This window comes from Protopterus annectens, chromosome 16.part0 (assembly GCF_019279795.1).
Source record: "Protopterus annectens isolate FY-2018-M chromosome 16.part0, PAN1.0, whole genome shotgun sequence".
NCBI classification, from domain to species: domain Eukaryota; kingdom Metazoa; phylum Chordata; order Ceratodontiformes; family Protopteridae; genus Protopterus; species Protopterus annectens.
The window spans coordinates 833685410-833757498 of record NC_056750.1 but is presented as its reverse complement, the minus strand read 5'-3'; positions in this window follow the sequence as shown (position 1 = coordinate 833757498).

The following is a 72089-nucleotide window of genomic DNA, read 5'->3' as shown; positions in this document are numbered from 1 at the left end:
TTATTGGGGGAGGGGTAGGAGTTTGGTAATTGATGAATAGTTAAGTTGGACTTGTACAGTAAGGCAGTTCCACCCCCTTTACGAAGTGGTCTGTCTTGTGTAATGATATTGTAGCCGGTAGGGAGAACTTCTGAGTTAGCTTTGTTTTTATTTAGCCAGGTTTCTGTTAAAGCAACTATGTCTGGGGAGTAGTGTACTATTGTGGCCTGGAGTTCAGGTATTTTATTTTTGATACTTCTAATATTAATATTTTGCATTAAAAGATGGTTGGTTTTGCTGCTGTTGTTGATTTGCCCAGGGATGAAGAAAGTGGGAGTGTTATGTTCTGACATTTGTGTTGGAGCAGTTTGTGTTGGACAGGATGGATTTGGGCCTGGGTTGGGGTGGATATCCCCACTTATGGTGAGCCTGGTATTAAAATGGTGATACAGATGTTGGAGTTTGGTGAGGAGTGTGAGAACGTATTGTGTTTTTTTGGAATAGGAATGAGAGCATATGTGTTTAGTTCTGAATTGGTCCGTTATGTAGTTCTTGAACAATTGTGTGCAGATGTTATTATAATGTGTGGTGTCTGTATATGAGAGTGCATAATGTAGTGTTGTGCTACTAAGTTTAGGGATATTGCTAGAGTGATAACTTGTGGTGTTGTAAATAATTATGAGAAGACAGACTAGACTTAGTTATGTGATAGTCATGGTTATACATTTTAAGTTGGTTCTAGGTGGGGGGTCTGAATAGGAATTATAGGGTTGCACTATATGTGGATGGGTAAGTAGTGTGGGTGATGTAAAAAAATGCCTAGTGAGAATGACAGTGATTGAGAGTATTTTGTGTGCAGCAAGTTGGTGTGGTATAATGTGATATGACTTCAGGAGCTGTGATTGGTGGAGGTGATGTGAGGGTGAGCTATGGATATGGCCGTGATTACTATAAATGTAGCGGCAGTGGGGGTGGGAGGGAATAGAGGGCAGGGCAGGGGAGCGGAGAGAGCCTGAGCATTAGAGAGGGCGAATGGAGCAGGGCAGAGCCTACCAAGACAAGAGAAAAAAGTAAGTATTACTTTAAAAATCTGAACACTTTAAACAAATTCCTGAGGTCTGATGGCTTACCAGCAAGCAGAATGTAATTGCTGAAGAGCACTTGTGTCCTGGTGGAAGACTAGAAATTTAAAGATGGCTCCATACTCAGCAGGATTCTAATATAGACTTAGTATGGGGGGGGGAGATAGCACAAGGGGTGTAAACCAGGTGGAATGCAAAGAAACCAGAGAGGCAATCAGTGGAAATCAGTGAAGGCCTCAGAGGGGGTAAGTAATAATTCAAACTACCTGTAAAGTGAAGGAGAGAAGAGACAGCAAAGTTTATTAAGGGTGGGAGTGTGTCTTCACATTGACTTTCTGATTAGTAACCAGTTTGTGCACAGATTAGAGTAGGGAGATACATTAGCAATGAAGGGGAATGTATAGAGATGCAAATAAACAGGTGGGCCTCCAAGTGATACAAACTAAGACAGAAAGCACTGAGAGGGCTGTTTGATGGTTAATTTAGTCACAGGGATATGAATTAAATGCATGCTGTCTATCGGACAGTTAGGATTACTGCACTAGCTGGGAGGGAGGACACAAGGCTACAACAGTCAGTTTTATTAGCAAGCTGAGAACTACTACGAAATACTGCTAATGTAATAGCTTCACTCTCATAAATCATACAAGTAGAATGCTTGGGTGGACTGACCTTGCTCTTGAGGCTCAAAATGTATTTCCTTGTTTAGTTTGCAGTACTGATTCCTTCTTATACTGTATGGGTGGAGTGGTAGCTGCAGACTGCAGATTTGCTTGAGTGTGCTCCTGCGCTTGAGGCTTAAAATGTATATCCTTGTTTAGTTTTGCAGTACTGATTCCTTCTTATACTGTACGGGTGGAGTGGTAGTCGCAGACTGCAGATTTACTTGAGTGTGCTCCTGCTCTTGAGGCTCAAAATGTATATCCTTGTTTAGTTTGCAGTACTGATTCCTTCTTATACTGTATGGGTGGGGTGGGAGCCGTAGACTGCAGATTTGCTTGAGTGTGCTCCTGCTCTTGAGGCTCAAAATGTATATCCTTGTTTAGTTTTGCAGTACTGATTCCTTCTTATACTGTATGGGTGGAGTGGTAGCCGCAGACTGCAGATTTGCTTGAGTGTGCTCCTGCGCTTGAGGCTTAAAATGTATATCCTTGTTTAGTTTTGCAGTACTGATTCCTTCTTATACTGTACGGGTGGAGTGGTAGTCACAGACTGCAGATTTGCTTGAATGTGCTCCTGCTCTTGAGGCTCAAAATGTATATCCTTGTTTAGTTTGCAGTACTGATTCCTTCTTATACTGCATGGGAGGAGTGGTAGCCACAGACTGCAGATTTGCTTGAGTGTGCTCCTGCTCTTGAGGCTCAAAATGTATATCCTTGTTTAGTTTGCAGTACTGATTCCTTCTTATACTGTACGGGTGGAGTACAGGTACTTAGAGGCATAACTGAATGATCTTGATGGAAGACTGAAGGAAGAAGAAAGCCAGAAAGATTTTCTCATCAAACAAAACATTTGGCTTTTCAATAAAGTGGATGACCTGGAAAACAGGGAGAAAAGGTCAAATATAAGGATTTTTACCATCCCTGAGAGAGCTGAAGGAGAATATATTTCTTTCCTGAATACCTGGATTCCAGAGATTTTAGATTTAAAAGAGGGTCTGTCCTTTGGTATTGAAAGGGCTCATAGAGCATTAGAAAAGCCAGTGTCAGCATCCTCCTCTACTCCTCCCAGATCAATAGTTATAAAGTTTCTTATTTGGACAAAGAGCTGGACTTAAAATCTGCCCGAGGAAAAGTCCATTAAAATTTAATCAAAACCCAATTAGGTTTGATAATAACTATTCTACCAAGGTTTTGGAACAGAGGAAAAAAGCTTAGCCATTAAACTGTTAAAGCAGAATAACATCAAAACTCAGCTTGTCTTTCCTGCCCGAATCAAAATTATATATCAGAATGAAATGAGATCATTTAATGCCCTAGAGGAAGCCACTGCCTTTATTAAAAACAATAACATTATTTCCCTACCTGAAGATATGGAATGGGCATCTGCATCTCTGAAGAGAGTTACTGATAAATCTTCTTGGACTGATGTTAAAAAGAAAAAACAAAAACTGAGTCAAAGATTGCTGTTCCCACTAAATCTCTCAAAGCATCTACTGCAACTGGAAATGTGTTTTATACTTGCTAAATCTTCAAGTAAGGTACGTCATGACAATATTTTTATTATTGCTTTTCTTTCTCGTTTTGCTTTTTCATTTTTATACTTTTTTGTTCATATACAAATTAAATAACTGTTTATGCTTTTAGTATATTAGTACAATATTACTGGTTTATTGAGTGATATAACAGAACAGTAAGCTATCTTTGCTTTTATGACCTTAAGATGACATGCTTTATTTCAAATAATATATAGCCCTTCGACCTGCTAAATGTTCTTCTGAGTTATTACACAGGCATAGTCACTGCTTAGATTATTTATCAAAACTGTTTTGGATACATGGGATAACAGGGCATATCTATGACTTAGTATATATTAACTAGTTTCTTTAATATTTATAACTTCTGATTGCTTCATAATATGTATTGGTACCTGTGTGAACAAAAAGCTGTTTACTGGCTTTTGACATAAATTGGGTCTCTCACTGACAGTTATATGCTTGCATGTTTTATGGTACAAAGTTTTTAAATGGCTACAAGTTATGTTTCCTGTAGAGTTTAATGTTAAATTACTGTTTTCTCCCTCATTGGCATTGAATGTTATTTTACTGTTTGGAAGTATCTGACAGTTAAACTTTGCATTTGTTACTGTAAATAAGCAGACTTTGTGATACAGTTAAAGTGAGGTCAGGAAACTGTACTGTGTAGAGTGCTGGGCAGGAAAATGTCAGTTTGAAAGTTAAGAAGTGAATGACATCATGCATTCTATGCATGCTGATCAGATTACATTACATCTAAAGTGTATATGTAAGTCTAACTGTGACTGTCAAGACTCTGATTGGTTATTATACCATGACCCCCCCAAAACGTACACGCTGATTGGCCAGCATGCCCGTTGTAAATCGAGTTATACTAATGGAAAAAGGTCCGGTTGCCCGGACTTTTTTCCATTAGTATAACTCGTTTTTTTAAAACACTGTCTCGCTATGTTAAATGGGTTTAACATAGCGAGACAGCTTTAAAATATGCAACGGAGATCTCCGTTGCTTATTTTAAAGCTGTCTCGCTATGTTAAACCCATTTAACATAGCAATGTTAACGGAGAAAGCAAGATCTCCGTTGCTTTTTTTAGTGTTTCGCTATGTTAAATGAGTTTAACATAGCGAGACAGTAAAAAAAAAGCAACGGAGATCTTGCTTTCTCCGTTGCTTTTGTCCACAGCTCTGATGTACTGCGCAGGGGCGCAGTACATCAGAAGTGCGACGGATGCCAGACATCTGCGGAAGGGCAGTAAACAGGCACTATACTATGCCATTATTTAAGAAAAGTAATAGTTTCTTTTCTTAAATAATGTCATGGTATAATAGCAATAACCTACTTCTGGGTGTGGTAATGCTAAATTTACCCACGGTTGGCTTTGTTTGGTCCCTCGGGCTTCGCCCTCGGGACCAAACCACGCCAACCGTGGGTAAATTTAGCATTACCCACACCCAGGTGTGGGTTATTGCTATAATATAGCATAGTAGGCTTCTTTTATAAGAATTATGAGCTACACTGTCTGCAAACATATTCATGGTTCCCTTTTATAATAGTGACTATATTTTGTGATCAAATATATACAGAAATGTTATTTTTTCTTGTAAACAGTTAATTATAGCCACTATTTCTAGTGAATATACTGGAGTTTTTTATAAATAGATCTTTATAAATAACTTTCCTATGCAGTTAGACGTGTTTAGTATAGGCTTATACATTTACAGGAAATCCTTATGACTAATGGTAATAACTGTAAGTATACTCAAACACCATACTAAATCCTAGCAAATATATGAATAATAATTTTGATTGAACTATAATTACTTTGCATTTAATATGTTGATTTCCTTATTGTATCCTAGATATTTATATTTCAGATGTCATGTTTTCAGTTATTATAAAGTCATGTCTTTTAGTATATTAGCATTTTATGACAGGGAAAGAGCTCAGTAATATCTATGACTTGTGATAACACAACAAACAAATTATGAGTTTCAGTATTGCCCTATTACTATGGTAGATATTTACAGCTATCTCTATCTTAATTTTGTCTTTGAATCATTCACTTTTAAGACCTGTTTCATTACTAATTTTTGTAATTTTAACTGATGCCAGTTAATTATTATTGATTTTAGTCAGTTATTTAAACAGCTGTTATTCCAAAAGTTTAGGAATTAATTAGGGACAAATATATGGAATATTTCTAAAAATGTATATTAACATCTTTTGGGAATGATACACACTCACTATGTGCTAACACCCAATTCTCGTGAAATTTTTATTTAGTGGGAGTTTGTCATGATAAGATTTATTCAGAGGGCAAGTAAATACAAATGCTAAATGATTCTTTGATTTGTTCTGCCATTTTGAAGTTTTTATTAGAACTAATACAGATGACATGCTTAGGTATTTTGGATAATCATTTAGATTGTTAATAAAGCTAATGTTTCCTTAGTCTATTAAGCACTAAATTAAGATTATATGTATCCTAATATGTATCTTGCTTCCTTAGTGAATAATTACTGTATAAATGTTTAATGTTTCTAATAATAGTGTATGTAACTCATCTCTAAAACCTAACTGGAATCAATATCTGATTAGATGTTCATCACTACTATTTTTCTCTTAATTTATAATATATTCTCCATTTTTTACTTTGTTTCATGGGTTCGAACCAACAAAGGTTGATGGTTGGGATAGGTAGTCTAGCAGATTTAGTTTTATTTGCTAGACTAGGAATGTATCTCATTCCACATATAGGGTGTATTAAAGTTTATATCAGAGTGAAATATGCTCATTGTTTTGTTATTTAACTGTTTTTTCTAATTTTGAAATGCCTGACACAATTGTTTTACTTTTTTCTTTCATGGGGAAAGTTATTTGGATTAAGATAAATAGAAATATAACAACTGATATTGATATTCTCTTGTCTATTGTCTATTCGGGAAGAGTATTATGTATACAGGACTCTATTAATGCAAGCGCCTTTATTATTTGTTCGTAGGTTCATAGGTTGGTATTTGACTATTGGCCCTAGGGCCTATACAAGCCTAGCCAAAACAATTCCCTGGCTATTTCTTCCCACAGTATTTACTTCCCTGGACCCCTGTCTAGCAGGGCAACTGACGTGATCCCCAAGGTGAATTTCCTATCTCCCATCCAATCATCAAGGTTCCTTTTGAAGAGGGCCAAAGAGGCGCTCTGCTTGACATGTATGGGCAGTCTATTCCAGAGTCTGGGGAGTCTCTGGGTCAGGAACCTATCCCTCCACCATGTTTTGTTCATTGTGATGACAAGGTTTAGATCCCTGGACCGTGTGTCTCTCAGGGATTGGGATTTCTTTAAGTGTACCATGTCCAACAGATCTGAGTTTGACATGGTCTTGTATGTAGATGGTCAGCATAGGGCATCTCCTTTAGGCCTGTGATTCTTTTAGTGGCCTTTCCAGTTGTTGCAGATGTCTTGAGTGGTACATACCAAACAAGTGTTGTATTCTATAATGGGTCTATAATGGGTCTAATGAGGGATGAGTACAGTGGGACAAGTGTTATCTTTAAAGAATTCTAATAGGGATTTAACTTTGATATCCTTAAATACTAATGGCTTAAACAACCCATATAACAGAGCCAACCTACTAAGGTATCTTAAACTAAACAAGGCTCAAGTAGTTTTTCTCCAAGAGACACACTTTAAAATAAATAGCACATTTATGCGAGACCCAAAGGACTAAATAATACTTGCTCAATCTTCTTATAAAAATAAGACCAGAGGAGTAACAATTCTATGGAAAAAGACTTTCTTAAATCCCCAAATCATTTACAAACATGTAGATAAAGATGGACTTGTGGCCTTAGTTATACTTAAGTTTAATAATAGAATTTGGACCCTGGTTAATTTATACTGATTCCCGGGCATGGGGGTTAGACAAGCTAAGAAACACTTAGACTGTATTACAACTACTTCTAAAGGTAATATTATACTAGGAGGTGATTTCAATTGTATCACAGATATTACAGAAACTACCAATAGAAAATCTCCTAGACTATTGTACTCAGCCAAACAGTTAAAAAAAATGAACAGACATGTTTAAATTAAAATATATCTTTAATGCTTTGGGATCGAATTCTTTACTATTCTCACACTAGAACTATAGATATGATACCCAAACTAGAATAGATAAAATGTATATCTCACAAGATCTTTATTCTAAAATCTTGAATTTTTTCAATGCAACCTTGTCCCTTTTCAGATCATAATTACTTGTTATTAATAATACACTTGGAATTCAATCAATTAGTTATTACTTCAAGGATTCCTTCATATATCACAAAAAATATAGACTTTAAATCTTGGATAACTTCTGAACTTCAGCTTTTCTTAGAGATTAATTATACACCTGAAGCAAACACAATTATGGTTTGGGATTTTCTTAAGGCCTATCTATATGGTAAAACCATTAGCTGGTACAAAAATAAAATTAAAGAATGGGACTCAGAGTTACAGCAACTCCAAAATCAAATATTATCTCTTAAATCTAATAAAACTTAATTGCTACAGATAATAATAAGAAAATAGAAGAAGCAAATAAGAAATGTAATGAAATATTATCCCATAAAAATAATTTAGCTATGGAAAAACTGAAATTAAATTCTTATGCTACCTCCACTAAGCATCTTCATAATCTATCTAGGAAAGTTAAGATACAATCAACAATTAATGAAATTGATAGTATCTTTCATGAAGGGAAAAGGAAAAAAGTTTTAGACATAGGGGACATTCTGAAGGCTTTAAATTATCATTATGCAAAGCATCATAAAGAGGTGAAAAGTTAGAGAATATAGTTCCCAACAGGTCCCCTTCAGTTTGCCGACATTCCAGAATACCGACAACCATATGGCTGACACCATATGGTCGACATTCAGAATGCCAACAATACAGAACCGGCATCTCACTATAGTGTGGAATGGAAAGATTTCCATTCCTGCACTGTAGTGCAATCTTGGAGTTGATATATTAAAGTTAATGGGAGTGTGGGGGGCAGAGCCCCCCACAGGGGGTGCAAGGGGGCATAGCCCCCTGCTAACAGTTGAAAGGAAATTTTATTTTCCTTTTCTATGGACCTCTCACAATGTCGGCATTCTGAATGTCGATCATATGGTTTCGGCCATATGGTTGTCAGCATTCTGGAATGTTGGCGTTGTGTAGGGGATCCAGTTCACAACATAATAAGAATTCCTGAGGAACTTAAGTTAGATCTACAAAACACTATTTCTCAAAAGGAAATTATAGATGGGATTAAACAAAGCACCTGGAATAGATGGCTTAATTATCAAAATTTATAGATTGTTCCCTTCTTCTATAATCTCTCTCTCCTACATAAAATCTTTCTTGAAGTTCAAACATTAGCAAATATTCCTTCTTCTTGGAGATATTCTGTAATCTCCCCTATATTACAAGAGGATAAGGACCCCAATCATTGCAACTCATACAGACCAATTTCTTTATTGAATAATGATTAGAAACTATTTATGCCAATTATGGTCAATAGATTGAAAATACCCATATCTAAAATAATTAATGAAGACCAAACTGGTTTTATACATAACAGGCATACACAAGATAATATTAAAAGAGTATTAACTCTGATAGATTACCTCAATAGAGAAAACCATGAAGCATTGATAATAGGGCTAGATATTCAAAATGCCTTTGACTCCTTAAATTGGGGTTATTTATTTAAAGTCTCACACTTATTTGATCCCCCCCTTTTTTATAACAATGATAAATAAAATCTATGAAAACAAACTATCATATGTCAAATTAGGTCCCTTTACTTCCAAAGCAATCCAAATCACTAGAGGTACTAGACAAGGATGCCCCATGCCTCCTATCCTATTTGGTCTGGCCATAGAAATATTTTCCATTTTAATATGTAATAACCCAAAGATAAGATTTATAAATATATATGACCAATATATTTCTAAAATAATGATGTTTGCTGATGATGTCTTACTTACCTTACCCATCTCTAAGGAAGTATTAGATGAAGTGGATATAGTAACAACAAATTTCCAAAAAATCTCAGGACTCTCCTTCAAGAAATCTAAATCAAAATGTTTATTAATAAATAAAAAAAGAACATATAGGCTCCAGTTAATCATATTATTGGAAACCAAGTTTCAACTCTAGACTATTAAGGAATAGTCCTAGGCAAGAATATAGAGGAAACCTTACAGCTTAACTATGCTAAAGCCATAGACTTAATCAATACATTAATAAGCAAATTGAATAATTTGTTTATAACATTTGATGATAGGTTACAATTGATAAAAATGGTTTTGTTACCTAAAATATTATATATAGCACAAGCCCTTATACTTCTACCAGGAAAGAAAATCCTTAAAGAAATCACTTAGACTCTGATGAAATTCCTATGGTACCCCAAAAGAAATAGAGTGGCATATTCTCATCATATCAGAAAATGGGAACAAGGGGGGTTAAAATTCCCAGAGATTGAAACTTATATAATGGCATCTATAATTAAAATAGTGATGATTTGGATAAATCCTGGATACTCTTCAACTGGAAACAGTTACACTCCATTATACTAATGAATGAAAATTATTTATCAAAGAATGCTTTGGTAATTGGCAAAGATAACAAGATATGGCACTATTTAAGTTTAAATTTACAGTATAGTACAACAAAATTAACTAAACTAACACTAATAAACAATATTTTTGATGTGTTTAGAAAATTCATTAACACAAATTTAGATATAAAACTGCGGCATAGATTTTTAATACCATTTACTATTACAAGGGATTTCCCTGATAAAACAGATAGAGAGATTTTTGGTTTATGGGAAAATAACCTATTTTGTTGGTTGCAATGTATTGAAAACTAACAAGCTTTGAACACACAAAGTATATTGTCAACTGATGGCCTGTACCCTAAAGACTGGTTGGTTCTTCAGAGTGTCACAGCATACTCTAAGGATCTATGTAGAATAATACATAACTCATCCTTCAAAACCGTACCAAAAATTATAAACTGGATTTTTTGAATTCTATATAATAATATCAATGTTAAGAATGAACTATCATATCTATATAACACTTCAATTATCTATAAAACAGTTCCTAAAGATTCTTACTGGAAGTACCTAACTAAAGGGTTTCAAGAATCATTATCAATGGAAGATAGAACAAACATTTTATTTTCAGTTAAACTAACTTCTTACTCACAATTCTGGAGACATTTTCATTGGAAATTTCTACACAGATCCTTTTTGACACCTGAGAAACTCTCAAAAATGAACCTGTCAAACAGCAAGTTATGTTGGAGATGTCATCTGTCCACTAATGCCGACTGGTCTCATATTTTTATGACTGTACTAATATTAAACCATGTTGTAATGAGATCAACACATTTCTTCAAGCTATCTCTACTAATATATTTGTTTTGACAAAGTCTTTAATTTTATTGAATGTTAACAGTAAAAATATGAAGAAAGATGACCTGTATTTGTTGTGGACAATGTTAGCAATAGCAGATGGCTAGAAGATGGAACTCTAATGTAGCACCCACAATGGAGGAATTCCTATCATCACTGATGAAATGCACACTATTGGAGAAAAGAACTAAAGAGTTAAGAATGTTTCCGAAGCCATTGCTTAATAGTCCATGGAGGAAAGTTTTGAATTTGATTGATACCCTACAGATGTAACCAAACTCTTCCTAATTATCATAGTTTATATATAAACGTATTATCTAACTACAAATGATTTTATCTTAATCCTTTTTGTCAGGCTTAATGTAAATACTGTAAATAGTTATTGAATGTTATGAATGTATTAAATTATTCTGTTATTTCATCAAAATAAAAATCAGTAGAGTAAAAAAAAAGACACATTAGCTGAAATGAGGAAAGACCTCATTATGAGAAAGTCTGCAAGTGCGTGAATCACAATAAACTGCTGTGGACTGCAGTTAAATACTTCCTGCAGGAGTTAACAGCATTGGTGACTGTGACAGATCTGTACTTCCTGAAGGAGTTAACAGCATTGGTGACTGTGACAGATCAACACTTCCTACAGGAGTTAACTGCATTGGTGAATGCGACAGATCAGTACTTCCTCTAGGAGTTAACAGCATTGGTGACTACGACAGATCAGTACTGCCTGCAGGAGTTAACAACATTGGTGACTGTGACAGATCAGTACTTCCAGCAGGAGTTAACAGCATTGGTGACTGCGACAGATCGGTACTTCCTGTAGGAGTTAACAGCACTGGTGACTGCGACAGATCAGTACTTTGTGCAGGAGTTAACAGCATTGGTGACTGTGACAAATCTGTACTTCCTGAAGGAGTTAACAGCATTGGTGACTACGACAGATCAACACTTCCTGCAGGAGTTAAAAGAATTGGTAACTGCGACAGATCAGTATTTCCTGCAGGAGTTAACAGCATTGGTGACTGCAACAGATCATTCCTTCCTGCAAGAATTAATAGCATTGGTGACTGCGACAGATCAGCACTTCCTGCAGGAGTTACAGCATTGGTGACTGCAACAGATCAGTACTTCCTGCAGGAGTTAACAGCATTGGTGACTGCGACAGATCAGTTCTTCCTGCCAGAGTTAACATTGGTGACTGCGACAGGCCAGTACTCCCTGCAGGAGCTAACAGCATTGGTGACTGCGACAGATCAGTGCTGTATGCAGGAGCTAACAGCACTGGTGTCTGTGACAGGCCAGTACTTCCAGCAGGAGTTAACAGCACTGGTGACTGTGACAGATTAGTGCTTTCTGCAGGAGTTAACAGCATTTGTTACTGTGACAGATCATTACTCCTTGCAGACGTTAAGAGCATTGGTGACTGCGGCAGATCAATACTTCCTGCAGGAATTAATAGCATTGGTGACTTCAACAGATTAGCACTTTCTGCAGGAGTTAGCTGCATTGGTGACTGCAACAGATCTGTACTTTCTGCAGGAGTTAACAGCATTGATGACTGTGACAAATCAGTACTTCCTGCAGGAGTTAATAGCATGGGGTGACTGCAGCAGATCATTATTTCCTGCAGGAGTTAACAGCACTGGTGACTAAGACATATCAGTACTTCCTGCAGGAGTTAACAGCATTGGTGACTGCTACAGATCAGTACTTCCTGCAGGAGTTAACAGCATTGGTGACTGCAGCAGATCAGTACTTCCTGCAGGAGTTAACAGCACTTGTGACTGTGACAGATCAGTACTTCCTGCAGGAGTTAACAGCATTGATGACTGTGACAGATCAGTACTTCCTGCAGGGGTTAACAGCATTGGTGACTGCGACAGATCAGCACTTCATGTAGGAGTTAACAGCTTTGGTGAATGCGACAGATCAGTACTTCCTGCAGGAGTTAACAGCATTGGTGACTGTGACAGATAAGTACTTCCTGCAGGAGTTCAGCATGGTGACTGCAGCAGATCAGTACTTCCTGCAGGATTTAACAGTACTGGTCACTGCGACTGATCAGTACTTCCTGCAGGAGTTAACAGCATTGGTGACTGTGACAGATCAGTACTTCCTGCAGAGGTTAACACCATTGGTGACTGCGGCAGATCAGCACTTCCTGCAGGAGTTAACAGCATTGTTGACTGCGATAGATCAACACTTCCTGTAGGAGTTAACAGCTTTGGTGACTGCAACAGATCAGTACTTCCTGCAGGAATTAACAGTTTTGGTGACTGCGACATATCAGTACTTCCTCCTGGAGGTAGCAGCATTGGTGACTGCGATGGATCAGTACTTCCTGTAGGAGGTAACAACATTGGTGACTGCAACAGATCAGTACTTCGTGCAGGAGTTAACAGCATTGGTGACTGTGACAGATCTGTACTTCCTGAAGTAGTTAACAGCATCGGTGACTACGACAGATCAACACTTCCTGCAGGAGTTAACAGAATTGGTGACTGCAACAGATCAGTATTTCCTGCAGGAGATAACAGCATTGGTGACTGCAACAGATCATTCCTTCCTGCAAGAATTAATAGCATTGGTGACTGCGACAGATCAGCACTTCCTGCAGGAGTTACAGCATTGGTGACTGTGACAGATCAGTACTTCCTGCAGGAGTTAACAGCATTGGTGACTGTGACAGATCAGTACTTCCTGCCAGAGTTAACATTGGTGACTGCGACAGACCAGTACTCCTTGCAGGAGCTAACAGCATTGTTGACTGCAACAGATCAGTGCTGTATGCAGGAGCTAACAGCACTGGTGACTGTGACAGACCAGTACTTCCTGCAGGAGTAAACAGCACTGGTGACTGTGACAAACTAGTGCTTCCTGCAGAAGTTAACAGCATTTGTTACTGTGACTGATCATTACTTCTTGCAGAAGTTAACAGCATTGGTGACTGTGGCAGATCAATACTTCCTGCAGGAATTAATAGCATTGGTGACTTCAACAGATTAGCACTTTCTGCAGGAGTTAGCTGCATTGGTGACTGCAACAGATCTGTACTTTCTGCAGGAGTTAACAGCACTGGTGACTAAGACATATCAGTACTTCCTGCAGGAGTTAACAGCATTGGTGACTGTTACAGATCAGTACTTCCTGTAGGAGTTAACAGCATTGGTGACTGCAGCAGATCAGTACTTCCTGCATGAGTTAACAGCACTTGTGACTGTGACAGATAAGTACTTCCTGCAGGAGTTAGCATGGTGACTGCAGCAGATCAGTACTTCCTGCAGGATTTAACAGTACTGGTCACTGCAACTGATCAGTACTTCCTGCAGGAGTTAACAGCATTGGTGACTGCGACAGATCAGTACTTCCTGCAGAAGTTAACACCATTGGTGACTGCGGCAGTTTCGTCCTTCCTGCAGGAGTTAACAGCACAGGTTGCTGCGACAGATCAGTACTTCCTGCAGGAGTTAACAGCATTGGAGACTGCGATAGATCAGCACTTCCTGCAGGAGTTAACAGCATTGTTGACTGCGATAGATCAGCACTTCCTGTAGAAGTTAACAGCTTTGGTGACTGCAACAGATCAGTACTTCCTGCAGGAATTAACAGTTTTGGTGACTGCGACAGATCAGTACTTCCTCCTGGAGGTAGCAGCATTGGTGATTGCGATGGATCAGTACTTCCTACAGGAGTTAACAGCATTGGTGAGTGTGACACATCAGTACTTCCTGCAGGATTTGACAGCATTGATGACTGCAACATATCAATGCTTCCTTCAGGAGGTAACAGCATTGGTGACTGTGACAGATCAGCACTTCCTGCAGGAGTTAGCAGCATTGGTGACTGGGACAGATCAGTACTTCCTGCAGGAGTTAGCAGCATTGGTGACTGCTACAGATCAGTACTTCCTGCAGGAGTTAGCAGCATTGGTGACTGCGTCAGATCAGCACTTCCTGCAGGAGTTAGCAGCATTGGTAACTGCGACAGGTCAGTACTTCCTGCAGGAGGTAACAGCATTGGTGACTGTGACAGATCAGTACTTCCTGCAGGAGTTAGCAGCATTGGTGACTGTGACACATCAGTACTTCCTGCAGGAGTTAGCAGCATTGGTGACTGTGACAGATCAGTAGTTCCTGCAGGATTTTACAGCATTGGTGACTGCGACAGATCAGCACTTCCTGCAGGAGTTAGTAGCATTGGTGACTGCTACAGATCAGTACTTCCCGCAGGAGTTAGCAGCACTGGTGACTGCGACAGATCAGCACTTCCTGCAAGAGTTAGCAGCACTGGTAACTGCGACAGATCAGTACTTCCTGCAGGAGGTAACAGCATTGGAGACTGTGACACATCAGTACTTCCTGAAGGAGTTAGCAGCATTGGTGACTGCGACAGATCAGTACTTCCTGCAGGATTTGACAGCATTGGTGACTGCGACAAATCAGCACTTCCTGCAGGAGTTAGCAGCACTGGTGACTGCTACAGATCAGTACTTCCCGCAGGAGTTAGCAGCACTGGTGACTGCTACAGATCAGTACTTCCCGCAGGAGTTAGCAGCACTGGTGACTGCTACAGATCAGTACTTCCCGCAGGAGTTAGTAGCACTGGTGACTGCGACACATCAGTAGTTGCCCCTGGAGGTAACAGCATTGGTGACTGTGCCAGATCAGCACTTCCTGCAGGAGTTAGCAGCATTGGTGACTGCGACAGATCAGTACTTCCTGCAGGAGTTAGCAGCATTGGTGACTGTGACAGATAAGTACTTCCTGCAGGAGTTAGCAGCATTGGTGACTGCGACAGATCAGTACTTCCTGCAGGAGTTAGCAGCATTGGTGACTGCGACAGATCAGTACTTCCTGCAGAAGTTAGCAGCATTGGTGACTGCGACAGATCAGTACTTCCTGCAGGAGGCAGCAGCATTGGTGACTGCGATGTATAAGCAGAAGCACCCCTCCATTCATTCTCCCACATGCAATAGACACATTCAGGTATCGACATGCACTTTCACAAATACACACAAACCCATGCCACAGAAGCCATAGCTGTCCCTGTTGAATGAATATTCCAGCTGTCTTCTTTTCCCTTGCCCTTATAATTCACTTATTATTGCAGTCAGCCATTATAGGTTTATAGGTTCATAGGTTCATACTAGGCTATCTGCCCTAGGGCATTTATAAGCCTAGCCAGAGTATGTTTGGCTTTCGCCACCCATTTTAAATTTATTTTGCTATGCCCTTTTTCGAGGTTAGTATACTGTGCCTCTGTCTAACAGTGACACAGAAATGATACCCGGGGTAAACCTATGATCTCCCATCCACTCATCAAGACTCCTCTTGAAGAGAGTCAATGAGGGACTCTGCCTAACCTGGACTGGGATTTTATTCCATAGTGAGGGGAGCCTCTGGGTTATGAATCTGTCCCTCCAGCATGTCCTATTTATTTCAGTGCTGAGGTTCAAGTCTCTTGAGCATGTAGCTCGATGGGATTTGGATTTTTTCAGGTGCAGCATGTCCCTTAATTCCGGGTTGAACATGGCCTTATACGTCAGGCACAGGTCACCTCTGAGCAGGTGGTATGCCACTGAGTAGAGCTGGAGTTTCTTTAACCGGGCAGCATATGGCATCTGTTTGAGCCCTTTGATCCTCTTGGTGAGGTACTTTTGGGGTCTTTCCAGTTGCTGCAGGTGTTTGGTAAGGTACATCCCAAAAGGGGCATTGTACTCGATTATGGGCCTGATGAGGGATAAGTAAAGAGGCACGATGACCTCCCCTAATCTAGATGTGAATCCCTTCCTGATTAGGTGGGCTATATAAAATGTTTTTCTAACCACTTTGGCCACGTGGTTGTCAAATGAGAGATTGCTATCAACTTGGGTCCCCAGGTCCCTAATTACTTCTTCTGTACTTAATGGATTACCACCTATGTGGTAATTTGTGGGCACTTTGTTTTTGCCAAAGGGGATGACTTTATACTTTTTGGCATTTAGCTTGAGGCCATGGCTCTGGCACCAGTTGTCTGTTTCTATGAGGCCCTTTTGGAGGATGCTTGTGTCGGCTGGAGAGTCGATTATGGTGCCCATTTTGTAGTCATCTGCGAACTTGGTCAGCCACAGTCCTTCCGTGTTGGCCTGTACCTCCGAGAAATATATACCAAACAAGAGAGGTCCCAGGACTGAGCCTTGTGGGATGCCACTTGTAACTGGTTTGGAGTCTGACATGGCTCCAGCAATTCTAACCATGTGGGTTCTGTCCTTGAGCCAGTTTGCAACCCATCTAGTGACATAGGGGTTTATATTTAAGCTGGTGAGCTTATCTATAATGCCTGAGTGTGGTATTGTATCGAAGGCTTTTGCGAGGTCCATATAGGCTGTGTGGACCACCTTCCCTTCGTCAATGGCCTTGGTGACTGTTTCAAAGAAGTCAACCAGGTTTAAGAGGCAGGATCGGCCCTTAACAAAGCCGAACTGGGTAGGATCCAGTGTCTGTAGGTCCCCAATATCTTTATTTATGAGGTCCATGATGATCCTTTCCATAGCTTTGCAGACCAAGCTAGTCAGGCTTATGGGGCGATAGTTTCCAGGGTCCGTTGAGGCACCACCTTTGTGGAGAGGGACCACTGTTGCCGTATGCCACTCTTTGGGTACATATCCTGTAGTAAGGCTGAGATTGAACAGTAGTTTTATGTTTGGGTTTAGCTCTTCTTGGAGTTCATGTAGGACGCAGCCTGGGACACCGTCTGGTCCCATTGATGCTGTGTTTTTTGCTTTGGAGAGGGCGGCTCCCACCTGAGCATCTGAGATGTCAGGGGGGGCAGCACTCTGCTGGGATAGATATTTGCCCTTTTGGTGGGGGGGGGGGAGAAGTTTGCACTGAAGCTGTCAGCTAGGATGTTGGCAATGTCTGTGGGATCAGTGTATTTTTTGTCATTTTGGACTAATTCTGAGCATATCTGGGAATTCCCACCCAGGTTCCTAACATAACTAAAGAAAGCCTTGTGATTATCCTTAGTGTCCTGTGCAATATTTCTCTCAAAGCTGGCCTTTGACGATTTTATGAGTGCCCTTAGTTTTTTGCTAAAACTGATCAGAGATGCCTTCCCTTTTTGGGATTTTGCTCTATCATGTAGTAGCTTCCTCCTTCTATTGTATAGTTTGTTTATGGCTGGGGTTCACCAGACAGGTCGTCTGCCTTTGGAGGATTGGGTCTTGGTTTTATTTGGTATTGCATGATCCTTGCATTCCTGAAGGTGTTCATAGAATGCATTTATAAAGGATTCTGCGGTCTGGGCCGTATTTTCCACAGGCCTGGGGGCTTTGAAGGATTCCAGCTCAGTTTTGAGGAGTGTGAAATTTGCTTTAGAGAAGTTTTTCACTGTGGTTTTCTGGGCAGGGGGTGGGGTCGGGATGTGAATATCCAGTGAGATCAGTTTATGATCTGATCTTACCAGTGAGGGATACACTTCTGGTCTGGAGCATAGAGTCCCCATGTTGGTGATGATCAGGTCCAGTATGTTTTCCCCTCTTGTGGGAGTGGTAACAAGTTGTTCCATAGCATTTGAGTTTATGAATTCTAGGAACCTTTGGGCAAGGGTGTTGGAGCTAGGGTAATGCTCCCAATCTATGTTTGGGTAGTTGAAGTTGCCCAATATAATGGTGTTCGGAGTGACCTTCATATTTTCCAGTGTTCTCAGGAAGGCCGAGTGGGGTTCCTGGGTTTGGGAGGGTGGTCTGTAGCAGGCTATAAACTGGAAGGCAGTTTTACCCACTGTTAGGTGCACATGGATAGTCTCTGATGCCAGGCATTTGAGTTTCACATGTTATATCTTTCGGTAATTGCATGCTAGGGCAAAAGTTGTTATCCTAGTGATGGTCTCTGTTTGCCGTATGAGACTGAGAGGCATGCTTAACATATCCTGGCCCTCTCCCTTGTGCATCACAATAAATTGCATGCATTGCATAATGCCTGAGATTCTTAACATATTTTAAAAAAAACACTGCTGTATTAACTTCTTAGTGCAGTGGGTTAATGCAGGGATTTTGCGTATCAAAGGTGCATGACTCACATCCTTTCCACTTCCCCCTGACTTTGATTTTATTTTTAATTATGTATTATTAAATTCTACCCGAGTGTTTAGTGGTGACATAGACAACTAATAATTCTGAGGGTGAAGTGGGTGGGTACAATGTTTGAATCCTTTTTAGTGCCTTTTAAGGCACTGTTCTTATTCCTGGTATCTAGGGTCCTGCCCAACCCTGTTTTGTTTTAGTGCTACTCAGGCAGGCGTTTATTGAGTTATAGTAAAAATAAAAACAGAACTGGTTCCACACTGCAGGAAATTATTGCAGAAGAAATTTATTGCAAAAAGTAAGCACTTTCGCGAATAACATTCGCTTCTTCAGACTGTTTAAAAGACAAAATAGCACACACCCTTATAAATGTTCCTTCAACCAATCATGCTGCAAGTAAAGCCTAATTGCTTTGACTTACAAAATGCCAAATTAGTTAAAAGCAGCACTCTGCAAACATTTTAATTACATAAAAAATATATGTATAAAAAGCATGAAAACAAAATTCTATATCTAAATAGCAGAGAATAAACATATGGACTTGTCAGTTGTTACATAACATGATGAACTATACTAATTGCTCATAAATTCCAGTTAAACAGTACAATGATAAAATTAATATACATACAACAAAATACACCTCTAAAACAAGTCTCACTCAAGAATTACAAAGCAGAGTCTATTGTGGGATTATACCTAATACTATACAGAACCATTAATACACATAATAATCAATGCTTAAGGGCTCTCGCCTTCAAAAAGGGTTTAAGAGAAACCCTATTATTTAGACCTGGAGGTTTATCTGCTTGAAGACATATGATCCACATTTGCTCATAGGATACATCTTCCAAGCAGATAAACCTCCAGGTCTAAATAATAGGGTTTCTCTTAAACCCTTTAACTAATTTGGCCATGTGGAACCACTTCTGTTTTTATTTTTACTATTATTGATCTACTTTAGTTGGTTCCCTTGTCTACTCAGAGGCTTGCCTGCATTTATTGAGTTATCCCTGGTGGCTGGTGATCCCTTACACTTGATACCCATTCTGTGTAAGTGTCACTCAGGCAGGTGTTTAATGAGTTATCCCTGGTGGCTGTTGTGTTCCCCCCAACCTCATTCTGTGTAAGTGTCACTCAGGCAGGTATTTAATGAGTTATTCCTGGTGGCTAGTGCACCCCCCCATCCCCATTCTGCTGATGTCTTGCTCAGGTGCACATTTAAAGAATTACCGCTGATGGATAGTGGTTCACCCCTCCAAATGTTTTAGGCTCTACTTGTTAGTGTGTAGGTGTGTGGAAGTATTACATGATACTAGGCTTGCCAACTGTCCAGAATTTTTCTGGATAGTCCCAAATTAAGGGAAACTGTCACTGGCATTAAAGAACATAAGAATATGTTTGATTGTGTACAATAATATTGTATGACAATCCCAATGGGCAGTTAATGCACACTTCTATTCTGCACACATTTTGCTTTCACATACATGTCCAGAATTTTTGACATGAAAAGTTGGCAGTCCTAATTACAACTACCTCATCCCCTCAAAAACACCTACATAATTTACTCACTCACTATCACCCCTACTTATGTCTCCCCAAAATACACATACTCACACATGTAGCCTCTCAAATACAGTCATGCACATGCCTCCTAACATTACCTTAACACTAAAGCTCCCATCACCAAACTCTTTCACAATGGATGAATGTGACCTTTTGGCCACATCCACTACCATGAAGTGCAAGGATAGCCTCACTAACTGACACAGCGGAGCAATTTTATGAATCACCTGGCATATCAATGCCTTCCCAGTGACAGTTCTGGGGGAGAACACATGGCTAATTAGCATATGTCTCTCCCCAGGACTGCTGTGATAGCATGTAGTATAGCTGTTGAGACGACCAGACAAGCTGCTGCACATCTTCATGTAAAATGACCGTGTCAGGGATGTCTCTGAAGATATTGCCCAGAGCACTGTTGAGATCGGGTCTTATGTTAGGGCGAAATCAAACAACAGTGGCATAAGGTAATGTAAAATGACCGTGTCAGGGATGTCTCTGAAGATATTGCCCAGAGCACTGTTGAGATTGGGTCTTATGTTAGGGCTAAATCAAACAATAGTGGCAGAAGGTAATGTAAAATGACTGTGTCAGGGATGTCTCTGAACATATTGCCCAGAGCCCTGTTGGGATCGGGTCTTACGTTAGGGCTAAATCAAACAACGGTGGCAGAAGGTAATGTAAAATGACTGTCAGGGATGTCTCTGAAGATATTGCCCAGAGCACTGTTGGGATCAGGTCTTATGTTAGGGCTAAATCAAACAATAGTGGCAGAAGGTAATGTAAAATTACTGTGTCAGGGATGTCTCTGAAGATATTGCCCAGAGCACTGTTGGGATCGGGTCTTATGTTAGGGCTAAATCAAACAACAGTGGCATAAGGTAATGTAAAATGACTGTGTCAGTGATGTCCCTGAAGATATTGCCCAGAGCACTGTTGGGATCGGGTCTTACGTTAGGGCTAAATCAAACAACGGTGACAGAAGGTAATGTAAAATGACTGTCAGGGATGTCTCTGAAGATATTGCCCAGAGCACTGTTGGGATCGGGTCTTATGTTAGGGCTAAATCAAACAACAGTGGCAGAAGGTAATGTAAAATGACTGTGTCAGGGATGTCTCTGAAGATATTGCCCAGAGCACTGTTGGGATCGGGTCTTATGTTAGGGCTAAATCAAACAACAGTGGCAGAAGGTAATGTAAAATTACTGTGTCAGGGATGTCTCTGAAGATATTGCCCAGAGCACTGTTGGGATCGGGTCTTATGTTAGGGCTAAATCAAACAACAGTGGCAGAAGGTAATGTAAAATGACCGTGTCAGGGATGTCTCTGAAGATATTGCCCAGAGCACTGTTGAGATCGGGTCTTATGTTAGGGCTCAATCAAACAACAGTGGCAGAAGGTAAAGACTTCACTCTGTCACTTTAATCAAAAAGCATGGCAGAGCGATACGTCTAACAGCTTTTAAAACTCTTCATTGTCCAGTGGGACACTTAGTTTATGCCTGCTGCCAGGCAGCACTACAGTGTTTTACCAGCTTTCAAAGGTTTTGAAAGTTGGTAAAACACTTCATGTCCCCATAATTATTTCTTTTGCTTTTTTCTGTAACATAGTAATAAGAGCAGGAAAAGGTTCATGTACTGAAAAGAATTATGATTAGGTCTAACCACAATGAATGAACCACATTGTAATCCCTTTGAATGTGTTGTTGGCATGGATGGCAAAATTCACCTCTCAAGCTTTGTTGTCAGGATACATTTGTTGGCGTGCAGGTTTCAAACAAATAATAACTTGATTATGATTGGATAACTTATCATAATCTTCTTTATTGATATTGCATAATCCTCTACACAGTTTCAAATTGCTCTGTAATAGTTATTGGCCAACACTGAAGAAACTGCTCTTTATGAGAAAACTTCATCTAACTTTTGAGTTAACCTAGCTCACAGCTGCAAAGGCCAGCATATACTTCAGCTTGTTCAAAGATGCTCTCTCTATCTTGGACAGCCTTCCGACTGAATTTCAAAACATGTCTGAGCACCAAACACTCCATAAACAGCTAAAAGCACACCTGAGAAACCAACATAAAAGCAAATGTTTTGATGGTGCAGGTTAATGTCTTCTTTGCTAAGTTTTTTTCTTACTTTCAAGTACAGAATTTCCTTTATCTCTCCATACTGTCAACTGATATACTATTTGATTTTATTTCTTGTGCACAATATGTTGGTTAGGTAGTTTACATTTCACATGTAATTAAGTTATTATCTTATTTACTTTAGTTTTGTAGGCTTTCATAGTTATTTTTATTGCTTTAATTATACATTTGTATTAGTTATACTAATCCCTCATTATCACCTGTATTTCAGTGTAACTTGTCATGTTTAGTTCTCTTAAACGTATAACTGAGTGTTACACTGTTGCACTGTGTATGAAGCACTACTAGCTTATCACATAGTCAACAAACTCAAATAAATAAACCCTGCGTGTTGCAGCTTTCATGTGGTGTACTACCTCCTGCTCAAAGAGATTTTTCTCTCTTGTGAACATTTAATGTTCTCATCAACTCTCCTTCTCTCATTTAGAGGTTTCTGATCTCATATTTTTTATTGAGTGGTTCTTAAACGAGATTTGGTGTTGCAAAATATGTGGTGACCTGCTGATTGGGTTTGCAATAAGGTGTCCTGTTCCCACAGGCTTATCAGAATGAGTGGTTATGATGAGTCATGCAGAAAATCAAACAGTATAACACAAGAATAGAAAGGAGAAAGGAGCAAAGGGTCCATGAGCCAGAAAGAAGTTAGTAGGAAACCAGCCTTCCCTATTTGCAAATAGTGTTTATGTTAAAACATCAAAACATTTGTTATTATAATGTAATGTACATGTCTATTAAGTGTTTCTTTAAAGAATCACTTGGCGTGTGTGCGTTTGTGCTTTTGTTAGCAAGTATTTCATTATTTTTCAGATTTCTGCATGTTTTGTTTTCTTCCCCAATATTTGTATGACAATGATTGAATGAGGTGACTGTACTGCTACAGTTAGTAAAGAAAAATAAATGAATAAATCAAATAAAGAAAGAAATATTTAATACACTTAAATAAACTGGATAGTCTAACTGTCTCCTGCCTTCAGAGAAATGCAGTTCTGTGTAATACATATGTGTATTTCAAGCATTCTAGCAGAGTATGGGACAAATTCCAAAAGTGTTGCATTCAGTGTAAGTCTGCCCTGATTACAAAATATCTGCTCTCAGTGCAAGTAACTTACTGACTTGTAAGGCCTGTCTATGAACAGGCTAACTCCAGGGGCCAGATTCCAAAAGACATGTTCTCAGCCTGATCTCAGTGTAACTAGTCACTTACAGTGAGAACAAGTCTTTTGGACTTGGGCCCATTTATTTTCAGGTCTTATGACCCTATAAGTATGTATCTACAGAGTGATGTTTGCCATTGTAACTGTTTGTATCTATCCAAGTGGGTAAATCCTGTTAGAGATACCACTGCATTTTGTATCTAGTTTTTCTCCAGCAAGGCAGAAAAACAAATTTGTACATCCAATAGTCGTCTTCATGAATTTTTTTAGGTTTGTAGTCATTACAAGAAAAATCTTCTGCCTACACACTTATCTTTTATCTTTTGTGTGTTCTGTAATAACTGGACTCCTTGTACACTGATTTCTTGTGTAATAGACTGTAAAAACAGTAAACAGCAGATGTGAAAGTCTGGCACCTGGCCTTCTTATAATCTTTGAATTTTATATCATTATTTATTATCTTTATGCCTTCTGTTTTGTACACAAAGCGAGCTCATCTGTCATCTTACTTGAGTTCTACTGTGTGATTTTTAAATTAATTATTAATTGGTTATGGTCTGGCTATATGTACTCCCCCAACAATGTTGCTCCAGTGCTGAAAGGTCTTCACAGAATCACTGATGAATTTCTTTAAATGTATCCATCGACCTAGCTTTTGCTGGGAACTCTATGATGTTTCATTATAAGTTAAATGAAAATCTACAAGAAATAAATGAAACACACACACACACACACACACACACACACACACACACACACACACACACACACACACACACACACACACACACAGTAGGAGACAACAGAAGTGAGTTAAAACACTGGGGAAACTTTTGCATAGTTGCAAAGTCTGCATTTAGAAACAATAAAATAAGCACCAGCTCAAGGGGAACTAATATAATAGTCTTCCAAGATTTCCTCTAAAACTGTCTAAAAAACTAAGACATACCTGTAAACACTTACAGAAAACAATCAGCCCTTCACTGATCTCTGATGTAAGCTCCAGTATGGAAGAGGTATGATTTCATGCTTAGTTGAAACGTCAGTTGAACACAGCTCATGTTAATGTATCTACAACCAACATGATTACTGAGGCAAGTATCTCTGAAACAGTGTTGTATATATGCCATTACTACTCCCTTTTGTGAATAATCTCAGAAAAGCAATGGGGAAAGTTCTTTCAGGGTTTAGCAAGAAAAGAAAAGTATGTTGCTGTCATAACTGTTTAAGATCTGTATTTAAAGTAAGCATGTCAGTGAGAGTCTCTATTGCCCTTATGAGGTGTAATACAACCTGATTCAACTGGCAAATACCATGCCTTTGGTTCAGTTACCATTATTTATTTACTGATTATCAATTTTATTGTTTAATAAGCAGATAAAACCACCCACTCACCACCCTTTCCTCCTTAGGAGTCTTGTTTTCCCTCTTCTCAGCGTCATCTTTAACTCTTAACTCAGAAAATACCAAAAAGCATTCAGACTCCATGGGAATATCCAAATGGCCTTGTTCTATAAATGTTGTACTCTAGTATGTGCATTACAATGAAACTATTAATAGCTATATACATAGATAGATATCACGAACAAGTATGCAAAACTGTATTACTCATATGAATTGTAAGTAATAAAGATTGCATGATGCATTCAATCTTTGGAACTACAAGGAAATGCATTTGCCATGTAACGCTTTCTACTATGTATAACTTTTATTAATATGAGATTTTAATTCTGTCACCATCACTTCAAAATGGCTTTGTGTAATAGCTTATGAGATATAAGTTGACTCTTTTCAATAGTTTCAAAATTATTTATGTAATTAAGCATTTAATTATTATCTCTGTAACAGACTGTGAAATTGCCCCTGGGTCAGGGCTGAAGAGTGTCCATATGGACCAGATGTTCATCGTGATTCACTGTTGCAGTCATTACTGTAGGGTTCTTCCTGCTGGCAGCAGCCCTCGATCGGCCAGAGTCCCAAAGTCTGGGTCCAACGTCGGCTGAGGTCACTCCTTCCTGACATCAGCGCACCAGGGGTGTATGAAGGCCTCAGCCGACGCCATTTTCCTCAGTCTTTCTTGCCATGCAGTCCCCGAAGCAAAGCAGTTCACAAGTGCCAGTCGGCGGACTCCTGTTCACTTTGGTGATTTGTCTGAAGACTTCTTCTTCCTAAAGCTAAGTACCTCATTGGGGAAACTTTTTTCTTGCTCCAGTCCGATGTCAGAAAAAGTTAATAATTGTATTTCTTGTGGGAAGCAAATACCTCATAAGGATTTTCATTCATACTGTATTCCTTGCCTAGGCCCTGACCATGATGTAGCTAGTTGTAGGTTTTGTGCTAGATTTAACCAACGCACTATTAAGCGCAGGTACGATTTTGCCTTCCATTACTTTTGGAGAAGATTTAATTACAATATGTCATCGGATTCTTATCCGGCTGGAGCACACAAATGGTGCAAAGATAAAGACAGGCCTCTGAGGTCCAAAACGGACGACATTTCTTTACTAGAGCCAGTTGCCAGTTTGTCGGTCGTCAGTGAGGCGTTTTCGCAGCCCCTCTCATCTGCCACTTTTGAACCACTCGCCTGTACCAACTCCCATGAGGAGCCGATGGGGTCTTCTGAATTTCAAAGGATAGGACCTTTGGATAAGCCTTGGTCCTTTCCGACCTCGGACAGACCCCAGAGAGGCAGATACAGGCATTCCAGAGGTAGAGGACAGGCACAGACCACTTTCAGACCCAGGCAGTGGAGTGCTCCCTCTCCCAAGGGTGGAGAAGATAGGTCACAACCTTACAGGAAACAGCCTTTATGACTCTCCCTTATTAGCTCCAGGGGCTCCTCTCCTGGAAGTGCCTTTGGGAGGAAAAATGTCTCTTTTCCATCACAATTGGAGCTGCATAACCCAAGACAAATGGGTTCTGGACATAGTTTTAAGGGGTTACAAGTTTCATTTCTATACCTTGCCAAAACCAAATGGATGGCAAGACCTGCCAAAGCATCAATGGGCAGAGGCTCAGAAGCAAGTTCAGTCCCTCATGGCTATGAGGGCCATAGTATTGGTATCAAACACAGAAATAGGGCAAGGTTTTTATTCAAGACTTTCCCTGGTTCCCAGGAAGGAAAACACATGGAGACCAGTCCTGGACCTTTCAGTACTAAACACCTTTCTGGACATACCAAAATTCAAAATGCTCACTCTGCAGCAGCTGCTGCCCATGTTGAGCAAGAACACTTGGATGGTGACTTTGGACTTGAAGGAAGCTTACCTGCATATTCCTATAAGGCAGGAATGCAGAAGGTACCTCAGATTCAAAGCGGGCTCGAAACATTACCAGTTCTCTGCGCTGCCCTTTGGCTTATCTACTGCGCCCAGGTTCTGTCTGCTCCAGTAATGGCATTTTGCAGACAGAAGGGAATTCAAATATACCCTTATCCTGACGATTGTCTCATTCAAGTGGACAACAAGGAGACTTTACGTCAGCATCTGGTTTTTGTGCAGCATCTTCTCAGGTGTCTAGGGTTTACAGTGAACCTAAAGAAATCAAACCTGGTACCCACTCAACAGATTACTTTCCTGGGTGCTCTTTTGAGCACTACAACCCAGATGGCTTACTTGACACCAGACAAAAAAGTGCAACTGGCTTCCTCTTTCAAAAACCTGGCTGCAAAGAGTCAGCTAACTGCAAGAAAAATTCTGCAGGTTTTGGGTTACATGGCATCCTGCATTCTGCTAATACCATATGCAAGACTGCATATGAGGAAAATACCGTGGTACCTCAAGAGTGTATGGTCTCAGCATTGTCACAGTTTGGAAACAGTGATCACAATTTTGCCTTGCCTCCAGTGGGAATTTCTTTGGTAGGCCGAGGTCTGTCTCCAGAACAAGGGAAAGCCTTTCTGTCTCACTCCAGCCAATCAAGTGATAATGATGGATGCTTCGGACTATGCATGGGGAGCCCACATGCAAGGAAAATGTCTTCAGGGTGCCTGGACAGAGGACCAAATGCACCTGCACATAAATTTGAAGGAAATGCTAGCTGTACAGAATGCTCTGACAGCTTTCAAGGATCTCATTCTACCAGGACAATTACTGATAAAGACAGACAACACTACAGTGATGTGGTACATAAACAAGCAGGGAGGCTCCCACTCTTACCCCTTGTGCAGACTGGCCATGACTCTGTGGAACAGAGCACTGGCCTCCAAGGTGGATTTACAAGCACAATTTCTGCCAGGAAAAGACAATTCTCTGGCAGACAGTCTAAGCAGAAATCTCTCAGATCCACATGAATGGATGTTGGATGTTCAGATATTCAGGATGATAACAGAGGCATGGGGATGCCCGGACATAGATCTCTTTGCATCCCCCCAAAACCACCAACTTCAAACGTTCTGCACAAGGACCTACCACGAACGGGCATGGAAAGTGGATGCTCTTTCATTCAGTTAGAAAAACCTCTCAGTGTATGCCTTTCCTCCATTGCCTCTTCTACCAAGGGTACTTCTGAAGATCAAACAGGACAAACCAAATATGATTCTTCTGGCTCCCAACTGGCCTCGACAATTCTGGTATTCAACCCTGATGAACTTGGCTCAGGGTCCGCCCTGGATTCTACCACAAATTCCACATCTACTGTCTCAACAAGACGGCCTGATCCTGCACAGTCATGTCAAAACACTGAATCTAGCAGCCTGGCGAATCCAAAGGCTATAAGCAATTCTACCCTTACCAAACAGGTAATGGATATAATTCTTGAGGCTAGAAGGTCCAGCACCAGGAAATCTTATGCAGGAAAATGGAAAAGATTTTGCATCTGGAATCAGGCCCAGGGTTTTGATACTACAGTTCCAAACATCCCTCTGATTTTACAATACCTAACAGAGATGTTGCATAAGGGCCTATCTTTTTCATCTATCAAAATACATGCCTCGGCTATTTCTGCACAATACAATATGGATCCCCCTATTTTTTCTCATCCATTACTTAAACAATATCGCAGGGGGGCAAAGAATATTAAGCTCCCTAGAAGTGCTCCAGTTCCCACTTGGGATCTCAACTATGTTTTGGAAAAACTAACTCTGCCCTCTTTTGAACCTGCGGCTACCACAGATTTAAAGTTTTTATCTTGGAAAACTGCTCTTCTTTTAGCAATAACCTCTGCCAGAAGGGTCTCGGAATTACAAGCACTCATGTCTGTGGAACCCTTCATTATTTTTCATCAGGACAGGGTTTCCCTGAGGACTAACCCCACTTTTATGCCTAAGGGGGTTTCTAAGGTAGCCTTGAATCAGACTATTCATTTACCTACCTTCTATCCTAATCCTCAAAATGAAGAAGAGAGAATTTTGCATTCTTTAGACATACACAGACAGCTTCGCTTTTACCTGGACAGGACCAAGTTTTTTTAGGAAAACTGACCAATTGTTTGTAGCCTATGCTGCTACATCACAGGGAAAAGCAATCACTAAACAAACTATTTCTAAGTGGATTGCCCACTGCATCAGATTCTGTTATTCTCATCATGGCAAACCAGTTCCTATTAACATTAGGACACATTCTACCAGAGCTGCTGCTACTTCAGCAGCCTTCCTCAGTGGAGTTCCTACCAAGGAAATCTTAGAAGCTGCTACTTGGAGTTCTGTGCATACCTTTTCTAAGCACTACAACCTCCCTCTCTACTCTAAATTTAGGGCTGGCTTTGCCTCTGCAGTCCTGCAGGGCCTTGTGGCCGCCCCTTCTGTACCTTCTCCAGCCACCCTTTCTTAGCTTTGGGATTCAGCCCTACAGTAATGACTGCAACAGTGAACCACGATGAACATAGTACAGTTGTGTACTCTTACCATAAATGTAAATGTTCGAGTGTGTTCACTGTTGCAGTCTGGGTTACCCTCCCTCCTATCCCCTCTTTTGCTGTTTCTATGAGTACTGTCTGTGTTTACTTTACACTACTCTTCCTCTGAGGTATATTTGCTGATGATTTTTAGATATGTTCTACTTTGATGCATGCTTATTCTTCTGTCTAAGCTATTGGCCTTTTGTTTTTGGGCACCTGACATCTGGGGCAAGAAAAACTGAGGAAAATGGCGTCGGCTGAGGCCTTTATACCCCTGGCATGCTGACGTCAGGGAAGGAGCGACCTCAGCCGATGTCGGACCCAGACTTTGGGACTCTGGCCAATCGAGGGCTGCTGCCAGCAGGAAGAACCCTACAGTAATGACTGCAACAGTGAACACACTCGAACATCTACATTTATGGTAAGAGTACACAACTGTACTTTCACTTACCTCATCAAAAAAAGAAAAAGAAATAAACAGGCAAACAGACTAAGCAAATTGAGCCCTCTTTCAGTCATATCCTTAACCAGAAGCAACATGACAAGTGCATAAAGTTTAAAAGAAGTAATACAATAATATGCTTTAAGATATATTTAAATTAATAACACAGTAAATGTGGTAAAACTCTCAAGACTGAGTAATAAACTAGAAGCAGTGCAAACAGCAGGAGTCCACAAAGATGTAGACATTCAAGCTAAATGACCAAGTAGAAAAAGTGTGTTAGTTCTGCGGTCTAAGAGAATAAAAAGGCCCTAACTACAGTCCAGACAACAAATGTTTTTTTTTCTTCAAAATATTTTATTCAGTTTGTAAAACAATAATTTAACAATATAATAACAGATGTAAAAAAACAAAAAAAAAAAAACTATATACAGTGTCCATAACACAATACATGCAAAGGAAAAATATTTAATATTTTTCTAATAGATTAAACAATTTCTTCCATGCAGCTAGTAAACAAACAAAAAATCTGGCCCAGATAAATAAAATAAAAAAGAAATAAATAAATAAATATATAAAAATTAAGTCCCAATGGTTGGCAGAGGCATATAACAAAATAAATCAAGTTCTCTGATGTAAAAAGCACAACACTTTATTCTCACACAGACATGTAAGTGCTTTCACAGTTCCAAAAGACCACTTCTTCATACAATTTCAAATATCCAAAAGAACCTATTTAAACATTAAAAGACACATCACATGACACTCCTCATTAATTATGTTTTAAAATGACATATCCATTTAAACTATGCATATAATGCAATATTTTCAATAGTGCTTGTGTAAAACATCAAATGTATATATGAAAAATAAAAATATATAGAATATATATATATATTAGTAAGTTATAAATATAGAAACTTAGTAAGAGTCACTAAATAGTGGACTTACCAGCTATCATCTCATATGAAATTACAGTTACTATCTAAAAATACATTAACACCATGACTTCAGGAATAGCATCATAAATATAACAATCATGAAGCACACATACCCTTTAGCAACCATAGTGACTGATGAAGCGTAAAAATTATATGAAAGTACCTAGTGCTTCAGTCGTCTGGACCTCAGCACAGGTTTGAGGGGGACATTATCATTGAGGCCCATGGCCTGATGTGCACCAAACCTCAATATCCATTCCACTTCAGCTACCTCTGTATGATTCACCACATCCCCTCCACGCATACTATCATATACAACATGAAGAACTTGAAATAGAAAGGAGTAGGTCGTATCTGTCTGAAGTATGCGCTTAGGCAACGCACTATAGTCATGACCTTTATGGATACAATAAAGATGGTCCCTGATCCTTTCTTTAAGACTCCTGTTGGTTTTCCCTACATCGAACTTAAAACACCTTTAGCAGGGGGCTAAATAAACAACATTTTTAGTGAAACAATCAGCATTAGCCTTGATGCTCCATAAATGACATGTTTCAAGATGTCTGAAGAATCTCGACTCATCAATGCATTGATAATAGTTGCAGCTGTTGCATTTAGATGTACCATCAATACTCATGGGACAAAGTATATTTGTTCTCTGCGAGCACAAATTTAGTTTCAAATTCCTCATATTGCTATAAACAAATCTGGGACCATTATTTAAAATATCCGAAAACCTATTGTCTGTCTCCAAAATGTGCCAATTCCCTTTAATAGTATTCTTTACTGCATCTATTAGTTTTGCAAATGGGAACATATTAGGCAGACACATATGATTAACAGTGCATGCCACTATTGTGGAGTTGTTTTCAGAAAAAAAGGATCTACCCCTCCCTTCCCTTTCATCACAAACCTTGCAATAGGCTGCTTCCAATTCTGTTTCATTATATCCCCTAGATATAAATTCACCTTTAAGCTCATGTAAGCTCCTGTCTAAATTCTGATCTTCACTTGTTAGTCTTGATACCCTCAGTGCCTGTCCAGTAACAATGTTACCTAAAATATGATCGGGATGCCCAAAAGGGCCAGAAGCGGAAGGAACCACTAGCTGGCCAGCACAATCGCTCCCTGAAAAGATGTGGAGGTTGGAGCCAATGACTTAGTGTGGAATATTTCACAACACAAATTGACAACAAATCAATGTTCAGTCCTGTCGAAGGGTTTATCTTTTATCCCTACCATGCAGGTAGAGCATGTGAGTTGTATGTTAAATGTATGCCTGTTTTTGCATAATCTAACTCTACGGGGCTTGTTTAAAAATTCTGACACTGGAAATAAGACTGTGACTAATGACTCTATTGTTTTTCGAAAACCTAGTGTGTTCACATCGGTTTTCCCACCAGAATTTCATGTGTTTTTGCCAGTGTTTGATAAGCAATTTCTGCAGATTGCTAATAGATTTAATGTGAACAAGTGTAATAATTTGACCAGGGAGAAATGGAAGGCATTGGATCAATTGGTTATGAATCCTTCCATAACCATTCAACCTGCTGATAAGGGGGGGGGTGGTATTTTTATACTTGATTCTGTCTACTCTTGTGTCTTTCGGCTTTTCCCAGTTAGGGGTCGCCACAGCGGAACTCCGGTCCGCTAATGATTGGCAGTTGATTTTTATGTACCGGCTTGCCAGGCTTGACGCACAACCTGTTAACAAAATGAATGCAATGCTCTCTGATATAAATGTGTATGCTAAGGTCGACATTAGTATTGTAGATGTTATGAAACATGAAATTGACAATCGTCTCACTGAATGCTACAGGTTGGGTGTATAAGACAAAGATCTTTTAGATTACTTTCTGACTGAATTCCCAATTGTGCCATATATCAACGGGTTGCCTAAGATACTTAAAAATCCCCTTGAACCTGATTTCAGGCCGATAGTAGCAGGAGGTGGTTGGCTTACAGAGGACATATCCATATTTTTGGATAAACAACTCAAAAAAGGTGTTGATGTTAAGTGAGGTTATTCTTAAAGACTCGCAACATTTTCTGAGGGATCTTTATCTCAAACTCAGTAAAGTATCTATAACTGATGTCGATTATTTTGTCACATTAGATGCAGTGTTACTCTTCATGTATATTCCCAATGAAGAAGGTATCACTATGGCAAGAACAGCCATGCTCAGAAGTGGTCTGTTCACTAAAGAGTTCGGTGATTTATTATGTCTGCTACTTGAGCTGGTGCTGGAGCATAATATTTTCTTGTTTCAGGGTGACTGCTATTGGCAGAAATCAGGTGTAGCTATGGGCACAAGTTGTGCTAATTCATATGCAAACCTGGCTATGTCCGAATGGGAACATCTGAATGTCTTGGGGAATGGAATGAGAACATCCTTATTTATCAACGTTTTGTCGATGATTTGTTTATTGCATGGAAAGGTGATAAGGGACATCTAGAGGAAGTTGTTAGGCACTTCAGCAGTAGTAGTAGCTCGTTCCTTAAGTTTTCCATGACATGCTCACAACAAATGATTGATTATCTTGATGTAAATATTAGGAAGTTGGATGATGGCTTCTGTACCGAAATGCATAGGAAGGAATGCTATATACCCTCCTATTTACACAGGGATAGCATGCATCCCAATCATATTTTTGGTAACATTGTTACTAGACAGGCACTGAGGGTATCAAGACTAACAAGTGAAGATCAGAATTTAGACAGGAGCTTACATGAGCTTAAAGGTGAATTTATATCTAGGGGATATAATGAAACAGAATTGGAAGCAGCCTATTGCAAGGTTTGTGATGAAAGGGAAGGGAGGGGTAGATCCTTTTTTTCTGAAAACAACTCCACAATAGTGGCACGCACTGTTAATCGTATGTGTTCACCTATTGTGCTCCCATTTGCAAAAGGAATAGATGCAGTAAAGAATACTATTAAAGGGAATCGGCACATTTTAGAGACAGACAATAGGTTTTTGGATATTTTAAATAATTTTCCCAGATTTGTTTATAGCAATATAAGGAATCTGAAACAAAGCTTGTGCTCTCAGAAAACAAAGATACTTCATCCCATGAGTATTGATTTTATATCTAAATGCAACAACTGCAACTATTGTCAATACATTGATGAGATGAGATTGTTCAGGCATCCTGAAACACATCATTTATGGAGCGTCAAGGCTAATGCTGATTGTTGCACTAAAAATGTTGTTTATTTAGCCCCCTGCTAAAGGTGTTTTAAGTTCTATGTAGGGAAAACCAACAGGAGTCTTAAAGAAAGGATCAGGGACCATCTTTATTGTATCCGTAAAGGTCATGACTATAGTGCGTTGGCTAAGCGCATACTTCAGACAGATATGGCCCACTCCTTCCTATTTCAAGTTCTTCATGTAGAATATGATAGTATGCATGGAGGGGATGTGGTGAATCGTACATAGGTTGCTGAAGTGGAATGGATATTGAGGTTGGGTGCACATCAGGCCATGGGCCTCAATGATAATGTCCCCCTCAAACCTGTGCTGAGGTCCAGATGACTGAAGCACTAGGTATTTTCATATAATTTTTATGCTCAATCAGCCACTATGGTTGCTAAAGGGTATGTGTGCTTCATGATTGCTATATTTATGATGCTATTCCAGGCGTCATGGTGTTAATGTATTTTTATATAGTAACTGTAATTTCATATGAGATGATAGCTGGCAAATCCACTATTTAGTGACTCTTACTAAGTTTCTATATTTATAACTTACTAATATATATATATATATATATATATATATATATATATATATATATATATATATTCTATATATTTCTATTTTTCATATATACATTTGATGTTTTACACAAGCACAATTGAAAATCTTGCCTTATATGCATATTTTAAATGGATATGTCACTTTAAAACATAATTAATGAGGAGTATTATGTGATGTGTCTTTTAATGTTTAAATAGGTTCTTTTGGATATTTGAAATTGTCTGAAGAAGCGGTCTTTTGGAACTGTGAAAGCGCTTACGTGTCTGTGTGAGAATAAAGCGTTGTGCTTTTTACATCTGAGAGCTTGATTTATTTTTGTTATATGCTTCTGCCAATCATTGGGACTTAGTTTTTAATTTCTTCCTTGTAATTAACCGGTAGGTTGTGTTTGTTCTCATTTTTATAGTAATACTCTCATTGTTGTATGCAGACTTAGCTAAATGAACAAATTCAGATCTAAATAAAGGAGAAGACTTTGATTTCCAATTCTTTGTGACAGCTTTTCTTGCCATGGAAAGGCTTGACCACAATAAAGATATTTGGCTTTTAGGTATGACTTCTAGAAAAGGTACATGAAAAAATATAAGAGAATCAGAGATTGTACAAATGTGTCATTCCATAAGACTTTACAAAAGTATCTACAATCTTCCCAAAGTGAAAAAAATACTTTACAACTGACATCCATATGCACCTAATCAGTATCTAGTGATCCACATTTCCAACATTTCACTTCATCTTTCTTATATATCTTTGCCATTTCATGAGGTGTTAGGAAGCATCTAAGTAAACATTCCCATGCATATATTCTCCAATATGGGGAATATGTGTATCATTTCATCAATTATAAACAGAGTTTTTTATCTTTCATTGTGAATTATTGCTTGTTTACTTTTGTAGAGTAATTACATAAAGAGATGTCTGTCTTGTTAAAAATCATTTCAAAGAATTTTATAGATTATAGATATATAACAAGTGTTCTTAAAGACATTGTTAATGGTTGAGATAAAATCTAGGATTTTAGGTGTGTTCCTATTCTATGCCTCTAGTGGTGTTATGATCTTATTATGTATGAATTACTTGCAAGTATGGATATCTAGCCAATTGCAATTCTGTAAGATATATCTAGCAATCAGCTTGTCAGCAGAATTTATCTTGTTAAGAGATAGGAAATGATTCCAATATAATAGATCACCTCTCTTAAACTCCAGCAGTTTCTTGATATCAAAAGACATTAAGGATTCTTTAGTAAAATCAATTGGGAATATAGTAATCTATATTTTTGATCAAGTGATCGGAAAACATAAATCATTTAAACACCAATAGGATATGATTTGAGGAGTGAAAACAACTTTCTGTTTCTCATTTAGCAAGTACATTTTCAAGATTCATATAAACGTAATTCTATGTATTTGAATATATGGTTCAAGTAAATTTTTTTATGACTTAATAATACATTTTCATGAATTAACTTCAAATAAAAATTTAAAAAGTGTTATTCTATAATAATATTCTGTTAACAATTGGAGAATTCAAATAAAAATAAATATTTGGAAATCCTATACAACCTTCTTCCCAGCTTGCAGTATGCCACTGTAATGAAATTCTTGTTTTGTTAGGGTGCCAATGAAACTTGAGTAAAATATTATTCATTTTTTTTAATTTTTATAGGTGGGGGAAGTATTAATGCCTGACTAATAAATACAATTTTGGGTAATAATATCATTTTGATTACAGTCTATCTTTGAATGTGAAAAGCAGTCTATTCCAGTTACCTATTAAACCTATAATCAAATTTATTAGGTGTTGATAGTCATGAGTGATTTTTTTTATAATTAGATTCAAGGAATACACTTAAATATTTGATGTGTATGCCCCCCTCCCCCATTTAATATTCCTTTTAGATTTCAAATTCATTTTCATTGTAGTTTTCTTATTTATTAGAAATGTTTGAGTTTTATCATGATTAAGTTTTAATCCTGAGATACTTGCAAAAGAAGCTAATGTATTCAACAAACGATCTATTGAGTTTTCAATATCATCACAAGTTCTTAATAAATCACCAGAAAACAGTTGTATCTTAGGGGATAATTAATTTGAAACTTTATCGCCTTTAATATCCCTATTATTTCTAATATAATTTGCAAGAGGCTCTATGGTCAGATAACTAATGTTTGATTTGCGACTTGGACACTACAGCAGCTGACCATCTAGCAAGAGTGGGAGAGGCAACTGATCTCAGATCACTTCATTCTAGGGGAGAGAAATGACTTTATCATGTATGTCCAACTCCTATGTTGAAGTGGGAGTAGAGTCAGTGTACATTTCCTTGTTTCTGCCAAATTGCACTTTGTAGTTGCCTTCTGAGGACCATATTGAAGAACATACATGTCTCTGTTGGAGGAGGAAGGAGTAACAGGCTCTCACACCAGTGAGTCATACATCTTATCACCAGGATCTGGAGAATTTTGCCTTGAAACAGAAAATTCTGACTGATAACTGGGAAATGGCCTCCCACAGTTGGCTCTCACCCTAAAGTGAATGAATTGACCATGGGAATGCAGATGGTTGGCAGGTTGTGGGTATAAAAAGAATGTAAAAAAATGATCAAGAAGAAATATCTACAACAGTTATATCTAGATATTATGTGGACACTGGAGGGGGATGGCTCCACATCTCTAATACTTGTGATCTTAATTTTTAAACTGACAAAATAGAAATGCTGAATCCAGAAATGTCAAAATAGTATATAAAACAGAGTGATGGAAATTGCAACTGCTAAGTGATGAAGCCATATCAATATAGCAAAGCCTGTCTAGCAATAATAATGTAGTGGCGGTGTTTTACGTTCAACCTCTGCATCATGGGTATGGGTGGTGGTTACCTGCAAAAGCTTGCATATTTTATGTGCATCATGCATTCACCTTGATACTGAGCTAGTAGCAGGCTTGTGTTTTGCATGGATCATTAGCTTTGTCATCAGTTATTGATTATTTTACAAATCAAGACTGTGTCTTAAGGCGTCTGTAATCATTCATACGGAAACAGATGAGGTACACTGCATAACAATTAAGGAAGATAAATGGAGGGTAAAAATATCAAAAATGTCTCATAGTGGACATAATCAAAAGTGTTCTTCTTATAAAAAGCTTCTATTTAATGTGTTGGATTACCAGCCTGTCAATGTGAGAGTGGGTGATTGTGAAAATAATATGAGTTTTACGAGAGTTGAAATGAGAGATTAATGCATGCATTTTCTGGTTTGAATGAATTTATTAAATGAGTATTAAATATGTATTTGTGCTTAAACAAAAAGCTTTAAAGCATAAAATATAATAAATGTTGAATTTTGACTCCCTATTATAAGATCGGCACTTGTAATGCTGAGTGATGACATACTGAAAAAAAAAGCAGTGAAAAAGCTGGAGACGAGCAAATACTAGACATGACTCTTTTACTTTAAACTTTATTTTTGCAAGGAGAAAGTTCCTGGGCACACCCACACAAATTTGTGTAAAAAAAAAAATATATATATATATATATATATATATATATATATATATATATATATATATATATATATAAATCCAAACCGCAAGGTGCACGTAAACCAGACCTGGTGCACAGAAAAATAGTAGTATAAATCCCAAAAAAAACATCCAGCACTCAGAAAAAAACAGGAGGCAACATGACGGCATAACGCATTTATTGCTAGCACAGTCTGCCCCACAGAACGGTTTCTCTTGAAAGCGTCATCAGTGTGTCCCCCCTGCATAAACACTTTTTATTGTTTTTTTTAATGTTTTTTTTTTATGCGCTTTAATGAAAGTGCTTTTTGGGTAAAAGCACTTTCATTAAAGTGTGTTCGGTGAATGTAGATTCGGACTATTGAACTTTTGTTCAATAGTCCTAGATTTCTTATGGTTGAGACCATAAGATCAAAGTAAGTGGTATATTTACCATTTTCCTCACTGTAGTGCGATCTCAGACTTGGCATATAAGCAGGGGGTGTGGAGTGCAGGGGGCCCTGACCACCTGCAAAAATGTTAAAAAAAAGTTTTTTTTGTTTTTATTTGCATTTCAAAGTTTTAGAACTTCGATGTTATGGTCTCGACCATAATAAATTTGAAGTTTTGAAACTTCAAAATTTAGAAGTACACCCATATATCTCTTTTATATATATATATATATATATATATATATATATATATATATATATATATATATGGGTCCACTATGTAATCTCAAAATACTGAAATCTCAAAATTCAGTATTTCGAAATTACATGGCTGAAAACCCAAACACAACTCACAATTCCGAAAACACACAACTACAAAATTCAAAATGCTGAAACTATGCCCCACATACAGCATACACATAAACAAACACAGAACTCCCCCCACAATCAAATAAATGCATCTACATTATAGATAAGAAGGCTCCCCACACCCCCTACTTATATATTCTAACTCCGAGATCGCACAAACAGAAACACAAACGAAGCTCACACACCCATATCTTACAGCCCCTCACACACACACACACACACACACACACACACACACACACACACACACACACACACACACACACACACACGCATCACAGTCACAACACACACTTACACACTAAAGCCCCTAACCAACACATTTACACACACAAACTTACCTAAATTCAACTGATACATCCACACATCGCACAAGCGGAAGCAGAAATTCAACATCTCCGTGCTTCAGGATTTTGAATTTCACGCTTCTGCTGGTTTCTGAACTTTGAGTTTTCGGCTATGTAATTTTGAAATACTGAATTTCAGGATTTCAGTATATCGAAATTACATAGTGGACCCATATATATATATATATATATATATATATATATATATATATATATATATATATACATATATATATACACATATATATATATATATATATATATATATATATATATATATATATATATATATATATATATATATATATGTATGGATCTATTTCACTTGCCCGAATGCCCACATCACTGACTTTCACTTTACTGAGACAAATACACTGACAAACCAGAAGACCAACATCCGGAACACCGACTTCAGACTCAAGGTAAGTGACCACTTGGCCATCTTGAAAAAAACAAACAAAAAAACCCCCAAAATTAAACCCACTCATGTTGGGGGTGTTCCCCCCACACCACCCTAACTAAAGATACCAACTCCAAGATCACACTACCATGGGGATAAGGGGCAAAGTTCAACAGGATGGCCAAGCGGTTACTTACCTCGAGTGGAATGTCGGTATTCCGGATGTCGGTCTTCTGGTTTGTTGGTATATTGATCTTGGTAAAGTGAAAGTCGGTGATGTGGGCATTTGGGTAAGTGAAGTAGACCCCATATATATATATATATATATATATATATATATATATATATATATATATATATATATATATACATATATATATATACATACTTGCACATATTTATTTATTTATTATTTTTATTTTACATTTGTTGACCGGGCTAGTCTAACTGGATACATGTCCATTTTCAGTAGAGGCCTGGGGAGATAAGCTCCTAGGGAGGACAATGAAATTAACACAATAACAACTAACAAAACATGAGACAAATAAAACCTATTAACAGTACCTATTACAGGTTATCACAGCAATATTTACAGTGCAGAATACAGGCATAACAAAGGAATGCTAATACAATCAAGGTATGCTAGAGATAGTTAGTAAAATAGTTTAATAAGAAGGAGTTGCTGTAAGTGAGTAGATGGGGTAGGAAGAGAAAAGTATTTAGAGACACATATAGACTAGTCAGATTTGGAGCATGGGCATAACCAATGAGTTTTGAGGAATACTTTCAATTTGTTTTTGAAACAGGATAGTGAGGGAAGTGCGGAGAGTTTATTTGGGAGGAGATTCTAGGCTTTTCCAACTATATTAGAAAAAAGGGAGTCACCAGCCTTGTTGTTTGTTTTAGTGTTTTGTACTACAAGTTTCTGAGAAGACCTTAAGGATTCCATGTTTTTATAGGGAGTGATTAGTGTGGAAAGAATAGGCGTTTTAGAAGGTTTGTAAAGAGTGTTGTGGGCTATAGTTAATTGATGAAATTTAATTAGATTTTGAAGTTCGAGCCATCCTAGCTGCTTTAAATTAAGGCAGTGATGGGTTCTAAATGGGTTGCCTGTTGCAAATCTTGCAATGTTATTTTAGGACATTTCCAATTTGCTAAGATTATTTTTAGATAGGTTAGTAAAAATAGGTGAGGCATAAAGAAGAGAAGATATTAGATGAGTGTGTGCTATTGTGGTTCGAGCTGAAGGTAGGAGAAAGGATTTTATCCTATAGAGAGAGCCTAGCTTTTTGTTGACAGTTTTTATAGTGTTGTTAATATGGATGTCAAAGTTCAGATTATTGTCAATGGTGACACCTAATAGTTTGGTGGTTGGTTCAAGGGATATAATAGTTTTATTGGTAGAGTTAACTGAGAAATCCATTTGGGGGGACTTCTTAGTAGGAGAGAAAAGGAGGAGTTTAGTCTTTTTGGGGTTTAGGAGAAGGCATCTATGTGTGAACAATTGCTCAACTGTGTTAAATACTTGTTGGGTAAGATAGAGAAGTTCCAGAGAGGAGGGGGCTGAGCATATCAGTGTAGAGTCATCCGCATATTGTATGCATGTAGCTTGGGGGATGGCAAGGTGAAGGTCATTGATGAATATGGAAAAAAGTAGAAGTCCAAGGATGGACCCTTGAGGGACACCCAGGTTGATGGGCTGGTGAGTAGAGAGAGAGAGACTTATGCCAAAGTACGGCCTGTTGTCTTTTATCAAGGTAGGACTGGAACCATTTTATGGAGGATGTATCAAGTGCCAGGGATTTCAATATTATGATGAGAATTTGGTGATTTACCATGTCAAAAGCTTTAGACAGGTCAATAAACAGGGCTGAAGAGAGTTTGTTTAGATTGCGGTTTTTGTTGCTACAATCTGTGAAGGAAAGAAGGGCAGTAGTAGTGCTATGTGAAGGTCTGAAACCATGCTGACAGTTGGCTAGTAAGTTATTTTGTGTTAGATGGTCAAGTAATTGTCTGTGAATGCATTTTTCCATGATTTTTGCCAGAGGTGAGAGGACGATAATGGGGCGGTAATTGGAGAGTTCAGTGGATTGACCTCCTTTGTGGAGGGGGATAATATGGGAAATTTTCCATAAACTGGGGATATAACTTTCAGTAATAGTTCTATTGATCAGGATAGTAATGGGATAGGCAATAGCTTTGGCGGATTGTTGTAGGAATTCAGCAGGTAGCTGGTCTGCTGAGGGGGAGCATGGTTTCAGTTTCTGTAGAAGGGTTAGAATATAGGATGTTGGGAGTGGTTGAAAGTGAAAAGTAGGGGGTGAGGTTGATTCATTGGAAGGTAGAGTGAAGTTATTAGGTGATAGCTGACTAGCTAGGGTTTGTATAGCATCAGTAAAAAAGGTATTAAAAGCATTAGCTATATTCATTGTTGTTTTGTCTTCAGTGTTTTGAGGGTTTGGAGCAGTGGATTGCCCTAGATGGAGTAGTTGGTTGATACTAGACCAAAATTTCTGCGGCTTGTTTTGACTAGCTTGTTGGCATTGCAGGTAGTAGTTTTTTGTCAGATAATATAGCTTTCTTAGTTTCATTTCTTAATTGTCTAAATTTTTGTTGGTCTATAGGGTTTTTAGTTTTCCTCCGTTTTGCCCAATGTTTGTTTCTCATATTGATTTTATGTTTGGTTTCTTTCGAGAGCCATGGAGCATGTTTGGTTTTAATTCTAATTAGTCTGGATGGGGCATGGTGATTGAGGATGGCAAGGAAGTTGGAGTTAAAGTAACTAACGGCTTCATCTAAAGGAAGGTTTTGTAAGGGTGACCAGTTGCATGCTCTTAGTTCCATCTGGAAAAGTTCAGGGTTAAAGTACTTTTTAGACCTGATGTTTTTAACGGATGTTGGGGAGGGAAAGTTGATTTTATGTCTGATGATATAGGTAAGAGAGTGGTCACTTAAATCATCAGGGAGGGTTCCTGAGTCATAAATGTGAGGATGATGGTTAATGAGAATCCAGTCTAATAAGCTTGATTTCTTGTTAGATTTATTTATTCTGGTAGGGGAGGTAATGGTTTGGGAATACCCATATAGGTTAATATGGTTTGTGCGGAGGCTGCTGCAGAAGCAGGTCCAGTCAATATTTGTGTCACCTAGGATAATGGTTTCTTGAGGCAGGTTTTGGGAAAGCCAGCAAAGTATATTTTCCATAGCTGCTGTGTTATTACTAGGAGGTAGATATATACAGATAATGTAGATGGATTTGGAATTGTTAAGAAGAAGTTTGGATATAAGAAATTCTGCACTGGAGTCTAAAGGTGGTTTGCAGTTATGAGTGGTTAATTGTAAGCTAGGTTTATATAGGATAGCAACCCCTCCACCTTTCTTGGATGTTTGGTCTAGTCTCAGGATATTATATCCAGGTGGGATGATTTCATTATCTTTGGTTGCTGGTTTTAACCAGGTTTCTGTTAAGCAGAGAATATCAAAGGGATCGATTTCAGTTAGAGCTTGGAGTTGAGTAACTTTATTGTTTATACTGTGTATATTAAGATGAGCAATTAAAAGGGAGTTAGAAGGTTTAGAAAGGGCTTGGGTAGTTGATTCTTTGAGGTTGATGAGAGAGATAGGAGTTATTAGGGGGCCTGGGTTAGGGTGGATGTCACAATCCTTTAAAGAGAGTAGCATGCTTAGATAATATGGGTTGGGGAGTTTGCTGTATAGAGATAGACATTTTTTGGAGTTTAGATTGTTGTATTTTGTGTGTAGTGTTCTATGATATTTAGGAAGTATGAAGTTAGCTTAGGATGTTATATTAGCGTGAATAAAATATAAAGGTGAGCTTGGAGAGTTGGTTTCTTTTTAGGGATAGTTTTGGTTTGAGTCTAGTGGGTTTTCAAAAGAGGTGAATAGATGTGTGAGGATTAAAGGAGGTAGTAGTGAGAGTGTGAATACGAGTGTGATAAAGGATGGGATGGATAGTTTATTCATTATATGAATAGATAGTGTTTCTTTGTAGTTAGAAAATAGAAATCTATAGTGAGGAGATGAGAGAGTGAGTAGAGTGTGGTGTGATAGGAGGAGGGTAGTGAGAGGTTAATATTAGTGGAGTTTGGTGACAGGAGAGTATGTAGGGAGAAAAGATAGTGGGAAGAGTGTCTTTGAAGAGGAAATGGTAGGATTATGAGGTATGGTTCGAGAGTACTGGGAAGAGGAAGGGGTGTGGTTAGGGAGTAATGGGAAGAGGAAGGGGTGTGGTTAGAGAGTGACAGGACGAGGATGAGGTATGGCTAGGAAGTATAAAGGTAGGACCCCTGGGGGTGGGTGGAATTTGGGGGTAGGGAGGAGAGCTGAGTGAGCCTGCAGGGTGAACGGAGCGGGTAGAGACAAGTGAGTGTAGCAGGAGAACAATCAGTGGAATGCTGACTGATAAGGTAAGTTAAGTTAAGGAAGTGGAAGAGAGAAAAATTAAGTAGAGAAGCAGATTTTCAAGGGTAATAGTGGGAGAGTACAGTAAAGCAGGTGTGGAAGGAGATTAGTAACAGGTGAGGACAGTAGTCTGCTAAGAGTGGAATTTCCTAGGGGTTTGGGATGGGCAAACTCTAGAGACTATGTGAGGGTGCCACCTAGTGGCCAGGAACTGGTATTACAGTAGTAGTAATTTCAGGGGAAGGGAGGTCTAGGGCTGAAAAAGGACTGAAAAAGGACGCTCAGTACAGTCAGAGACGGTAGTGAAAGTCCAGACAGGGGCAGTTTTTAAGCTATAGGTTAAAAAAAGGGGAGTATGGCTGCTGGCTGACCAGGCTGAGAAGTCTTTACTTACATGGTTATTACATTACTAAAATGGTTCACACAGCTTATCTAGATCTCGCCAAGGCTTTCAACACCATCCCCCACTCTGGAATTATAGATAAGCTCACTAAACTAGGTATAAATCCCTATGTCACAAGATGGGTTGCCAACTGGCTCACGGACAGAACCCACACTGTGAAAGTAGCGGATTCCAAATCCGACATCAGACCAGTGACAAGTGGAGTACCACAGGGTTCAGTCCTGGGTCCTCTCCTGTTTGGTATCTACTTCTCTGAAGTGCAGGCCAACACAGAAGGTCTTTGGCTAACAAAGTTTGCAGATGACTGCAAACTAGAAGCCATAATCAAAACTCCTAATGATGTGCACAAACTACAAAAGGGCCTCACTGAGACAGATACCTGGTGTCAAAGCCATGGCCTGAAGCTCAATGCCAAAAAGTGTATTGTCATCCCCTTTGGTAAAAACTCTGTACCCATGAACTACCACATAGCTGGTAGTCTACTTAATGCTGAAAATGTGATAAGAGACCTTGGGACACAGGTGGACAGTAGTCTCTCCTTTGATAATCACATCGCCACAGTGGTCAGGAAATCCTTCTACGTGGCTCATCTCATCACAAAAGAATTCTCATCCAGAAAAAAAGAGGTCATTGTTCCCCTCTACTCATCACTCATTAGACCCATTATAGAGTACAACGTCCCTTTTGGTATGTACCTCACAAGACATCTACAACAACAGGAAAGACCACAGAAATACCTCACAAAGACGATTACTGGCCTCAAACAGATGCCCTATGCAGACTGTCTCAAAAAGCTACAGATTTACTCCATCACATATAGCCTACTCAGGGGCGATCTCTGCCTAACATACATAGCTATGTCAAACCCAGAGCTGTTGGACATGCTTCACTTAAAGAAATCCCAATCCCTCCGAGCTACATGCTCTAGGTACCTTAACCTTGTCACCACAATAAACAGAACATGCTGGAGGGATAGATTCCTGTCCCAGAGACTTCCCATACTCTGGAACAGACTACCTATCTATGTCAAACAGAGCTCCCCATTAGCACTCTTCAAGAAAAATCTTGATGATTGGATGGGAAATGGGAAATTCACCCCGGGGATCACTTCTGTGGCTCTGCTTGACAGGGGCACAGGAAAATAATTTTCTTGGGTGGCGAAAGCCAAGGTACATTTTTTGGCTAGGCTTGTATGGGCCCTAGGGCTGATAGCCTAGTACCTACCTATGAACCTATGAACATAAGTGAGGAACATACATATTAAAAATTAGCTGTATAGCAAGTTTGAGGACCACACATACTTTCTTCCCTCCTTTGGTAGAAGAGTACAGGGGAGGACGAATAGGGTGTTGAGACAGCTGATAAGTTGGAAAGAGTCCTGTGTTGCCAGGGAGGGTTTTAACCCTGATGGAGCATAGGCCATAAACAAGTGGCAGTTAGGGTCAAAGTTTACATTCAGTATATCCACTATACACTGTAGTTTTTATCACAGGCAAATAAACGAATAAGGATGGTGTGATACAATAATATTATTATATGCAATATTACATCATCCAGTTTTATGTTATGTTTGGTTTATTTAATTTGTTTCATTTTATTATATTTATTTTATTTCAACACAATTGTATATATACTTTTTGCATTAATTAGTAGGTTTGAAATTTTTATTAGTTAATTGGGGTGTGACATGTGTATTTAAACTGTGAAATCAATTGCAATGTGTATTCTGAAGAAGTTCGTCATATCGGACGAAACCTGGGTCAATTCGTGTTTCGCTTGTGTTTTTACAATAAATTATCCATTATTGCTGTGGTGTTCGATTAATCTTCTACAGCGTGGATTACCATCTTGTGAGTGAGTTTGCTGCGGCATTTCCACCTGGGTGATTGGAACTCCTGGTCTTTTCTGGTTACAGTTTACAACGTATTTTTGTGATTTTTGTGGTTCATGGAAGGTGAGGCTGTTCCGGTTGACACCGGGGTTTTACTTCAGCAGATTCACGAACAGCTGAGAGAGTATTCGGCTCTTATTCACAAGCTGTTGGAAAAAGACAACAAAGATACTTCTGAATTAATGGGCGACAGTCTTGGGTTGCCCCTTACACAGGTCACACCGAAATCCCATACTACCAATACGGATGGGAAACATAATTCTGGAGAGACTATCCATTCTCAAAGCGCAAACAATAATAGAACATGGAGAACCAACAATTACTCCTTCAATACGGTGAATAAACCAAAAACTAACATACCGATGCAGAATAACAAATCTATGCACGAAATGTTAAAGATGTTTGAGATGAAACTGTTCAGATATAAAAGGTCTCAGTTAGAGAATAGCTATCTAACTAAGAACATTGAATTAAATATGGTACCTAAGGGGTTGTGCCTTTGGAGGTACCCTAATGGCTGTGATAATAACGAACACATGCTTGAGGAATTGCATGAGCTATTCAATAACACCAGAATAAAGTTGATGGAAATCATGGTCAAACATAATAAAATAAAAATAGAGGGTTTACTCAACGAACTTGACGTTTTAAACCAAAATATTAGTCAGGATCTTTTGTTTAAACAATATTATATGAATTACATACATATTATTCGTAATGTTGATTCCAGTTGTGACATTTTATTTAATAAAAAGCACCTTAAAATTCTTAGAGACACCAAAAGGTATGCAATCGGGAATATTTATCCCAAATCCAAACGTCCTGATCGTGGTCATGGCAACAACAACAGTGTGGGGCGTGAGCGAATTGGGCAGGAAGTTGGTGACATCACTTCCGATAACGAGTGCAACGACAACAGTGACTCTTGCGTACTTAATGGCAGCTCTATAGAAGAAGGATTAAGGCGTTCAGAGAGACTTATAAATCGAGGGCAAACCAGTGAAGGTGACGACTATAGGAATATGGGGGCACGGCCCAAGAAGGATTTTTTATACACAAAAAATTCGAAAAATGTTTGGAAAGCATGTAGGTAACCAGTGGACTTTCTACTAACACTATTTATGCCGAAACTGAATTGTGTAACTTTGAAACAAACTACAGAGCTTCCATCACATCGGATGGGTTGAATGAACATACAATCTATGGTCCGTGTTTTAACAACGATGGTTTACCTGATACTTGTACGTCAACAGTGTTTGCACAAATATGTGAGTTTAATGATGAAATGTATAATACAAATATTGCTGACAGTATTGTTAATAATGCCCTTGTTTCTTATGAATTCAAAATGAACAGTAATAATGTTCCTGTTGAACATTTTAATAATTGTTCTCCCAATTACATTGATGGCTATAATAATGGAGTGTTTGAAAGTATACATGATTTAGGAACATCTACACAGTTTCTTTATGGTCACGAGGGAGACCAAACATTAATGAATCTTACTATACATGATTATTTTAAACATGAAGAGGGATACATCAACTCTAGGACCAATAGTAGGAAGGTTTTAGATGTGGGGAATTCTAATAATGTAGTGTGTTTAGATCCAATTATTAATTCAAATACACCTTTAACATCGAATGATATCTATATTCACATTGATTTTTCCATTGACTTGGACCCTGATAAATATTTAGATGAATCTAATCAATGTTTTCCAACTGTGACTTTTGAGGAAACAAATAGTGAATTTTTAAGCAACCCAACAATTGTAACTAATATTCAAGGAGATTTCAAAATGTTTAATTATTCCAAGAATGAAATGAATAGTCAACATGTCAACCTCTTTTCAAGAGGTTTCAATTTTGTTCCATGTCGTAAAGGTAAACTAGTGAATTCTCTTATAGATTTAAAATTATTTACTAGAAAATTAAACTTAAAGACTTTTTTTAAAGACATGAACAATGAGAATAGGCACATTAATGGTAATAATAGATTGATTAAACCTAGTGTTTTCAACCCTCCAATGAATGATAAAGTAGCTTTGTTTGAAAGATTGACTGAAATGGACATTAGGAATTTTCATCAACAATATAGGAAACCAATACATACTAATATGGCAAAAGAACAACAAGCTACCTTTGATTATATACTTGGTCTTACGGACATTAGGATCATGAGGCCTGACAAAGGCAGTGGGGTTGTGATAACAGATAAAAGTGATTACATTTCCTATATGACCACAATGTTACTTGGTGACTCATATTCTGAGGTAAGTCTAAATGAGATCAACATTGCCCACCAAAAAATTGATATTCTTTTGGAAGATATGCTAATGCAAGGTGAAATTCTAGAGGATGAATATAACTTTTTGAAAAACGACTACCCTGTAATAAGTGGTGTTTTTGGCATACCCAAGATACATAAGGGAGTTAATAACCTACAGTTTAGACCAATAGAAGATGGAAAGAGAAGCAAGACTTGCTTCATCAGTCAATATTTAGACCATTATTTTAAAATGGGTATGGCAAAATTTCCCTATATCACCAAAGACTCTTGGGATTTCTTGAGGAGGATGAATGAATTCAACATGGAAGATGGTTACATTTTTGTCACAGTGGATGTGTGCAATTTATTTACATCCATTCCACATGACATAGGCTTGATTTGGCTTGAAGAACAACTTTTTGAATCCAAAGTATATGACCAAAGTAGAATTAACACATTGATTAATCTTATGGATATTGTGTTACATAACAATTTTTTATTCTTTGAGGGTAACTATTACCAACAGATTGATGGTGTGGCCATGGGGGCAGCTTGTGCCCCCATGTACACCAATCTTATAATGACCTATTGGGAATACAATTATGTGTTCAAAAGTGTATTTCAAGAACACATTAAAATGTATTCTAGGTACCTGGACGATATTTTTATCGTCTGGGATAAAGACCAAGGGGCATTAAATTCTTTTCTTGAATATATCAATAACAACGTACGATTTTTGAAATTCACACATAATATCAGTCATGAAGTTATTACCTATTTGGATGTCCAATTAACATACAATAAGGATAGTGGTTACTTGAAATCTAATATTTATAGGAAACCCACTTTTTCGAATTCCTACCTTCATTACGACAGCTGGCACCCAGACCATCAGAAAAAGGCTGTTGTCAAGGGCCAGATGGTCAGGGTGGCCAGAATGACAAGTGATGAGGGGGAATTCATTTAGGAATTGGAATATATGTCATCTATGTTCTCAAATAGGGGGTATCCTAAACTTTTATGTGAGAAAGTTTTACAAGAAGTTAAAAACAAGAGACATACAGGTTTTTACCAGGCCATATTATGCCATGGTTATTTAAATGATAAAACAAACATAAATATAACAGTCTCTAATCAGCTACCTTTGTATATTTCTGTGTCTGATGACTCCTTTGAAGTCATTAAAAACATTATCAAAAGGAATTGGGGGATATTGGTTAATGACAATACCATGGGACATATGTTTCAGGGGCAACTTAAATTCGTGTACAAGAAAGATTTGTCTTTTAAGGAATTTTTTGAAAATGATATGAAATCAAATAGGGTTAAATCTAACAGGTCAGCTGGTAACTTTAAATGTGGAAGATGCACAATATGTACACATATAAAATGTACAAGTGATAGACTTGTTGTTAATTTCCATCACATTAATATTGTAGGCCACTTCAACTGTTATACATCTAATGTTATATATGCTGCACTCTGCCAGGATTGTAAAGCATTCTAAACTGGCAAAACTAGCAGATGATTTAGGGATAGGATAAAAGAGCACCTGCTAGACATTCAGCATATGAAAACTACGAATGCCCTTGCTAGACATATACAGTCCAACATTAATCATACTTTCAAATTTTGTGTTATTCAACACATGGATTATGATGCATGGGGCAGAAATACTAAATATGACTTGGATGTAAATGAATTGAAGTGGCAGATACTTTTGGATGCATATAACTGGCCTGGCCTGAACGAATTTTGTAGCATTAAACCCATTTTAAGAAATAATAACATTAAGGGTAGATTATGATACAGAATTTAGATTTAGATATAGCATTCATGATATAGTATTTCTGCATATTTAATATATATTTTATAATACATTGTTTAACATTTACAAGATTAATATTCAATGAATCAAGTTATAATTATTATTTACAATTTAACATTCAATATTTATGGAATATATGAAACATATGTACATATTAATTTACATCATAGGGCATTTCACATTATTATTATAGATTTACAATAGATATATAGCCTTAGCCTAATAATATACATGGTTTAAACAAGTGGCAGTTAGGGTCAAAGTTTACATTCAGTATATCCATTATACACTGTAGTTTTTATCACAGCCAAATAAACGAATAAGGATGGTGTGATACAATAATATTATTATATGCAATATTACATCATCCAGTTTTATGTTATGTTTGGTTTATTTAATTTGTTTCATTTTATTATATTTATTTTATTTCAACACAATTGTATATATACTTTTTGCATTTATTAGTAGGTTTGAAATTTTTAGGGCGGCCACGGTGGTGCAGTGGTTAGCATTGCCGCCTCACAGCAAGAGGTTCTCCGGTTCGATCCTCGGCTGGGGTGCCTTCTGTGCGGAGTCTGCATGTCCTGCCTGTGGTCGCGTGGGTGTGCTCCGGTTTCCTCCCACATCCCAAAGACATGCTGCATGTGGATTGGACACTCTAAATTGGCCCTAGGTGTGCGTGTGAGTGTGCCTTCTGTGGAAGGTTGGGCGCCGGGCTGGCAACTCGACACCGTAAAAACTCCACTGCCATTCAATGTGCGGACAGGTGATCCGCTGTGGCGACCCCTAACTGGGAAGAAGCCGAAAGAAGAAGGAGAAGAAGTAGGTTTGAAATTTTTAATTAGTTAATTGGGGTGTGACATGTGTATTTAAACTGTGAAATCAATTGCAATGTGTATTCTGAAGAAGTTCGTCATATCGGACGAAACCTGGGTTAATTCGTGTTTCGCTTGTGTTTTTACAATATATTATCCATTATTGCTGTGGTGTTTGATTCATCTTCTACAGCGTGGATTACCATCTTGTGAGTGAGTTTGCTGCGGCATTTCCACCTGGGTGATTGGAACTCCTGGCCTTTTCTGGAAAGGGTCCTGTGTTGCCAGAGAGGGTTTTAACCCTGATGGAGCATAGGCCAGCTGGAGTGTTTCTTCCCTCCTTTGGTAGAAGAGTACAGGGGAGGACGAATAGGGTGTTGAGACAGCTGATAAGTTGGAAAGAGTCCTGTGTTGCCAGGGAGGGTTTTAACCCTGATGAAGCGTAGGCCAGCTGGAGTGACAGGATTACAAACAAAAAACCCAGTCGCCAGGAGCGCACAGCAGCCAGGGGATAATTAGGGAATTAAATTATATAAAATATATATATACACTGGTTCCCACATTGCATTAACTCAGAGAAAAGGAATATTTCATGAAATGGCCATCTTGGACTTAACACGTGTAAGTCTATATTTTCAGCTATTCTGTCTCAGCTTTATGGGGTTTACTAAAGTAGGTACCAACATTTCAAATAGCTACCGTGAGTTTTTAACTGTGATTATATGATTATGTCAGCTGATTAGTACAAGCATTTAAATGTGATCATTGCATTTAAAACTATAGTCTGAAGAAGTCACTTTGTATATGAGAAAAACATTTAAATTTTTGTAAGTATACCTGACTTCAGCACTGCCTTCACTGTCAATACTTTTTTCTGAAGGTTTGTGTAATGGTTATTGGAGAGTGGGTCCTCTTTTTGGAAAACTATTGTTTCTATTACTGATTTAGTTGGTTTGGTAAAATACGGGGGATATTTGGCAAACCCATTTTAGTGTATGTCAGGTGAGAAAAGCAATAGTAAAACACACATAACTTTTGGGATCTATAACACTGACATCTCCCTGGCTGCAGGTGTCAGTAACCCTTGGCCTGAGGAATAGAACTTAAATATTTAGCCCTGTTGAACCATAAAACAAATCACGAACTATGAAGAATTAATCCAGAAGCACAATAGCAAAAACGGACAACTAAAACTAAAAAGGTATAAAAGTATACCACTGTTTATTATGACAAAAACAAATAAATGGCAAGTGCTTTCGGCTGCGTTACTCCAGCCTTCATCAGACAATTTCAAATTGTTGGTTGTGCCATTTTATACTGCAGTTAATCCAAACAATAATTCAATTAATTAACCAATAAAGTGCTAATGCAAAATGTGCATAAAATTCTCTACTTCACAAATACAATTTGATAATAAACTACGTTGATATAAATATGCAACTATATGAATATATTGCACAAACCATAACTGATATATTCAATATTCCTAAACTATTATAATTATAAAATAAAACATAGCATACGAATTCTTACTTACTATAATATATAAAACAGTATGTGCATTAATAAATATATATAGAAAATAAAAAGCGAAAAAAATTAAAAGAAAAAGGAAAAGAAAACACTTACAATAAATGATGATATATAAAAATACATCTATTGAAAAATATTACATATCAATTCATCATTTAATGCCAAGTTAATAATACACCAACATTTTACCTATTAAAAGACCTTAATTTTAAAATACTGGTAATAGAGATGGAATCATTTAGTCTCGGAAATTGTGTGGCATTTAAATATACCTGCCACCAATACTCTTTAGATTCTAATATAGTTTTCCAAGGACCTTTTCTAGGTGATGGAATCACTTGTTCCAATATTAAAAATTTGAAATTATGTGCTGAATATTGTACTATGTGTCTATATAATGCATTATTTTCTGAATGGCCACTAATATCATAAACGTGCTCATAAATGTGCTGTTTTAACTTACGTTCAGTTTTACCAATATAATAAGCTGAATATTGTGTACATAATGCTGCGTACACTACCCCAGAGGTGTTACAATTATATCTTCCTTTTACTTGTATAAAAATATTATTAATAAATAACTGCTCAGTTTCCATAATATATGAGCAATACTTGCATATATTACATTTTCTAATAATACCTGTTGAATTTCTTTGCATTTGTGAGCAAGCGTTACACCAAGCAGCAATTGGGGAGACCCCAAAAGTTCCTCTCCAAAAGGATAAAGGGACTCCAAAACCTGTCATATGCTGCCAGACTGAAGAAACTCCAGCTCTATTCAGTCGCATACCGTCTGCTCAGAGGTGACCTGTGCCTGACATACAAGGCCATGACCAACCCGGATTTAATGGACATGCTCCACCTCAAAAAATCCAAATCCACCAAAACCACTAGAGCAAGAGACTTAAACCTTAGCACGGATATAAATAGGATGTGCTGGAGGGATAGATTTATCACCCAGAGACTCCCCATGCTGTGGAATAAAATCCCGGTCCATGTGAGGCAGAGCACCTCGCTGGCTCAGTTCAAGAGAAATCTTGACCGGTGGATGGGAGATCGTAGGTTTACCCCGGGAATCATCTCTGTGTCACTACTGGACAGAGGCACAACAAACTAATGGGCACAGTATTTCTAACATAAGGGGCGGCGTAAGCCACATAACTTTGGGCTAGGCTTATAAATGCCCTAGGGCAGTTAGCCTAGTACAAACCTATAAACCTATGAACCTATGAACACCAATCTTTTAGATTCCTATTTCTTTTATATATGATAGAAGGCTGTACTCCTAATAAATTTGCCAGTAGCACATCACCCTTAATAAAAAAACACTTTTTTGTAATCAATTCCTTTATACACTCAGAATCTTGCGTGTAAGTGGTGATAAATGCTGTATTAGCCTTATTAAATGAACGTACATTTGAATGTGGGACATTACTGGAATTATTTTCACCCATTACTCCAGTGCATTGCACAATAACACTATGCACCGAAGATTGTGGAATTATAATTTCAGAACCTTCCAATAGCGGTCTGTAAAAAACACTTTTTCTCTTAGTTACCACTTCATGTAATATAGGTTCAACAAATTGCTCTGGATATTCTCTATTTAAAAACATGTTAACTATATGCTGACATTCATTCATAAATTCATCAATGTTTGAAACCATTCGTGCTGCACGCACTAGCTGCCCTTTTAGAACTGCTTTTTTTACATGCTGAGGATGATGACTATGAAACTGTAAGAATTTGTTCGAATATGTCTTCTTACGATAAATATTAGCCTTTAATTTATTATGTTCCCAATCCTTTTGTAGAAGAATATGTAAATATGTTGTACTATTTCTATCTGATTCATATGTAAAAATCAAATAAATCAGTAGTGGAATTAATATATTTTATAAATTCTTCAATTAATTCTGCAGGCCCATTCCAAAGGAAAAATAAATCATCCAAAAACCGACTATATAACTGTATATATTTCATAAATTCAGATGTGAACAAAAATCTATGTTCCCAAACTGCCATGATGACATTTGCATATAACGTACCTATGGGACAACCCATCGCTACTCCCTTAATTTGTTTGAAATAATGTCCATCATGATAAATGTAATTGTTGGACAAAACAAGTTCTAAAAGATCTACCAATGTATTTAGCTCATCCTGGGGTGTAGGTATGATTTCAAAAAAGAAATCAGTGAACCAAGTAATGCCCAACTGTTGCGGTATGCAGGTAAATAAATCCTTTACATCCACTGTGATGAATAAAATTTCATCAATTTTATCAATAGGTAAAAGATTTACCTTAGTAAGAAAATCCCAGGAATCTCGACAAATATATTGTACGTTTTTTACTTTATCTTTTAACTTCATGTCAATATATTTCGCAATGTAATAAGTTTTTCGGCCACTACCATCTACTATGGGACGCATGGGTGGATGCTGCACGTCCTTATGCACTACCATCTACTATGGGACGCATGGGTGGATGCTGCACGTCCTTATGCACTACCATCTACTATGGGACGCATGGGTGGATGCTACACGTCCTTATGCACTACCATCTACTATGGGACGCATGGGTGGATGCTGCACGTCCTTATGCACTACCATCTACTATGGGACGCATGAGTGGATGCTACACGTCCTTATGCACTACCATCTACTATGGGACACATGGGTGGATGCTGCACGTCCTTATGCACTACCATCAACTATGGGACGCATGGGTGGATGGTACACGTCCTTATGCACTACCATCTACTATGGGACGCATGGGTGGATGGTACACGTCCTTATGCACTACCATCTACTATGGGACGCATGGGTGGATGGTACACGTCCTTATGCACTACCATCTACTATGGGACGCATGGGTGGATGCTGCACGTCCTTATGCACTACCATCTACTATGGGACGCATGGGTGGATGGTACACGTCCTTATGCACTACCATCTACTATGGGACGCATGGGTGGATGCTGCACGTCCTTATGCACTACCATCTACTATGGGACGCATGGGTGGATGCTACACGTGCTTATGCACTACCATCTACTATGGGACGCATGGGTGGATGGTACACGTCCTTATGCACTACCATCTACTATGGGACGCATGGGTGGATGCTGCACGTCCTTATGCACTACCATCTACTATGGGACGCATGGGTGGATGGTACACGTCCTTATGCACTACCATCTACTATGGGACGCATGGGTGGATGCTACACGTCCTTATGCACTACCATCTACTATGGGACGCATGGGTGGATGGTACACGTCCTTATGCACTACCATCTACTATGGGATGCATGGGTGGATGCTGCACGTCCTTATGCACTACCATCTACTATGGGACGCATGGGTGGATGGTACACGTCCTTATGCACTACCATCTACTATGGGACGCATGGGTGGATGCTACACGTCCTTATGCACTACCATCTACTATGGGACGCATGGGTGGATGGTACACGTCCTTATGCACTACCATCTACTATGGGACGCATGGGTGGATGCTGCATGTCCTTATGCACTACCATCTACTATGGGACGCATGGGTGGATGGTACACGTCCTTATGCACTACCATCTACTATGGGACGCATGGGTGGATATGCACTACCATCTACTATGGTGGATGCTACATGTCCTTATGCACTACCATCTACTATGGGACGCATGGGTGGATGGTACACGTCCTTATGCACTACCATCTACTATGGGACGCATGGGTGGATGCTGCACGTCCTTATGCACTACCATCTACTATGGGACGCATGGGTGGATGGTACACGTCCTTATGCACTACCATCTACTATGGGACGCATGGGTGGATGCTGCACGTCCTTATGCACTACCATCTACTATGGGATGCATGGGTGGATGCTGCACGTCCTTATGCACTACCATCTACTATGGGACGCATGGGTGGATGGTACACGTCCTTATGCACTACCATCTACTATGGGACGCATGGGTGGATGGTACACGTCCTTTTGCACTACCATCTACTATGGGACGCATGGGTGGATGCTGCACGTCCTTATGCACTACCATCTACTATGGGACGCATGGGTGGATGCTGCACGTCCTTATGCACTACCATCTACTATGGGACGCATGGGTGGATGGTACACGTCCTTATGCACTACCATCTACTATGGGACGCATGGGTGGATGCTGCACGTCCTTATGCACTACCATCTACTATGGGACGCATGGGTGGATGCTACACGTCCTTTTGCACTACCATCTACTATGGGACGCATGAGTGGGTGCTGCACGTCCTTATGCACTACCATCTACTATGGGACGCATGGGTGGATGGTACACGTCCTTATGCACTACCATCTACTATGGGACACATGGGTGGATGCTGCACGTCCTTATGCACTACCATCTACTATGGGATGCATGGGTGGATGCTACACGTCCTTATGCACTACCATCTACTATGGGACGCATGGGTGGATGGTACACGTCCTTATGCACTACCATCTACTATGGGACGCATGGGTGGATGGTACACGTCCTTATGCACTACCATCTACTATGGGATGCATGGGTGGATGGTACACGTCCTTATGCACTACCATCTACTATGGGACGCATGGGTGGATGCTACACGTCCTTATGCACTACCATCTACTATGGGACGCATGGGTGGATGCTACACGTCCTTATGCACTACCATCTACTATGGGACGCATGGGTGGATGCTGCACGTCCTTATGCAGTTTGGGTGCTCCAAACATTACAGGAATCCTGGGATTTTTTTACCTGCATATAGTAAGAGGCTTCATTGGTAATTTGCCCCTGCCATAACATATCCTCAAGCATATAATCAATTCTGGAATAAGAAATATTAATCTCATTAATAGATACTTCAGAATATGCTTCATCACACAATATATGCAACAGTTGTTGATTATAATCTAATACATTTATGATCACAAGTCCACCCCCTTTATCAGGTTGCATGATACGTACATCATTAGCAGTTTTTAGTTCATTTAAAATATCTTGTTGAGCTTTTGAAAAGTTATTAAATTGACATTGTCGTTTGTTACACTGCAACAAATGTCTGAAGTCAAGCTCACATATTTCTTCGAACAGTTTTATTCTAGGATGCAGCAGTGGATTTTTCACACTGGGAACATACATGGAATTAGTTTCCATGCTAGGGGCTCCTTGATGCAAAACCGTTAAATTAATTTTCCTCATGAACAGCTTTAACTCAGTTAGTAAGTCAGTAATTTTGGCCCTTTTCGCTGGTACATAAGTAAGGCCCTTACTGAAAATATCAGCATGCTCAATAGTTAAAATAGCTTGACTATAATTATAAATGTGAAAATCACCAGTGGTACTAGTGATAAGCTGATAGCCATTGTCATCATCCAAAAAATTATTGTAAAAACTTACAGCGTTCAATTGTAATTGCTTCGTGAATCTATCCATTGCCTCCTCCATGTTCTCATATTGTTGTTCCTCAATTTGTAACCCTCCTTGTTCCGAAGTCGCTCCGAGCGATGAAGATTGTTGTTCTCTGTCAAAGGAAAAATCAAAGATTAATGCAGCCAAGGTTCAGTTAAGGTTTCTTTATTTTTGTACAAGGAGACAAAAATGCAGTTCAGAGGTTTGTCTGGTATTATACAGGAAATATTTCATTATTATACTGTTTTGTAAGCCATTGCCCTCTAAGCTGACGTAATAAAATACAACTCTTAGCATTGTTCTAAGACAGGTGTTTGCTAAGCTGTTTTGCTGATACAGCAAGTATAAACTTCCCATGTGAAAATGTCCTAAGATATCAACGTGGCCTCGCTAACTGCCGGACTGTAACAATTCACTCATATTTCTGTGTTGCAATTAGTGATTCTTTCCTGCTTTGAGCATAAAGCATATTCTGATTTCAGCCTATAATCTTATCTACAGCTGCAGTATGAACAAGGTTATTTGCTTAAGTCTAGTAACATTTCGGAATACTGTATTGTTCCTTTCCCTAACGTTAGCAAAATCATCTGTTTCTCAGTGTATGAACAAGGTCATTCACTGAGCTGACAAGAAGCAAAGTCAGAAAGTACATGCAATTATTTTCAAGCCTGTAGCAGAATAAATGTGTTAACCCTTTTAGGCTTCTAATGCAGCAAGCATAATGCTAATACATATATGAATACATGTTTTACTATATATGTGAATACATATTTCTCTCACATTTCCCCCCTATTAACACTTTAATTTTCTTTAAAAGCATAAACAGTTAATTTCTTCCCCCAACCTCTTTCACATGGGATTTGCGATTAGGTAAGTCATATAGTTTCATTTTTTGAAAGCATTTTATTTTCCAGCAATTTATCAACTTCAGTGTTTTGATACAAGGTTTCAGATACTGACATGTCTATCAGTTCTTTAATCAGTTTTTTCATGCAGGGTATGCCACAACGTGCACACACTCCCAACAGGAGTTTTCCCACACAGACAGCTATTAATATGTTCATTACGAAGGTACCCCACCCCCCAAACAGATTCTGGAAAAAGTCCGTCAGTGGGTTGGGGCCTGGTTTGGTCATAGTCGACATTTGCTGTATCACTTCAAGGTTGTCGTTAATCTCATGCTGGTAATCAGGGATATATGCACAACATTCTTTTTTGATTAAAGCGCACCACCTCTCGCTGCTAGGGTGAAGTTGAGAGCCATACGATTTTGGAGTACTACAGTTTTCATAGCATTCAGTTTATCACTTATTAATTCAAGAGCAGAAAAAGTTGCATTACTCATTACTTCGAGAAGTTTGGACAGTTTTTGCAGCTCCCAAATTGATTTTGCCACTCCATATTCTGGTAATATGCCTGCCCACGATATGACAGCATCACTCAAGTCCATATGCGTCAGCTTGGTACCCATGGTATGATGGTCCTTCCAGCCCGCCTCGATTCATCCCACTGGATTCTCAGGCTTTCTGACAGGTTTCTTGGCTACATCTTGGGTGTTTTGAATATTTCCCTGAGGCAAAACTGCAGTGTGTCGCATGGCCAGAACCAGGTACCCCAAAAAACAACTGCCAGACCAATTCTGAGGTAACCATTTATATGCTTTTTTATTACACACAAAATAACAATCCTCTACCTTAGTAGTTACTTTACTGAGATATGGCTGCTTTGCATGAAACATTTTCCTATCTATTATAGACAGTTGCTTAAAAAGAATAGGATTATGATGTATATCCCTAACAGTCTTTTGCATGGACTCAAGAAATGAGTCATAATTTGAATTACAAACTGTACCCATTTTGTTTGCTTTGGTATAACATTTATAATGTACAGTCTCATAAACCAAGTTTTCCTAGGTCTCATTGACCCCTAGAGGGACCGCAGTCATTAATAACCCCCTGTATGCTGTTGGTATGGCTGTACGAATCCAGCAATTTGAAACTTTAAAAGTCTCAGCATACACACGTGTAATCGCCTGATAAAGTTCGGGTGCCAGTCTATGGGTGACATATCACGTTTATTCAGTTCAGCTGATGTGGCCAAAAAAAGGATAGGCCACAGCAAAAAGATTATTGTCATCAGTACAATCAACAGGATAACCATGCAATACTTCTGTGGTTGTTCTGCATTCCTGTTTGCTCTAGATTTTGTCATGTTTAGTCTTTTTGTGGAACAGCAAGATTTTTATCTAGCACAAAGTTTTTGCAAAGTTTACAGTGTATCAAATGGATCCAACAGGATTTTTCATCAATCTTGACTGCTGTGGGTGTCGACAAGAGGACCTGGTATGGTCCCTCCCACTTTGGCGAACTCCAATGTTTACGTTTTGTAGTCTTTACCCAGATTCAGTTTTCTGGGACTACTGTCACTTCCAATGGTTGATTCGACTCTTTACCTGAAACAGAAAACTGCAAAAAGATGTTTTAGTATAATTTTTAAATCCGTATGTAGTGAATACCTGATTGACTAACTGTACCATCCCCCCTGTTGAGACATGGCATTGCACATGGCTCAACAAAGCTGCATATTTAAATAAATTAGATGGCAATATTGTTTTTTTTTTTTTTTTGGAGATGTACAGTCCTTCCTTGAGGAGTGCTCCTCGCCTTTCCCACTTTTGTTTTTCAGCTCGTGTAGTAAGTGTCTGCATTGTATTTAACATTTTTAAGTCTAAAATTTTAGAAGGTTGTAATTTCTCGTTCAAAAGAAATGCTTCTGAGGCTGTTTATTTTGCAGCTGTGTCAGCTCTAGCATTACCTTTTGAAATCCTATCTTGTTGCTTGGTATGAGCTATGCATTTACAAATAGCTACTTTTTGAGGTAACTGAATTGATTTTAACAAATCTAAAATAAACGGTGCATGATTAATCGGTTTACCAGTAGATAATACTACTGAGGCCGAAGCCTGCACGGCCATTGCGACAGCAACTACTGCTTGTACACAGTGGGGCAAAGACCGCGCCATTGGGTCCAGTTGTGATCAATAGTAAGCAATGGGGCGTTGCTTGTCCCCATGCTGTTATGTCAACACCGACGTCATATAACCTTGCTTACAATCTACAGTTTGAAAAAAACGTTTATGATAGTTTGGTAATCCTAAGAATAATGAAGATGCTATCAATTGTTTCAGTTTACAGAAAACTAATTCTGCTTTTGGTGTCCATTATATCAAATCTTGTGCTGCCATAGGCTTCTGAAAGATCAGGTTGTTCAACAGTGCAGATTCCAAAGCATAATTTGGGATCCAGCTTCGACAAAAATTAGTCGTACCAAGAAAGGACATCATTTCCTTCTTGGTTGTGGGTTTTGGTGCTTGTAAGACTGCTATTTTCCTGTCTTTATCTAATGTCCTACCCTTTTTGGATATTACATATCCAAGGTATTGAACTTGTTTTCTCCAAAGCTGCAATTTGTTTTTGCTTACTTTGTGTCCTTCAACGGCTAAGAATTTTAATAATGTTATAGTGTCTTCCTTGCAATCTTGCTGGGCAGGGGCTGCCAGCAGGATATCATCAACATAAAGTAAAATCTGACCACCTCTTGGTGGGGTAAACCCCGCCAATTTACCTGCCATCTCTTGTGAGAATATCGTTGGACTTTTACAATATCCTTGTGGTAGTCGTGTATATGTATACCGCTTCCCCTGAAATGTAAATGCAAACCAATACTGGCTGTCAGGGTGTATTGGTATTGCAAAGAACGCATTGCTAATATCTACCACAGGAAAATATTTGTGTTGAGGCTTTAAATCATTTAATAGGGTATGTGGATCTGGCACTGTAGGTGCCATTGATATTACTGCGTCATTTACAGCTTGCAAATCCTGGACCATACACCATTCTCCATTTGCTTTCTCAGCTGGAAATAAGGGTGTGTTACATGGTGAATCGGGAGATTCCACCAGTAATCCTTCCTTAAGTAAAGCTGCTATGATAGGTTTAATACCTGCTTCTGCATCTTTTCTTAAGGGGTACTGCCTTTTCTGTGGTCTAAAGGCTGATTTTGGCGTGATGGTAACTGGTCCTGCTGTACGAATAAGTCCTACATCTGATTTCCCTATTGACCAGATGGTCTCTGGTATGTCTTATAAAGCTTTTTCTTCCTCTTCTAGTAAGAGTGTTTCTCAGCTGCCCTCACTTGACTGCAAGTGTACAGCTGGGTGTGTCTGTGTGTTCCAATTTAATTTCTGTCTATGTACTCCTTGTTTTGACAGTTTTAATTCTGTCTGCTTTTCCCATTTTGTGACTTTTTTTCTTAGGTCTGCCCATTTTACATCTTTGTCTTTAGTTAAACTAACATGTGGTAATCAATTTGATTTATAAAGTGCGAAGAACTCCTGGGGCAATGAACAGCTAACTACACTGTTCCCTTTCATGTCCCAGTACAGATTACGCAATACTAATCTGTTTGCACGGTTTTTAAACAATTTTTGCTCATATTCTTTGTCAGGTCCTGGTGTATTACAGTGCAACAGGTGTTGTACATCAATGCAAAGGGAGGGGAACACTGATAGCTACATTCACTAACTCTTCAGTTATTGCCCTAGGACTGGTCGTAACCAAGTCCTGGCTATGCAAATAAAATGTTTTACCCTCCGATTGCACTGCAAAAGTGTTCATTTGTCATTGTGCTTCCATACCTTGCATGGTTGGAACTACTGCTATGCCAAATAGTTGCATAAGATCTCTGCCCAAAAGGTTCACTGGGCATTTTGCAGAAACAACAATTTTGCTTTTCTGGGTTAATCCTTAAACAGGATCTGTTATTGCAATATTATGGGAGAGAGGCTCCCGATACAGCTGTCCATTAGCTGCTTTCACAAAAATGTAATCATGTGACCCTGACTTCTCTGGTAGTTTGGAGGGGTGTACCAGGGTTCATGATGCCCCTGAATTGCACAGAAACTTGACTTCCCTCCCCTCTACCAGGAGTGTAACTTCTGGTTTCATGTCTGCCAAATAGAGCTCCAAGCTCAACAAGGCTAAGTCTAATATTTCATTTTCTTCACTATCGGTAGCTTCCTGTACTTCCTCTATTTCTCCTATGACATTCTCTGCTCTCTCTATCACATTCTCATTTGTCCTTTCTGCGTTATTTATCGGTAGCTTCCTGCACTTCCTCTATTTCTCCTATGACATTCTCTGCTCTCTCTATCACATTCTCATTTGTCCTTTCTGCATTATTTATTGGTAGCTTCCTGCACTTCCTCTATTTCTCCTATGACATTCTCTGCTCTCTCTATCACATTCTCATTTGTCCTTTCTGCATTATTTATCGGTAGCTTCCTGCACTTCCTCTATTTCTCCTATGACGTTCTCTGCTCTCTCTATCACATTCTCATTTGTCCTTTCTGCGTTATTCCCATCTAGTGATTCTTATTTCCTTTTATTTACTATCGGTAGCTTCCTGCACTTCCTCTATTTCTCCTATGACATTCTCTGCTCTCTCTATCACATTCTCATTTGTCCTTTCTGTGTTATTTATCGGTAGCTTCCTGCACTTCCTCTATTTCTCCTATGACATTCTCTGCTCTCTCTATCACATTCTCATTTGTCCTTTCTGCGTTATTTATCGGTAGCTTCCTGCACTTCCTCTATTTCTCCTATGACATTCGCTGCTCTCTCTATCACATTCTCATTTGTCCTTTCTCCGTTATTTATCGGTAGCTTCCTGCACTTCGTCTATTTCTCCTATGACATTCTCTGCTCTCTCTCTATCACATTCTCATTTGTCCTTTCTGCGTTATTCCCATCTAGTGATTCTTATTTCATTTTCTTTACTATCGGCAGCTTCCTGCACTTCCTCTATTTCTCCTATGACATTCTCTGCTCTCTCTATCACATTCTCATTTGTCCTTTCTCCGTTATTTATCGGTAGCTTCCTGCACTTCCTCTATTTCTCCTATGACGTTCTCTGCTCTCTATCACATTCTCATTTGTCCTTTCTCCGTTATTTATCGGTAGCTTCCTGCACTTCCTCTATTTCTCCTATGACATTCTCTGCTCTCTCTATCACATTCTCATTTGTCCTTTCTCCGTTATTTATCGGTAGCTTCCTGCACTTCCTCTATTTCTCCTATGACATTCTCTGCTCTCTCTATCACATTCTCATTTGTCCTTTCTCCGTAATTTATTGGTAGCTTCCTGCACTTCCTCTATTTCTCCTATGACATTCTCTGCTCTCCCTATCACTTTCTCATTTGTCCTTTCTGCGTTATTTATCGGTAGCTTCCTGCACTTCCTCTATTTCTCCTATGACATTCTCTGCTCTCTCTATCACATTCTCATTTGTCCTTTCTCCATTATTCCTATCTAGTGATTCTTGACTACCATATAGTCAGTCCTCACCTTCTTTATTTTTATCTTTTATTGCTGCCTTCTTATTTTTCTTGCAATCCTTTGCCATATGTCTCTTTTTACTGCATTTAAAACATTCACCCCTTTTCTTTCTCCCTTCGAAGTCCTCTGATCGCTGATCAGATTGTTTATTTCCCTGGGCATTCTTTTTGCCCTTCTTTCCGGACTGTACTAAATAATCTTCTCCATCATCTACAGCGAATACTTGGGCTTTCTTTTTCCTTTTGTTATTAAAATGCCTTTTGGCATGCCTAGCATATTCAAACAGTGACTGTAATCTGCTTGTACGATGGTCTACCATATGCTTCGTAATAAAACTACTTATGGGTGCAATACTGCCTTTTAAAAATGCATTCTTTAACTGCTGCTCATATGGGGAATCTTGTGTCTGGTCTTCAGGAACCTGCATTCCACAATAGCTATTAAAACATTCTAATAATCTGGCATAATACCTATCAACAGTTTCACCTTCTTGTTGGATGCATTGATTAATGCAAGTCCAGTCTGCCCTAGATTTCCATTTTTCAGAAATTAGGTCTATTAGACCCTTCACTCTGTTGTCTAACTCTGCGCTGTTATGTGGGAGGGGCTTAAGCGCAGCTTCACGGGGATTCCATTTGCCACTGATCATGTGCCAATCTGGATCTGCTATTTGTCTGACAACTTTTTCTTAGGATTTTTCTAGTTTACCATCAAATTTATATTTATTAACCCATTTCATGTAGTATTTAATATTATCGGTTAGTCGTGACTGCATGTATTCTGCGTCTTCGGTTAACAGCGGATTTTGGGGTTGTTTTGTACATTTATTACCCATTTTGACCTAACCTTATGAATGTTACGTAACCCTTCCTGTTTTTTAACGTGGTACCACAAAGATTTTATAGTCCCTTCAGACTACCTGCCTACTTATTCTGCTTCCCTGATCTATGACAAGATAGCAATTTTTCTGTCCCTGGATTTACATAAAAAATCCTGACTGAACAAATACAGTCCTTGATCTAAAACAGAAAAAAGTCCCTGATCTATGACAAGATAGCAATTTTTATGTCCCTGGATTTACATAAAAAATCCTGACTGAACAAATACAATCAAGTCCCTGATCTATGACAGAAAAAAAGTAGAATCCCCTTACCTGAGCCTCAGCAATGGATCACCCTGGTCCGATTGAAACCTGCTCGTCAGCCACAGATCAGAAAGTGGCCTGCCTCTGTTTATACGACAATTCAGTCGGAGGTCTTTTCAAATAAGAAGAACCATTTTGGTAACTTCTTCCGTACAGATTTCAGCCACCAGGCCTGTCTGATCCAGGTCAACCAAGAGGCTTCCGGTCCAAAGGACCAACTTGTCAAAAGAAAAATCAAAGATTAATGCAGCCAAGGTTCAGTTAAGGTTCCTTTATTTTTGTACAAGGAGACAAAAATGCAGTTCAGAAGTTTGTCTGGCATTATACAGGAAATACTTCATTATTATACTGTTTTGTAAGCCATTGCCTGACGTAATAAAATACAACTCTTAGCATTGTTCTAAGACAGGTGTTTACTAAGCTGTTTTGCTGATATAGCAAGTATAAACTTCCCATGTGAAAATTTCCTAAGATATCAATGTGGCCTCGCTAACTGCTGGTCTGTAACAATTCTCTCATATTTCAGTGTTGCAATTAGTGATTTTTTCCTGCTTTGAGCATAAAGCATATTCTGATTTCAGCCTATAATCTTATCTACAGCTGCAGTATGAACAAGGTTATTTGCTTAAGTCTAGTAACATTTCAGAATACTGTATTGTTCCTTTTCCTAACGTTAGCAAAATCATCTGTTTCTCAGTGTATGAACAAGGTCATTCACTGAGCTGACCAGAAGCAAAGTCAGAAAGTACATGCAATTATTTTCAAGCCTGTAGCAGAATAAATGTGTTAACCCTTTTAGGCTTCTAATGCAGCAAGCATAATGCTAATACATATATGAATACATGTTTTACTATATATGTGAATACATATTTCTCTCACATTCTCTAAAGGGAATTGTTCAATGTTATTATCCTGATTATTTTGCACTTGTGCACCATTGTTATTTACAGGAGGAAACACAGCCTCTGTTTGATCATCACGTTCCTGTACTCGTGATGGTTTTGGATACGCTCGAACTTTGGAATAATCCATCTTGTCCCTCTCCAATTTACGGGTTTTTCTTTCCACCACAACAGTACTATATTTGTCAATCTGCGTGAAAATCTCAAAATACTGATTTTGGCAAGCAGAAAATGTTGTTTGCTGTTTGATTTTATTGTCAAGTTCTTCTATTTTAATGTTAAGTTCATCCATCAGTATCACATTATGCTTTATTAATACCTGGAGAAACTCACACCTCTGCCATTCAAATAATTGCACCAAATCTTTATGCAAGGCACTGTGCTCCTTCAAGCCTGTCAGATATTTCCAGTATCTGAGACCCTTAGGCACCTGTTGCCTTTTTATACACTCATTAAAATATACATTTTCATGTACAAGTTTCCAATATCACCAAACTAGATCATGAAATTCATCCAGCATAGTAGAGAAACTTGGAGTGCTGATGTTCTTCACCAAAATCAGTATTTTGAGATTTTCACACAGATTGACAAATATAGTACTGTCGTGGTGGAAAGAAAAAACCCGTAAATTGGAGCGGGACAAGATGAATTATTCTAAAGGTCGAGCGTATCCAAAACTATCGCGAGTACAGGAACGTGATGATCAAACAGAGGCTGTGTTTCCTCCTGTGAATAGCAATGGTGCACAAGTGCAAAATAATCAGGATAATAACATTAAACAATTCCCTTTAGAGAACAACAGTCTTCGTCGCTTGGAGTGACTTCAGAACAAGGAGGGTTACAAATTGAGGAACAACAATATGAGAACATGGAGGAGGCAGAGGATAGATTCACGAAGCAATTACAATTGAACGCTGAAAGTTTTTACAATAATTTTTTGGATGATGACAATGGCTATCAGCTTATCACTAGTACCACTGGTAATTTTCATATTTATTATTATAGTCAAGCTATTTTAACTATTGAGCATGCTGATATTTTCAGTAAGGGCCTTACTTATGTAACAGCGAAAAGGGCCAAAATTACTGACTTACTAACTGAGTTAAAGCTGTTCACAAGGAAAATGAATTTAACGGTTTTGCATCAAGGAGCCCCTAGCACGGAAACTAATTCCATGTATGTTCCCAGTGTGAAAAATCCACCGCTGCATCCTAGAATAAAACTGTTCGAAGAAATATGTGAGCTTGACTTTAGACATTTGTTGCAGTATAACAAACGACAAAGTCAATTTAATAACTTTTCAAAAGCTCAACAAGATATTTTAAATGAACTAAAAACTACTAATGATGTACGTATCATGCAACCTGATAAAGGGGGTGGACTTGTGATCATGAATGTATTAGATTATAATCAACAACTGTTGTATATATTGTATGATGAAGCATATTCTGAAGTATCTATTAATGAGATTAATATTTCTTATTCCAGAATTGATTATATGCGTGAGGATATGTTATGGCAGGGGCAAATTACCAATGAAGCCTCTTACTATATGCAGGTAAAAAATCCCAGGATTCCTGTAATGTTTGGAGCACCCAAACTGCATAAGGACATGCAGCATCCACCCATGCATCCCATAGTAGATGGTAGTGGCTGAAAAACTTATTACATTGTGAAATATATTGACATGAAGTTAAAAGATAAAGTAAAAAACTTACAATATATTTGTCGAGATTCCTGGGATTTTATTACTAAGGTAAATCTTTTACCTATTGATAAAATTGATGAAATTTTATTCATCACAGTGGATGTAAAGGATTTATTTACCTGCATACCGCAACAGTTGGGCATTACTTGGTTCACTGATTTCTTTTTTGAAATCATACCTACACCCCAGGATGAGCTAAATACATTGGTAGATCTTTTAGAACTTGTTTTGTTCAACAATTACATTTATCATGATGGCCATTATTTCAAACAAATTAAGGGAGTAGCGATGGGTTGTACCATAGGTACGTTATATGCAAATGTCATCATGGCAGTTTGGGAACATAGATTTTTGTTCACATCTGAATTTATGAAATATATACAGTTATATAGTTGGTTTTTGGATGATTTATTTTTCCTTTGGAATGGGCCTGCAGAATTAATTGAAGAATTTATAAAATATATTAATTCCACTACTGATTTATTTGATTTTTACATATGAATCAGATAGAAATAGTATAGCATATTTACATATTCTTCTACAAAAGGATTGGGAACAAAATAAATTAAAGGCTAATATTTATCATAAGAAGACATATTCTAACAAATTCTTAAAGTTTCATAGTCATCATCCTCAGCATGTAAAAAAAGCAGTTCTAAAAGGGCAGCTAGTGCGTGCAGCATGAATGGTTTCAAACATTGATGAATTTATGAATGAATGTCAGCATATAGTTAACATGTTTTTAAACAGAGAATATCCAGAGCAATTTGTTGAACCTATATTACATGAAGTGGTAACTAAGAGAAAAAGTGGTTTTTGCAGACCACTGTTGGAGGGTTCTGAAATTATAATTCCACAATCTTCGGTGCATAGTGTTATTGTGCAATGCACTGGAGTAATGGGTGAAAATAATTCCAGTAATGTCCCACATTCAAATGTACGTTCATTTAATAAGGCCAATACAGCATTTATCACCACTTACACGCAAGATTCAGAGTATAAAGGAATTGATTACAGAAGATTGTTCTTTTATTAAGGGTGATGTGCTACTGGCAAATTTATTAGGAGTGCAGCCTTCTATCATATATAAAAGAGATAGGAATCTAAAAGATTGGTGTAACGCTTGCTCACAAATGCAAAGAAATTCCACAGGTATTATTAGAAAATGCAATATGTGCAAGTATTACTCATATATTATGGAAACTGAGCAGTTATTTATTAATAATATTTTTATACAAGTAAAAGGAAGATATAATTGTAACACCTCTGGGGTAGTGTACGCAGCATTATGTACACAATGTTCAGCTTATTATATTGGTAAAACAAAACATAAGTTAAAACAGCACATTTATGAGCACGTTTATGATATTAGTAGACATTTGGAAAATAATGCATTATATAGACACATAGTACAATATTCAGCACATAATTTCAAATTTTTAATATTGGAACAAGTGATTCCATCACCTAGAAAAGGTCCTTGGAAAACTATATTAGAATCTAAAGAGTATTGGTGGCAGGTATATTTAAATGCCACACAATTTCTGGGGCTAAATGATTCCATCTCTATTACCAGTATTTAAAATTAAGGTCTTTTAATAGGTAAAATTTTGGTGTATTATTAACTTGGCATTAAATGATGAATTGATATGTAATATTTTTCAATAGATGTATTTTTATATATCATCATTTATTGTAAGTGTTTTCTTTTCCTTTTTCTTTTTCTTTTAATTTTTTTCGCTTTTTATTTTCTATATATATTTATTAATGCACATACTGTTTTATATATTATAGTAAGTAAGAATTCGTATACTATGTTTTATTTTATAACTATAATAGTTTAGGAATATTGAATATATCAGTTATGGTTTGTGCAATATATTCATATAGTTGCATGTTTATATCAACGTAGTTTATTATCAAATTGTATTTGTGAAGTAGAGAATTTTATGCACATTTTGCATTAGCACTTTATTGGTTAATTAATTGAATTATTGTTTGGATTAACTGCAGTATAAAATGGCACAACCAACATTTTGAAATTGTCTGATGAAGGCTGGAGTAACGCAGCCGAAAGCGCTTACCATTTATTTGTTTTTGTTATAATAAACAGTGGTATACTTTTATACCTTTTTAGTTGTCTGTCTTAGCCCTGTTGAGCCGAAGGCTTTACCAGACCTGGGTATGGGATAAGCATATTACTTTGTGGGACTGTTTCATCTCCTGTAGTCTACAAAGAGCTGGATGCTGCCATCATTTTTGGAAACCAACACCACTGGTGAGGCCCAGGGATGGCTGGACTCCTGGATTATCCCTTGTTTTAACCTGCCTTTCAGTTCTTCTTTCAGAATTTGTATAATTCTTTCAGGCAATCTGTAAGGAGCTTGTTTGATTGTTTTCTGTGGGGTCGTGTGTGTGTGTGTGTGTGTGTGTGTGTGTGTGTGTGTGTGTGTGTGTGTGTGTGCGTGTGTGTGCGTGTGTGTGCGTGTGTGTGTGTGTGTGTGTGTGTGTGTGTGTGTGTGTGTGTGTGTGTGTGTGTGTGTGTGTGTGTGTGGTGCTGTATCAGGTCAGTTAACTTTGGCTTACCAGTAAATATATCCCCAAATTCCGGAAATACTGCTCAGACAGGTGTGGGGAAAGAGATACATTTTTTCAACAAGATGTCAGACTAAGCATCACCATGAAGGTTTTCTTTTAGATCCAACATGACAACTCCTTCCACTCACTCTAATTAATACATGATGTCACGATGGGATCTTGTCATATTAACATGGTAGGGTTTGTGCTTTGGCTTCCTGCCTGACAACTCTGTCATGTAGTTGACATCACCTATACTGAAAGGGCTTTCTCAGGCTGTCTTCAGCTTATTGTGTCTCATAGGAGTAAGTACTATGACTGCTTTCCTTACAGAATACACTCTGGTTCTGGTTGTCCTGTTATTCCAGTGCTAGTTGTTCTAGGACTATCCTGTTGAGCTCCCCAAGCCTTGTTCTGAGGTTTAGGATATACTTCACAGCAGACACCTTGTGTGATTCACACTCAACCTTCCAGTCATGCTGAATTAACTGCAGGGTCCCCCTTGCCCTGTGACGTTACAGTAGTTTTCAGGGTGAACACCCTGTAGATTCCTTTGGTACCTCTTTGTACACAAAGAGAAAGGGGGTGTAGATACTTGCCCCACTCCTTCTGTAACTGGTATCCAAATTCTGTCCAAGTGCTCTTCAGCGTGATATTAAACCTCTCTACCAGACCATTTGTCTATAGATGAGAGGGGGTATATTCATCTTCTTTACTGCACAGTGCTTCATTATATGAGCCAGCAGGTCAGATTTAAAGTTGGCCCCTCTAGCCATCAGTATTTCTCTGTGAAAACCTTTCTTGCTGACAATATCCAGCAAAACATTTGTTACCTTCTCTTCATCAGTGAAAGACAGAGCCGCCATGTCTGGGTACCTGGTGCATAAACTACCACTACCAAGATATATTTATCTGTGGAATGAAGGATATTCAGATGTCCCACAATATCCATAGCTACCCTCTGAAAAGTATCAAATAGCCCTTCAGTTTTGTTCCCAGACTTTGCAACCTCAAAGTAGCCTTTGGATTTATTTCCAGGTTGTCCAACCTTCTGGCACTGCTCACAGATCCTGCAG